This window comes from Scyliorhinus torazame, chromosome 5 (assembly GCF_047496885.1).
Source record: "Scyliorhinus torazame isolate Kashiwa2021f chromosome 5, sScyTor2.1, whole genome shotgun sequence".
Classification (NCBI taxonomy): domain Eukaryota; kingdom Metazoa; phylum Chordata; class Chondrichthyes; order Carcharhiniformes; family Scyliorhinidae; genus Scyliorhinus; species Scyliorhinus torazame.
The window spans coordinates 93,408,385-93,480,473 of record NC_092711.1 but is presented as its reverse complement, the minus strand read 5'-3'; the positions used below and the strand labels follow the sequence as shown (position 1 = coordinate 93,480,473).

Sequence of the window (72,089 nt, the reverse complement as noted above, 5' to 3'; positions counted from 1 at the left end):
AGCTGTACCCCTGTGAGACGGACATCTCCCTGTCTCTGTTTGACTCTCCTGCAGCTTCTGTCATGGTTGAGTTGGACAAAATGTCATCACTTGAGCTGGAAAAAGCCATTGATTGCTGAGCAAGCAGAAAGGCACCGAGAAAGGCTTGAATTCCAGCTGAACTGCTCAAACACGGAAATTCCCATCGCCTGCCACACCTTCATAATCTCCTCCTCTGTTGGGAGGTAGGATCCATTTCACAGGAAACGTGTGACACAAATATCATCAAAATCTACAAAAACAGCAGTGACAGAGGAGATTGCAGTAACTTCAGGGACATCTCCTCAGCATCACTGGGAAGACCTTCACTCAGGTCATGTTTAAAGATTCATCTACTTGCAGACTGAGTGTATCCAGAAGCACAGTGTGGTTTCTGTGCTGACATGTTTACAGTGAACATGATCTTCTCCACACACCAGCTACAAGGGAAGAGAACAATTGGGATTTGATCTAAAGTGTCAGTGCTGAGAAAGTGAAATGTTCTAATTACTGAGTGAAAGTAAACCTTTCAGTGTGAATCACAATTTACTGGTCCAATTGGAAAAGACACCAAAACGTTTCAATCTCTGAAGATAAACTTCAACCTTGAAGTTATATTTCGGAGCTCACAAGCTGTGGGAAGCTCCACCCTCTTTAACTATTTTTGGTCCAAGAAGGTTGAAGCATTTGTTGAGCCATGAAAGCTAACTTTTTTAGTTTGATATTTCCTGAGTTATAATACAGCGATGGGGAAAGACTCCTGAAGAAAGAAAACAACATCTTGGCAAGACTGAGAAAAAATATCAAAATAATTGGAAAAACAAAGATCAAAATGGTGTCTTGTTCATCTTTAATCTGGAAATAAAGTTACGTAAAGTTGACAATTGTGCCCATTTGTGAATGTTTGCTTCACCCTTTTACAATCAAGCAACGCGGTGAGAATTTAAACTAAAGTTTAAAGGTTTTTTAAAGATTTGGCTTCATCCCATTTGATATCGTTCAAGACAAAGTGCCTGAAAACGGGAGATATGAGAGTTTCCCTCAAACCGATCTGTATCTCTGTCTCGGATCTAAAAATACTGAATCATAGTATTTACACTGCAGAAGGAGGCCATTCGGCCCATCGAGTCTGCATCAGCTCTTGGACAGAGCACCCTACCCAAGGTCCACACCACCACCCTATCCCCAGAACCCAGTAACCCCACCCAACACTAAGGGCAATTTTGGACACTCTAAGAGCAATTTAGCATGGCCAATCCACCTAACCTGCACATCTTTGGACTGTGGGAGGAAACCCGAGCACCCGGAGGAAACCCACGCACACACGGGGAGGATGGAGGAAACCCACGCACACACGGGGAGGATGTGCAGACTCCGGACAGACAGTGACCCAAGCCGGAATCGAACCTGGGACCCTGGAGCTGTGAAGCAATTGTGCTATCCACAATGCTACCCTGCTGCCCGCAAATGATGTGAGTGTTTAATTGGACAGTAAGTTTTCCGCACTCTCCTGAAACAGACAGAATGGGAAGCCCATTTTCTTTTTTCTTAATAAATTTAGAGTACCCAATTGTGTTTTTCCAATTAAGGGGCAATTTAGCGTGGCCAATCCACCTACCCTGCACATCTTTGGGTTGTGGGGGCAAGATCCATGCAGACACGGGGAGAATGTGCAAACTCCACACGGACAGTGGACCGGGGCTGCGATCGAACCCGGGTCCTCGGCGGCATGAGGCAGCAGTGCTAAGCACTGCACCACCGTGCCGCCCTGGAAGCCCCATTTTTAATCAAAGAAAATAAAATCACACCAGCGATTGGGAATTGGAATAATTCTGTGGGTCTAATTCAACGGAATAGACAAACTGGATTTCCACGTACATTCTAGTGGAAGTCAGGAAAGTGTAGATGAGACAAGTGATTGATAGTTTTCACTTGGAGATGATTGTAGCCTTGCTTCAGAACTTAACAATAATGGAATCTGACAGTCTGGTCACTACCTGAAAGCATTGGGACCATACGGAGTGGTTCCTTCATCTTTTAAGAGACCTTCATCTTTTAATAAGATCACTTGAAAATCCATGAGTGCGCTGTATCAGATGGTACATGGAACATCCTTTTGGGATACAGATGTGTGTGCAGATGTGATGTTACATGTGGAAACACATGGTGACCCTTCACAGGAGAACACGTCCCAGAATTTTTTGAGCTATTCGACTACAGAACAACATGGAGTAATTAACATAGAATGAGAGAGCATTTTAAATTATCAAGACATAGACGTACCATGCGCAGAGAATCTGACTTTAAAACAATCGGGACAGAATTAAACTCACTGAAATCATTCAGAGGGAGTAAAATAGTAAAATTAAAGTGAAGAGAGATCTAGGATCTGGATTCAGAAAATATCCACAAGGTGGATGCAGGTGAACAGGGAGCTGGAGAATCTTTGAAGTTTGTGCCTGAACCTTTGTTAAACCCAGATGTGTTTACAATGCCAATAATTTAGAATTGTGAGAGATGGTGTGCAGGTGGGGAAAATAAATCTCAGTCAATAATGATCACATTTTACTGGAAAAGATTTTATATGTATTCACGGTGGCAGCTCAAGGGTTTGTGTTGCTGATTCTGATCATTCCAGCAACTTTAGAATATTATCTATGGAATGTAACAAGAAATTCGGAAAAGAAGCTTGTAGTTTAGAAATAGCTGGGTTAATCAGAAATCAGATTGTGAGACGTCAATAAGGATATTCCCTCTTGAAGGTGGGAAGATCTGTAAGAAATCACTATCTTGGAATAAAATCTTCAGAAATGTATTGATTATCGGAATAGCTGTGTGTGTGTCTCTCTTGCTTCGAAATAAAGATTCCTGGCTTGACAAACACAGGAAAATGTATTCCAATATTACCTCATGCGGATGGACACGGTAGTTAGAATTCATAGAATTTACAGTGCAGAAGGAGGTCATTCGGCCCATCGAGGCTGCACCGGCTCTTGGAAAGAGCACCCTACCCAAGGTCAACACCTCCACCCTAGCCTCATAACTCAGTAACCCCACCCAACACTAAGGTCAATTTTGGACACTAAGGGCAATTTATCATGGCCAATCCACCTAACCTGCACATCTTTGGACTGTGGGAGGAAACCGGAGAACCCGGAGGAAACCCACGCACACACGGGGAGGATGTGCAGACTCCGCACAGACCGTGACCTAAGCCGGAATCAAACCTGGACCCTGGAGCTGTGAATCAATTGTGCTAGCCACAATGCTACCGTACTGCCCAGTTAGGGAACTGAATTTATAGTGGTAGCTGAAGACAATGACTTTGGCCTTCACAATTTTTAATCAAAATTTCTGCTCATCCAGCACTGGATGTGGGATAAGCAGTTTGATGATTTAGTAACAGTGGAGGAATGGAGAGGGAAGGTGGTGAGGTAGAGCTGGGTGTTGTCAGTGTACATGTGAAAACTAACACGGTGTTTTTGGATTATGTCACCGAGTGGCAGCATGTAGATGAGAAATAGGAGGGGCCGAGGATAGACCCTTTTTTAAGATGGGTGATGACGGTGGATTTAAAGGTGAGAGGGACAGTACCAGAAGAGAGAGACCTGTTGACATAATCAGCTAACAAGGGGAAGTTGGGTGATCAGTCGTTCAGTGAGAATAGGGTCAATACAGCAGAAGGTGGGTCTCATGGACAACAGGAGCACTGAGAGGGCACGAGAGAAGACGGCAGAGAGACTGGAGAAAGGCGTGAGTTCAGAGCTCAGAAACAAAAGTCTGGCCCCAGTGGGCTCGTGGAAGGGAGGAAAGCAGCAGGGGCAGCTGATCGGATTGTCTCTGTAGCTCCATGAGCTCCTCACACTTGTTGTTGGAAGTGAGAATGGGAAACAGGGAAGAATGAGAGCCCTTCAAAAGGGATTAATGTGAGTTAGAGATATTAAAAAGATGCAATGCAGTGTGCTTAACATAAAGTTGATTTATTTAACATTTATCTAGAATAGTAACTTGGCTGTTAACTGGGCTGGAGTTTAACAACATCAGCAGAAACAGACCCCAATGAACATTGTTGAATCCTGGATGTAACAACAAAATTCAATCACTGTCGTTACTTGTGAACTCGGTGGTGTCTCAGTAGGTTGGATGACTGAGTGAATCTCTTTCCACAATCGGAGCAGGTGAATGGCCTCTCCCCAGTGTGAATTCGCCGGTGTACAGTCAGTTGTGATGATCGCCTGAACCCAGTCCCACAGTGAGAGCACCTGAATGGTCTCTCGTCAGTGTGAACACGTTGATGCAGCATCAGATTCCTGGAACTTTTGAAGCACTTCCCGCAGTCTGGACATTTAAATGATGTCTTGTCAGTGTGAATTTGCTGGTGTGTCAGCAGGGTAGATGAATCAGTGAATCCTTTTTCACACTCGGAGCAGATGAACGGCCTCTCTCCAGTGTGAGAGTGTCGATGGGTTTCCAGTGCAGATGGGTAAATGAATCCCTTCCCACAGTCTCCACATTTCCACGATTTCTCCACAATGTGAACGGTGTTTTTTCCTTCCATCTTCAAATTCCAATCAAATTCACGTTCTGATCAATTGGGCGTCTGTCAGATCCTGATGTGATGAATGGTTTCAGTTTCCCCACTGAAAATCCTCCTGTTCTCATATCCTGTGAAATTGTTTCAAAACAGAAAATAGGGAGTGAGAGAGAACCCACAAAAACAGCTTGTGAAATTGAGCTGAATAAATCTGGTCATTTGAGGGGCCGACACTAGGAAAACGTGACCATAAAAACTACTGGACTGTCATAAAAGCCCAATTGGTTCATTAATGTCCTTCAGGAGAGGGAACCTGTCAACTGGTCTGAGCATTGATAAAACACTGACCTCTTTCGGAGGAGAGAGCTGGGAGCAGAATGGGTGAAGGTAATGGACTGTGTGTATCTAAAACTCAGCCAAAGCTTTGACAGAATCTCCCAGACCCTCAAGCCCAGTAGGGGCTGGTTTAGCACAGTTGGCTAAACAGCTGGCTTGTAATGCAGAACAAGGCCAGCAGCACGGTTCAATTCCTGTACCAGCCTCTCAACAGGCGCCAGAATGTGGCGACTAGGGGCTTTTCACAGGAACTTAATTTGAATCCTACTTGAGACAATAAGCGATTTTCATTGCACCTTCAACGGAGAAGAACCAGGAAAGCAGGTGTATGTGAACCACACCACCTCCAAGTTCCAATCCAAGTCGTACACTGTCCTGATCTGACTGACATCCTGTACTGGATGAACAGAAATTTCCTCCAATGAAATGTTTAGAAGTTTGAAATCATGGTCTTCAGTCCCTGCTACAAGTTCCACACCCGGAGCATTGACTCCATCCCCATCCCTGACAACAGTGCGAGGCTGAACCAGACTATTCACAACCATGGAAAAATATTTCACTGAAATAAAAGTAAATACTGTGGAAATCTGAAATACAAACAGAAAATGCTGGATAAACTCACCAGGTCTGGCAGCATCTGTGGAGGAAGATGACTCTTCAGAAACCACAGCTCGGTTTCCGACCACATATCACTGCCACGGCCTAGAATGAGTTTCTATCTCGTTCACATCACCCAACTTGGTCCTGTCTCATATTTCTGATGCTCACACACATTCCTTTATTCCCTCTAGACTTGACTATCCAAGAAAGACACACTTACATTTAGGTTCTGATGAACGGAGTGACTGTCACATTTTGATCTGATATTTGGTTTGACTTTTCCACCTTCAAATTCTGCCCTTCCAATGTCCTGTAAAGCAAAAGTCATCACTGTCAGTCCAGGAATAAAAATTGAGAAGCGACGTTATGGTTCAAGTTTGCTGTGTGTAAATCCTCCCATTATGGGGATAAGGTGGGGGAATGGGCCGAGGTAGGGCGCTCTTTCAGAGGGTTGGTGTATATTCGATGTGCCGAATGGTCTCTTTGCACTGCAGGTGGTCTATGATTATTTTCTACTCTGTGAACCCCCTGTAAAAGGAGTTTGCAGAATCCATCCCTGTCAGTCCAGGAGAGAAATTCACAACATTCTCTCCTCCTGCTGACAGGACAGGGTTCACCGCGCATGCGCTCTGCTGCACATTATTAAATTTGGTGGACATGGTTTCGGGCCTTTCGGCAGCTGCTGCCGCGGCCCCGTTTGGTGCGAACGCGGGACCGATCAGTTCTTATTATGGTTTTTGAGTCCTGCACTGGGTGTTTATGAAGCCTCAGCACCCACTCCGCCACCTCCATTACCCGGCCACAAGCGGCTGTTTCTCTCGAATCGTGGAATCCAAATGATCTCCTCCCAGCGGCGGCAGCACCCACACTGCGCATGCGGCTGCCGGAGCCTACACTGCGCATGTACCATTTCCTTCTGCAATTGCGTCTGCGCAGACCTCTTGTCAAGGGTGGATAGGGCACATTCTGATTCGCTCTGAAAGCTGGGTAATTCCTCCGGCATTGGAGGGCGATGTGTCGCAATGGAAAATCAGGTTATGTGATCCGATTACGCTTGGAACCCGAGAGATACTACACACAATTATAAATCAATTAATACTGCAAGAAAAAAGTGCACGAACCCTCCAGCATGGGTCTGGGTCGTGTGTAATTAACAGCAAAATAAAATCCCACAATTAGATGTGAACTGTCTCGGGTCTTATTTGTTCATGGGATATGGGTGTTGCCGGCTGTGCCAGCATTTATTGCCAATTCCTAATTGCCCTTGGGGGGCAGTTAAGAGTCAACCACATTGCTGTGCGTCTGGAGTCACATGTATAAAGATTATTATTATTAAGCCAGACCAGGTAAAGGTGGCAGATTTCCTTCGCTAGCAGGTAAAAAGAACAGGTATTTTGTTTTTCTGCATCAAATATTTAGATCGTATATTTTTGGTATGACTGCAAAAAAAATTTATGTTACAAGTTTCAATTTCCCACCAGCCTTCGGTTGCTGAAATGCAAAATCCTGCAGGTGCTGGATATCTGAAGTAGAAGCAGAACATGGCAAAACTACACAGTAGATCTGGCAGTGTTTGTGGAAAGATACATATGGTTTACATTTCAGGTCTGTGAACTTTCATCAGAGCTGCACTGTATCAGTGCACATTTGGGTTGTGGGGGCTAAACCCACGCAAACCCGGGGAGAATGTGCAACTCCAAACGGACAGTGACCCAGGGACGGGATCGAACCTGGGACCTCGATGCTGTGAGACAGCAGCGCTAAACACTGTGCCACCGTGCTGCCCTTCAAAGACATTTCTGAGGTGGGGTCACTATACAGTGAGATCCACACTTGAGCTGGAGTGTTCACAATTGTGAGGTGCTTAAGAGGCGGTGGAAGATTGATTTGCTGGAGCATAGTGGGAAATTCTCAAGAAAGCTCATACGTCAGAGCATAGCAGGAACACTGTGAATTCCTGAGAGCTGTGGCACTTTGGTTTGGTCTCAGGAAGTAAAAGAAAATTACACAGCCCAATAATTAGCCAAAACCTTTCTGGGGAAGTAATCAGAGAAAGTAGGAGGTTCCATTGAGAATTTTCATTTCAGGTTTTTGTGATTATGCTTTTCGATATAAAGTATAAAATTTCATCTGAGACAATGTTCAATTAGTAGTATTTGCTTTCGTTGTTCCTTTCATCATGAAGTGTATTTGTTTTGAACCGTGGAATCCTGTGGTATTATTTCTTTCAGTAAATCGTTGAGTGTTTAAATTTCTCTTTAAACATTGACAGTCCTTACTGGGATCATAATGATATATACTGCCCAGAAAGAGGCTATTTGGTCCATTATGCCCATTTTGGCAGAAAACAAGCAATCCATTCTCATCCCACAGTCTAGCTCTTGCACAGTTGTTCCGTAAATTATAACACTTCAGATGCTTTTCTTTACTTCAGTGGGTTTTCTGCTTCAACCGTCAACTTGGGCCGTGGGTTTCAGATCCCTCCACCCTTTGGGTGAAATAGATATCTCCACAATTCTCTAATCCTTCCATCAATTCCACTAACTTAATGTTTCAGTTGATAACACTCTCACCTCTAAGTGAGAACATTATGAATTTCACTCCAAATGCAGGAATCAGCACCACAATCTAGGCTGAGAGTCCAGCAGAATACTGCACTGTCAGAGCTGTTGGCTTTTGGATAAGATATTAAACCGAGGCAATGTCTGCCTCATTATCTGTAAAAGTCCCATGTCACTATTTCAGCAAATAACAAGATCCCCTATCTTGTTCAATATGTATCCCCCCCATCAACATCACAACAGATTATCAGATGGTTATGTTGTTTGTGGGAGTTGCTGCTTTTCGTATATTAAAACAGTGAATCAACTTCAAAAGCACTTTGGGATTCTGGTGATGGTGAAAAGAGCGATATAAATGTGAGGACTTGGGCAGCACGATGGTGCAGTGGGTTAGCACTGCTGCCTCATGGCGCCGAGGTTCAATCCCGGCTCTGGGTCACTGTCCATGTGGAGTTTGCACATTCTCCCCGTGTTTGCATAGGTTTTTACCCCACGACCCAAAAGATGTGCAGGATAGGTGGATTGGCCGCACTAAATTGCCCCTTGATTGGAAAAAATGAATTGGATACTCTAAATTTAAAAAAAAAGTGAGGATTTATTTCACTCTGAATCTATGTCCCTGGTTATAGATCTTTCTGTTCCTTTCCATCCACTCTAACTCGAGCCCTCATGAGTTATCGATGTCAATTAAATCTCCCCTTAGCCTCCTCTGTTTTTAACAAACATCAAATCTATCCTTTCCAGTGTTTCCTCACAGTTAATTTTGGTGTGAATGAGGTTCAGGGAATGTTCCCTAATTTCTCTTCCCTGATCGTATGATTGAGATAATTCTTGTTGGGAGCCTGTTCGATGTCAGCCACCAGCAATCCCATAGGAAGTGACCATTTTATTTCTGTAATTCTGTGCCGTTGTGTCCCTCGCACTTCCAGTGAAGTGGAGGGCAGTTTTTATTGACAGCTTCAGTGGATTGAAAAACATTTGACAGAGTTGTGCACAGACACGATGCAGTTTGAATGAAAGTTCACAGTCTTGAAATGTTAATGATGTTTCACGCTTCAAGATAAAACCAGACTGCCTGAAAATTCCAGCAGTTTCTCTTTTTTTTGGTTGCAGATATCAATCATCTGCAATAATTTGTTTAGTTTAACTGATGAGTGTTAAGAATGTGGAACTCGTGACAAAAAGTCATGTTTGAGCAGGAAACCGATTAGTAAAGTAACAGCATTAAATTATCGTCCCTATTGAGAGTGGAAAGGGATTCACATTGTCATACCATTTACTGATACAGTAGCAGAGCTACACCTGGAGAGACCATTCAGATACTTCACGTGTGTGTAGTTAGGTGTGTCCCAGGAACGGGGATTTCCTCAGTTCTCCCACCTGCCCCCAGTTTCAACATTTCCAAGGATTTAAAATACAATCTGTTCATTCTTACTGGCAAGACGTGGTTCAAATGTGTATGGGGAAGGAACTCCTTGTTCACGCCACTGCTGAGTCTCCAGTGAGTTCATATGTAACTTTCTTTTGTTAATCACACCTGGGATAGAACTAGAACAAAGAACAAAACAGGCCCTTTGGCCCTCCAAGTCTGCACCGACCATGGTACTTGCCTAAACTAAAACTTTTTGCACTTACGATGCCTGTATTCTTCCATTCCCACCCTATTCATATATTTGTCTGGATGCCCCTTAAATGCCGCTATCATACCTGCTCCGACCACCTACCCAGGCAGCACGTTCCATATAGTACCGGAGTAACTATAACTATAGGTACCCTACTCGTATTCCAACTATCCAACTCATCAGACTCATTTGATTCTTCCCAACTTCCTTCTCTTCGTGAACCTCTGAAGGTAAAACATGATTTATATGTACCAACCTAATCTTTCCACTATGAAACATCTTAACAAAATATGTGCCAGACCCACATATTTTCATGACGCTTCCTGGTAGCCACTTCAAACACTTGTCATGTTCTTTCAACCTTAACTTTCTGGTTCAACTTAAGACTTGTTTCTCTCACTGTTGCTACACAGCTCCAGGGTCCAAGGTTCAATTCCCGGCTTGGGCACTGTCTGTGCGGAGTTTGTATGTTCTCCCCGTGTCTGCGTGGGTTTCCTCCGGGTGCTCCGGTTTCCTCCCACAAGTCCTGAAAAATGTGCTGTTCGGTAATTTGGACATTCTGAATTCTGCCTTCATATACTCGAACAGGCGCCAGAATGTGTCGACTCGGACCTTTTCACAGTTACTTCATTAAAATGTTAATGTAAGCCTACTTTAAAGATTATTATTATTGTATTTACCACACTGTGTAAAAAAATATGGCTCAAGGACTGTGGTCTTCGGTTCAAATATCAATTGATCTAAAAATTGGATATCTTGGTGTGGTGTTTCAATCGAAATTCAATCAGAAACAACCCAGCATTCGTCACTGTGCAGAATGTGCTCTATCCTTAATGATCTATTGAGCTGCTCGCAGAAAAATACTTTTCACTGTACCTCGGTACACGTGACAATAAACAAATCAATCAAATCCAATCCAATCCTCGCCAGAGAACCGACGCCCAGGCGCAGTATGAAATTGTGAAATGAGCATGCACAGAAGCTGTGCTGCAGCTGCGGAGAGATAGTGATGAGGTCTCCGCAAATGATGAGAAACAGCAAGTTTTGGGAAGGTAATGGAGGGGGAAGAGTGGGTGGGAAGGCTTTGTAATTTCACAGTGGAAACGTTCAACCCATAGTAAGACCCTCCCAGTCCTGATTTTGCATCAAATTAGGAAGTAATTTTGGTGCCGCCTTTCCCCTGCAAGGCCCCAGTTAATGGCCGCCATCTTGATGTGGGCCAGGGGGAAGGTCGGCGCATGCGCGCCCGCCATCTTTCACCAGGGCAATGAGCAGCCGTACGCGTGCGCGGCGAGAATGTTGTGGAATTCTATCCTGGACTGACAATGATGGATTGTGGAAACGCCTTTTACAGGGGACTAGAAGGGGAGGATTTACACGCAGCAAACATAAACCAAGAGAAATGTTTGTCTCTTCTCAATTTTTATTCCTGGATTGACGGATATTCCTTTTTTTATGGGACATCAGAAGAGCGGAATTTGAAGGAAATTCAGGGGTTATTGGGTTACGGGGATAGGGTGGAAGTGAGGGCTTAAGTGGGTCGGTGCAGACTCGATGGGCCAAATGGTCTCCTTCTGCACTGTATGTTTTATGTTCTATGAAATAGGGAACAACAATGTCATGGAGTGATTTGAAAAGAACAATGAGAATTGAAATAAAAATAGAAAACTCTAGATAAACTCAGCAGATCCGACAGCATCTGCGAAACGAAAAACACGCTTAATGTTTCGAGTCCATATGTCCCTTACCAGAACTGAGAATTTTAAACTGAGTTGATTCAGTCAGTTCCTTTTCACAACCTGCCTTTGTGTTTTTGTCGGTTCTCTCTCACTCTCTTTAGTTTTAAATCAATTTCACAGGGTGTTAGAAGGGGAGGATTTGAAGTCGTCCAACTCAAACCAAACATCACATCAGGATCTGACAGTCACCCAATTTATCGCAACCTGAATATCGGAATTTGAGCATGGAAGGAAAAAGTATTGTTCACTCGGACTATCGACAAAGTTTCAGCCAAGCATCTGGCCTGTCGGAACATAAACTCAGTCACACTGGGGCAAAGCCATGGAAATGTGAGGATTGCGGGAAAGGATTTAATTACCCATCAGAGCCTTAAACTCATCGGCGCAATCAAACTGGAGAAAAACCATTTACCTGCTCCCAGTGTGGGAAGGGATTCACTCAGTCATCCACCCTGCTGAAACATGAGCAAGTTCACACTGATGAGAGACCTTTTAAATGCCCAGACTGTGGTAAATGCTTCAAAAGTTCTGGGAACCTGATGACCCATCAAAGTGTTCACACTGACGTGAGGCCGTTCACATGCGTTCATGTGGGGCTGGATTCAGACAAGCATGTCACCTCATTGTACACCAGCAAGTTCACACGATTGAGAGGCTATTCACCTGCTCCCAATGTGGGAAGCGATTCACTCGGTCATCCCACCTGCTTACACACCAGCACACTCACACTGGGGAGAGGCCATTCACCTGTTCTGAGTGTGGGAAGGGGTTTACTCAGTCGTCTGATCTGCAGTCACACCAGCTAGTTCACACTGATGAGAGATCTTTTAAATGTCCAGATTGCAGGAAGTGCTTTAAAAGTTCAATGGGAACTGGTGCGCCATCAACGTGTTCACACTGACGAGAGACCGTTCAGGTGCTCTCATTGCGGAACTCGGTTCAGGCAAGCCTGTCATCTCACTGCACACCAGCGAATCCACACTGGAGTGAAGGCATTCACCTGCTTCGAGTGTGGGAAGGGATTCATCAATGCATCCAACCTGCTGACACACCAGCGTGTCCACACTGGGGAGAGGCCGTTCACTTGCTACGATTGTGGAAAGGGCTTCATTAATTCATCCCACCTGCAGACACACCAGCGGGTCCACATTGGGGAGAGGCCGTTCACCTGCTCTGTGTGTGGGAAGAGTTTCACTCAGTCATCCACTCTGCTAAGACACCAGCAAGTCCACAATAAACTACAATGATTGGATTTTGCTGATAATCACATCCCAGATTCCACATGTTCATTTGATTGCATTTCTGCTGATGTTAATAAGCTCCATCCCATTCTCAGGTCTTGCTAGTGTGGAAAAAAAGTTAAATAAACCAGGTTTTAGTGAAATATACAGTGTGTCTGGTGTTTCTAATATCTCAAACAAGTTAGCTCCTTTTGAAGAGCTCGCATCTCCCCATCTCCTACATCCTCAAATCCAACAACTGCGAGGAGCTCATAGAGTTTCTTCTCACAAAGACTGAGACAATCCGATCTACGAAGATGTAACAAGCATCTGTATATTTAGATCTTGTAGATGTCGTAAATCTGGACTTCTGGAAGGCATTTGATAAGATGCTGCACAGAAGGTTAATCCACAAGGAGAGATCACATGGGATTTGGGGTAATTTATTAGCTTAGATAGAAGACTGGCTAACGGACAGGAGACAGAGAGTCAGGATAAATGGGTCTTTTTCTGGATGGCAAGATGTAACTAGTGGGGTGTCACTGAGTTTGGTCCTTGGGCCCCAACTATTTACAATCTATATTAACAATTCGGAAACAGGGATAGAAGGTTCTCAAGCCAAATTTGCAGATGACACAAACATAGAATATACAGTACAGAAGGAGGCCATTCGGTCCATCAAGTCTGCACCGACCCACATTAAGCCCTCACTTCCACGCTATCCCCGTAACCCAATAACCCCTCCTAACCTTTTTGGACACTAAGGGCAATTTATCATGGCCAATCCACCTAACCTGCACATCTTTGGACTGTGGGAGAAAACCGGAGCACCCGGAGGAAACCCACGCAGACACAGGGAGAACGCGCAGACTCCGCACAGACAGTGACCCAGCAGGGAATCAAACCTGGGACCCTGGCGCTGTGAAGCCACAGTGCTATCCACTTGTGCTACAGTGCTGCCCAAATAGGTGAGACAGTAAGTTTTAATAAGGAAATAAGAACCGTACATATGGACATCGATAGGTTAGGAGAATAGGCCAAAATGTGGCAGATGGAGTTTAACATAGATAAGTGTGAGGTCATGCATTTTGGTCGAAAAAATGGAAAGGCAACTTATTATCTAAATGGTTAGAGACGTTGGGGTGCTCCAATGCAGACAGATCTGGGTGTCCTTGTGCATGAGTCACAGAAAATGAACATGTAGGTGCAGCAGATAATAAGGAAAGCAAATGGAATGTTGGCATTTATGGCAAAAGGAATTGAGTCCAAAGGTAAGGAAGTGTTGTTGCAACAATGCAAGACATTGGTATGACCACACCTGGAGTATTGTGCATAATTTTGGTCCCCTTATTTGAGGAAAGATGTAGTGGCATTGGAGGCAGTTCAGAGGAGGTTCACAAGATTTATTCCAGAGACGAGGGGGATGTCGTATGAGGAGAAATTGAACAGTTTAGGCCTATACTCTCTAGAGTTTAGAATAATGAGGGGAGATCAAATCGAGGTGTACAAGATGCTAAAAATATGGATAAAGTAGATGTGGAGCAGATGGTTCCTCTTGTGGGGCATTCTAAAACGAGAGGTCATAATCTTAGAACAAGAGGTAGCAAATTTCAAACAGATTTGAGGAGAAACTACTTCTAAAGGGTTGTGAATCTGTGGAATTTGCTACTCCAGAGTGCCGTGGACAGTGGATGCAGGGACAGTGAGTAAATTTAAGGAAGAGTTAGACAGATTTTTAATTGAAAATGAAATGAAATGAAAATCGCTTATTGTCACAAGTATTGAAGTTACTGTGAAAAGCCCCTAGTCGCCACATTCCGGCGCCTGTTCGGGGAGGCTGGTACGGGAATTGAACCGTGCTGCTGGCCTGCCTTGGTCTGCTTTCAAAGCCAGCGATTTAGCACAGGGCTAAAACTTTGAAACTGAGACTCCGTGCCAGAGACCTGACCGCTAGGGCTGAATTTGGTGCTTTTTGAGTGCGATAGTGAGAGTTTGGTGACCGAGGGAGTATAAGGCTTCATTTTTATCTAAAGTTTAGTCTTTCTTTTATTTAGTTAATTAACTTAAAAGTTGCTGTTTGGTTTAGAAGAAGGTGAATTTTCAATCAGCTTTAAACAGGCATCTACTTCTAGGCACTTGCAGCTGGAGCTTGTTAATTAGTTAATTGGATTAGGCCAGTTTTTCAGAGGCTAGATTCACAGTATAAAAGTGATCCCCTACAGTGCAGACTTTGTTTGCACTGAGTGCGGAATTTGGTGCTTTTTGAGTGCGATAGTGAGAGTTTGGTGACCGAGGGAGTGCTGAATTTGGTGCTTTTTGAGTGCGATAGTGAGAGTTTGGTGACCGAGGGAGTGCGGAATTTGGTGCTTTTTGAGTGCGATAGTGAGAGTTTGGTGACCGAGGGAGTGCTGAATTTGGTGCTTTTTGAGTGCGATAGTGAGAGTTTGGTGACCGAGGGAGTTAGGTGAGGAGGGAGTAAGGTGCTCCTTTCATTTTGTTTCCGACATTTCCGCAAAGAGTGCGAAGAGAGCCAGGAGTTGACAGGAAGTGTAGCTGACTGGGAGCAGAGTCGGAGATCTAGTTAGTCCACACAGCAGCTATATTCTGTAAGGTAAGAGGGGATGGAGGCTAGGCCAGTTACATGCTCCTCCTGTAGGATGTGGGTGGTGAGGGATACCACCGGTGTCCCCACTGACTATACCTGCGGGAAGTGCACCCAACTTCAGCTCCTCAAAGACCGTGTTCGGGAACTGGAGCTGAAGCTGGATGAACTTCGGATCATCCGGGAGGCAGAGGGGGTGATTGAGAAGAGTTACAGGGAGGTAACCACACCCAAGGTACAGGACAAGAATAGCTGGGTTACAGTCAGGGGGAAAAAAACAAACAGGCAGACAGTGCAGGGATCCCTCGTGGCCGTTCCCCTTCAAAACAAGTATACCGTTTTGGATGCTGTTGGGGGGGATGACCTACCGGGGGAAGGCCCTAGCGGTCAGGTCTCTGGCACGGAGTCTGGCTCTGGGGCTCAGAAGGGAAGGGGGGAGAATAGAAAAGCAATAGTTGTAGGAGATTCAATGGTTAGGGGAATAGATAGGAGATTCTGTGGTCACGAGCGAGACTCCCGGAAGGTATGTTGCCTCCCGGGTGCCAGGGCCAGGGATGTCTCGGATCGTGTCTTCAGGATCCTTAAGGGGGAGGGTGAGCAGCCAGAAGTCGTGGTGCACATTGGTACCAACGACATAGGTAGGAAAAGGGGTGTGGAGGTAACAAACAAGTTTAGGGAGTTAGGCTGGAAGTTGAAAGCCAGGACAGATTGAGTTGTCATCTCTGGTTTGTTGCCGGTGCCATGTGATAGCGAGGCTAGGAATAGGGAGAGAGTGCAGTTGAACACGTGGCTGCAGGAATGGTGTAGGAGGGAGGGCTTCAGGTATTTGGATAATTGGAGCGCATTCTGGGGAAGGTGGGACCTGTACAAGCAGGACGGGTTGCATCTGAACCAGAGGGGCACCAATATCCTGGGAGGGAGGTTTGCTAGTACTCTTCGGGAGGGTTTAAACTAATTTGGCAGGGGAATGGGAACCGGATTTGTAGTCCAGCAACTAAGGTAGCCGATATTCAGGACACCAAAGCATGTAATGAGGCAGTGGAGAAGGGAACACTGACAAAGGAGAGTATTTGCAGGCACGGAGATGGGTTGAAGTGTGCATACTTCAACGCAAGAAGCATCAGGAATAAGGTGGGTGAACTTAAGGCATGGATCGGTACTTGGGACTACGATGTGGTGGCCATCACGGAAACTTGGATAGAAGAGGGGCAGAAATGGTTGTTGGAGGTCCCTGGTTATAGCTGTTTCAATAAGATTAGGGAGGGTGGTAAAAGAGGTGGGGGGGGTGGCATTATTAATTAGAGATAGTATAACAGCTGCAGAAAGGCAGTTCGAGGAGTATCACCCTATTGAGGTAGTATGGGTTGAAGTCAGAAATAGGAAAGGAGCAGTCACCTTGTTAGGAGTTTTCTATCGGCCCCCCAATAGTAACAGAGATGTGGAGGAACAGATTGGGAAACAGATTTTGGAAAGGTGCAGAAGTCATAGGGTAGTAGTCATGGGCGACTTTAACTTCCCAAATATTGAGTGGAAACTCTTTAGATCAAACAGTTTGGATGGGGTGGTGTTTGTGCAGTGTGTCCAGGAAGCTTTTCTAACACAGTATGTAGATTGTCCGACCAGAGGAGGCGCAATATTGGATTTAGTACTGGGTAATGAACCAGGGCAAGTGATAGATTTGTTAGTGGGGGAGCATTTTGGAGATAGTGACCCCAATTCTGTGACTTTCACTTTAGTAATGGAGAGGGATAGGTACGTGCAACAGGGCAAGGTTTACAATTGGGGGAAGGGTAAATACAATGTTGGCAGACAAGAATTGAAGTGCATAAGTTGGGAACATAGGCTGGCAGGGAAGGACACAAGTGAAATGTGGAACTTGTTCAAGGAACAGGTGCTACGTGTCCTTGATATGTATGTCCCTGTCAGGCAGGGAAGAGATGGTCGAGTGAGGGAACCATGGTTGACAAGAGAGGTTGAATGTCTTGTTAAGAGGAAAAAGGTGACTTATGTAAGGCTGAGGAAACAAGGTTCAGATAGGGCATTGGAGGGATACAAGATAGCCAGGAGGGAACTGAAGAAAGGGATTAGGAGAGCTAAGAGAGGGCATGAACAATCTTTGGCGGGTAGGATCAAGGAAAACCCCAAGGCCTTTTACACATATGTGAGAAATATGAGAATGACTAGAGCGAGGGTAGGTCCAATCAAGGACAGTAGCGGGAGATTGTGTATTGAGTCTGAAGAGGTAGGAGAGGTCTTGAATGAGTACTTTTCTTCTGTATTTACAAATGAGAGGGGCGATATTGTTGGAGAGGACAGTGTGAAACAGATTGGTAAGCTCAAGGAAATACTTGTTAGGAAGGAAGATGTGTTGGGCATTTTGAAAAACTTGAGGATAGACAAGTCCCCTGGGCCTGACGGGATATATCCAAGGATTCTATGGGAAGCAAGAGATGAAATTGCAGAGCCGTTAGCAATTATCTTTTCATCCTCACTGTCAACAGGGGTGGTACCAGGGGATTGGAGAGTGGCGAATGTCGTGCCCCTGTTCAAAAAAGGAACTAGGGATAACCCTGGGAATTACAGGCCAGTTAGTCTTACTTCGGTGGTAGGCAAAGTAATGGAAAGGGTACTGAAGGATAGGATTTCTGAGCATCTGGAAAGACACTGCTTGATTAGGGATAGTCAGCACGGATTTGTGAGGGGTAGGTCTTGCCTTACAAATCTTATTGAATTCTTTGAGGAGGTGACCAAGCATGTGGATGAAGGTAAAGCAGTGGATGTAGTGTACATGGATTTTAGTAAGGCATTTGATAAAGTTCCCCATGGTAGGCTTATGCAGAAAGTAAGGAGGCATGGGATAGTGGGAAATTTGGCCAGTTGGATAACAAACTGGCTAACCGATAGAAGTCAGAGAGTGGTGGTGGATGGCAAATATTCAGCCTGGATCCCAGTTACCAGTGGCGTACCACAGGGATCAGTTCTGGGTCCTCTGCTGTTTGTGATTTTCATTAATGACTTGGATGAGGGAGTTGAAGGGTGGGTCAGTAAATTTGCAGACGATACAAAGATTGGTGGAGTTGTGGATAGTAAGGAGGGCTGTTGTCGGCTGCAAAGAGACATAGATAGGATGCAGAGCTGGGCTGAGAAGTGGCAGATGGAGTTTAACCCTAAAAAGTGTGAGGTTGTCCATTTTGGAAGGACAAATATGAATGCGGAACACAGGGTTAACGGTAGAGTTCTTGGCAATGTGGAGGAGCAGAGAGATCTTGGGGTCTATGTTCATACATCTTTGAAAGTTGCCACTCAAGTGGATAGAGCTGTGAAGAAGGCCTATGGTGTGCTCGCGTTCATTAACAGAGGGATTGAATTTAAGAGCCGTGAGGTGATGATGCAGCTGTACAAAACTTTGGTAAGGCCACATTTGGAGTACTGTGTACAGTTCTGGTCGCCTCATTTTAGGAAGGATGTGGAAGCTCTGGAAAAGGTGCAAAGAAGATTTACCAGGATGTTACCTGGAATGGAGATGAGGTCTTACGAGGAAAGGTTGAGGGTGCTAGGCCTTTTCTCATTAGAGCGGAGAAGGATGAAGGGCGACTTGACAGAGGTTTATAAGATGATCAGGGGAATAGATAGAGTAGACAGTCAGAGACTTTTTCCCCGGGTGGAACACACCATTACAAGGGGACATAAATTTAAGGTGAAAGGTGGAAGATATAGGAGGGATATCAGAGGTAGGTTCTTTACCCAGAGAGTAGTGGGGGCATGGACTGCACTGCCTGTGGAAGTAGTTGAGTCGGAAACATTAGGGACCTTCAAGCAGCTATTGGATAGGTACATGGATTACGGTAAAATGATATAGTGTAGATTTATTTGTTCTTAAGGGCAGCACGGTAGCATTGTGGATAGCACAATTGCTTCACAGCTCCATGGTCCCAGGTTCGATTCCGGCTTGGGTCATTGGCTGTGCGGAGTCTGCACGTCCTCCCCGTGTCTGCGTGGGTTTCCTCCGGGTGCTCCGGTTTCCTCCCACAGTCCAAAGATGTGCGGGTGAGGTGAATTGCCCAATGATAAATTGCCCTTAATGTCCAAATTGCCCTTGGTGTTGGGTGGAGGTGTTGGGTTTGGGTGGGGTGCTCTTTCCGGGGGCCGGTGCGGACTCGGGGGGCCGGGTGGCCTCCTTCTGCACTGTAAATTCAATGATAATCTATGATTAATCTAGGACAAAGGTTCGGCACAACATCGTGGGCCGAAGGGCCTGTTCTGTGCTGTATTTTCTATGTTCTATGCTAAACCAGCCCGTATAATGGGTGAAATGACCTAATTCTGCTCCTGTATGTTATGAATTTATGAAGAGGCACCTGGATGGATACATGGGGCGGGATTGTCCCATCCCGCAGCAGAGTGTCCACGACGTCGTAAACGCCGTTGTGTTTTACGGCGGCGTGAACGGGCCTCTGCCAGGAGTAATTCTGGCCCCTACAGGTGGCCAGCCCAGTGCTGGAGTGGTTCACGCCGCTCCAGGTGCCGATCCTGGTGCGAACTGTGCCCCGCGGGATCCGCACATGCTCAGTGGCCTCTTTCAACACGGCGGTCCCGACGCAACATGGCACAGGAATACAGGGGCTGGCGTGGAAGAAATGAGCTCTTCTCCTCCCTGCACGCTGAGTTCCACCGGCTGAGAGCAGATGTGGACGGCACTGGTGGGATTCAGTATTTTCACTACGGCCCATCCCGGGCTGAGAATCGGCAGGCCGACCGCGTAGAGCCGTCCGCGCTGGCCAGCCACGCTGGCGCCAATGGCGCTGATTGTCCGCTCTGCGAAGAATCGCGTGCTGGCGTTGGTGGGGGGAGGGGGGGGGGGGGGTGCGTGGCCCGGTCGCGGGGATTCTTCGGTCCGGCCCAGGTTCTGGAAGAATCCCGCCCAGGATAAGCGACTAAACCAGGTAAGGGCAGAAGCATTTTTTTAAGTTAGGGCATCATGACTCCATGGCTTGGAGTGTCGAAGGACCTGTCCCTGTGCTGTACTTTTCTTTGTTCTGGATTGTGGTGTCTGCCCTGGTATTCATGTGACTGAACAGATCTTTAAACACAAAGGGCAGGGCGTCCCGTGAGGTCGTGGGATCCGGACGGCAGGATTTGTTTATTTTTCTTTCTTTCTCTGCTTCACAAATAAGACCTTGGGTCTCAAAGGGTAATGCAGTTTGATGGACAGGTTGTCTGTATTCTGAACAATGGGTAACAAGCTCCGCCCAGTCATTCAAAACATTGCCCCCAAGAAAGATGGCGATCGCGCATGCGTCTTGCTGCATGTTGTCCCCAATAAAGATGGTGACCGTTAACGCAGGCTGGACATGAGGCGCTGCGGCCCCGTTCGTGGTAAATGGACCCGGTTTGTCCGCTTTTTTGCCTTTCGGTTTACACATGTTTGAGAAATCTCCGATCCTTCTCATCTTCCGTACCAATATTCTCTCTTCGCGTGTGCGGATTCGCCAGATAAGTGCCTGTTAATCGCCATTACTTGCAGTGCGCATGCTTTAGTTGCATCCCTCATTCACTCCGATTGGTTGGAGGACCGGCCACTCCCGCCCGCTCTCCCTATTGGTCCGGAGCTGCCGTCAATCACCTCCGGGGCATTGAGAGCGAGAGCATGCGCAGTCCGGCTGCGGGGCTCAATATTAGCGCGCAGGCGCAGCGTCAAAGAGCTTGGAGTATGCGCAGTGTGATTGATGTCTCGGGCCTTGTTTGTGCCTAAGATGTGGAGTCAGCGGGTGGGAGGAATTGGACTTTGTGGATCCGCAAACCCTTCACAATCATTGTCTGTGCTGAGAGTGGAGACATGAAATGGTGGAGATAGTGAGAAGGGTTTGCATTTCAGCCCAGGAAGGAGGGAGAGTGTGTGGGACGGGGATTTACAGCTTTGGGGGAACAAGAGAAGGAAAAATGTTCCAGAGAAACTAGAATTGTCTGTTCAGAATAGTTTTGCTTTTCCAGGGTATTAGAAGAGGAGGATTTACAGACTGAAATTCACATCAAGATCTGACACAGCCACCTGATTCATCAGGACCTAAATACTGTTGTCATTTACAGTGGGAGGAGAAATGTTTGTTCTGTCTTTGAATGAAAATTTCAAACCTCAGTGTGACTGGGAAAGCACCGAGACACACACATTGAGTGAGAGTGTTTCAGTGAACTGACTGTGGAAAGAGCTCGCACAGCCTGAAAAAACATCACCATTCACAGTGGGGAGAAACCGTACATGAGCTCTGTGTGTGACTGAAGCTTCAACTGATTGTACAAACTGGAGAGACACAAGGATACCAGCACTATGGAGAAACCGTGGAAATGTGGGGACTGTGGGAAGGGATTCAATTATCCATCTCGGCTGGAAACTCATCGACGCAGTCACATTGGGGCTAACAAAATGGAGAAACCATGGAAATGCGATGATTGTGGTAAAGGATTCAATTATCCATACCTGCTGGAATACCATCGACAGAGTCACACTGGGAAGAAGCCATTCATCTGTTCCGAGTGTGGGAAGGGATTCACAACATCATCCCACCTGCTGTCACACCAGCGTATTCACACAGAGGAGAGACCGTTCAGCTGCTTTACCTGTGGAAAGAGGTTCTCATGTTCATCCAACCTCAATGCACATCAACGAGTTCACACTGGGGGGAAGTCGTTCACCTGTTCCTTGTGTGGGAAGAATTTCGCTGGTCCATCCGGTCTTTGGTCACACCAGCAAATTCACAGAGGGGTGAAGCCGTTCACCTGTTCTGTGTGTGGGAAGGGCTTCACTCTGTCATCCAACCTGCTGTCACACCAGAGAATTCATACTGAGGAGAGGCCGTTCAGCTGCACTTCCTGTGGAAAGAGGTTCAGGTCTTCATCCAACCTCCGTGCACACAAGCGGGTTCACACTGGAGAGAGGCCATTCACCTGCTCCATGTGTGGGAATGAATTCACTAATTCATCCAGCCTCCAGTCACACCAGCGAATTCACACAGAGGAGAAGCCATTCATTTGCACATACTGTGGAAAGAGTTTCAGGCAGTTATCAATCCTCACTGCACATCAGCGCACTCACACTGGAGAGAGACCATTCACTTGCTCCGAGTGTGGGAAAGGATTTACTCAGTCTGGCAGCCTGCATTTACATAAGCGCACTCACACCGGGGAAAGGCCGTTCACCTGCTCTGAGTGTGGGAAGGGATACACTCGGTCATCCCACCTGCTGACACACCAGCGAGTTCACAACTGTCTGCAGGGTTTGGATTCTGCTGTTAAGCACATCCAGGATTGATAATCTGACAATATTTGGTTTGTTTCTGCTGACATTAACGATCCCTATAACTGGCTGGAGTTTAATATTCTGGATCTGTCACTGATTTTCAGGGCTGCAAAGTTCCATTTAAAGAGCACCATCTGTGATTTTTTTTTGCTTTAATTCAGGAACTTGTTGATAATAAATTTATGAACTTTTCCTTCAGCACAAAATGGATCTTTAGTGCAAACTCTACAATTCACTGTCTCTAGGTAAAGTTGAGCAAATGACCACAGGCTGACTGGTTGTGATTTAACCTGAGGCACACCTCTGGCAAGGAGCAAGGTTGAGAAGGCAGGCCTTCATGAATAACCTTGACTGATGCCCTTGCTCTGCATTACAGACCAGCTGTCTAGCTAAGTGAGCTAAACTAGCAATACTATGGCTAAGATTCCACTGATTAACATCACCAATTAGAAACTGGTGATTAATCCTTGCTGACAATTCTTACTGACTTACACATTCTTCACAGTGACACCTCCACTATCAAAGTAAATTCTCAAGGAACTTAAAAGAACTTAAAGTCACTTATGAGCACTGAAATTAAAATTGCTGAAAAGAGAAATGTTGCTGAAGCTTTTCATTTTGTACTTATCAGGACAAACAGAAAAATGCCAAATTTCAAATGATCACAATTAATACAACAGGAGTCAAGAGGGCTGATTGGTTTGCAAGTGCACTCTGATTGGCTGAAACATTGATGTTGACAAATCAACAGAAAACTACAGGTTCCTTGAACTTCCGAGTAATTCAAAAAAAGTTGCAAGTCTTGATCATATTCAGAGAACTGGTGCCTGCATATGAAAGTATGTCGCTTTTAGCAAAATAAAATGAGTCCTGTTACGAGCTGGACTGATTATCTTAAATTGATTGTCAGTGTAGCTATTAGCGCACTTAGGATTGTTCAGATCAATGGCAATTTTTATTGCGCTTTAAAAAAATAACTTTGGAGTACCCAATGTTTTCCAATTAAGGGGCAATTTAACATGGCCAATTCACCTACCTTGCACATCTTTTTGGGTTGTGGGGGTCAGACCCACGCAGACACGGGGAGAATATGCAAACTCCACACGGATCGAACCCGGGTCCTCGGCGCCGCAGTCCCAGTGCTAACACTGACCTCTCACCTGACACCTCACAATGCCCAGGCAATGATTGACGGCAGCTCCTGACCAATAGGGGGTAGCAAAATGACTAACGGAAACAGCTTGTCCTCCAACCAATCAGTGAATGAGGGGCGGGGCTCTCAGGGTACCAGATCTGCAGAGAAGCGACCACACAGGCGCACGTGCCAACTCAAAAAAAGGTTTCTCTCCTCAATTTCTAATCTGGATGCATCGTAATGATTTTTGTAAACAGAGATTACAGCTATCGGGTAAAAATTAAACAGATTGGGCCTTATTTTCTTGAAAAAACAAATAATTGAGTAGTGACCTGATACAAAGCTTTAAAACGATCTGTGAGTTGGACAGGGGAGAGGTGGAGCGGATGCTGCCAATTGTAAAGGAGTCGCAAACTGGGAGCCAGGAATAAACATGGGCGGCACAGTGGTTAGCACTGAGAAACGGTGCGGGATTCGTCGGTTTCGTGCTTAACACCGAGGAGGCTGACAAGCACTGTTGCTTCACAGCGCCAGGGTCCCAGGTTAAATTCCTGCTTGGGTCACTGTGCGGAGTCTGCATGTTCTCCCCGTGTCGGTGTGGGTTTCCTCCGAATGCTCGGGTTTCCTCTCACAAGTCCTGAAAGATGTGTTTGTTGGATGAATTGGACATTGTGAATTTTCCCTCTGTGAACCTGAACAGGTGCCGGAGTGTGGTGACTAGGGGTTTTTCACAGTCACTTCATTGCATAAGCCTACTTGTGATAATAAAGATTATTATTATTGTAAACTAGGTCATAAATACAAGAGAGTTACTAATAAGTCCAAGAGGGAGATATAGACACATTTCTTCATTCACTGGATTAGAATGTGCAACTTGTTACCAGGGAAGGAGTTGTGGAAAGCGCTGGGATGTTTCCAAAAGGAAATGGGACAAGCACATGAGAAAAGGGAATGGAAAGATCAGCTGACAGGCTGAGATGAGGTGGATAGAATGGAAGGAGATGTGTCGAGTATAATCAGCAGCAGAACAGTTGGACCAACTGGCCTGTTCATTGTAGAATCTAAGTAATTCAATGTAAACTTCTTTTACACAATATGAGGATTGCAGATGGGAAATTCAAACCAAACATCATGCAAGTCCTGACAGTCTATCGATTCATCAGGAGTTGAAAATCATCGGCCTTTCAATGTGGAAGGAGAAATGTTTGTCCTGACTAAAAGAAAAGATTGCAAACATCAGTGCGACTGGAAAAGCACTGAGGCACTTACACACTGAGTGACTCTTCCAGCGAACTGACTGTGCAAAGAGCTTTAACCTGTCACAGAGTCTGAAAACATATTGCACCATTTACATCAGGAAGAGACCGTACTCAGGCTGTGTGTGGACCAGGTTTCACATCAGGAAGAGACCGTACTCAGGCTGTGTGTGTGGCCCAGGTTTCACATCAGGAAGAGACCGTACTCAGGCTGTGTGTGTGGACCAGGTTTCACATCAGGAAGAGACCGTACTCAGGCTGTGTGTGTGGCCCAGGTTTCACATCAGGAAGAGACCGTACTCAGGCTGTGTGTGTGGACCAGGTTTCACATCAGGAAGTGACCGTACTCAGGCTGTGTGTGTGGACCAGGCTTCACATCAGGAAGTGACCGTACTCAGGCTGTGTGTGTGGACCAGGTTTCACATCAGGAAGTGACCGTACTCAGGCTGTGTGTGTGGCCCAGGTTTCACATCAGGAAGAGACCGTACTCAGGCTGTGTGTGTGGACCAGGTTTCACATCAGGAAGTGACCGTACTCAGGCTGTGTGTGTGGACCAGGTTTCACATCAGGAAGAGACCGTACTCAGGCTGTGTGTGTGGACCAGGTTTCACATCAGGAAGTGACCGTACTCAGGCTGTGTGTGTGGACCAGGCTTCACATCAGGAAGTGACCGTACTCAGGCTGTGTGTGTGGACCAGGTTTCACATCAGGAAGAGACCGTACTCAGGCTGTGTGTGTGGACCAGGTTTCACATCAGGAAGTGACCATACTCAGGCTGTGTGTGTGGACCAGGCTTCACATCAGGAAGTGACCGTACTCAGGCTGTGTGTGCGGACCAGGCTTCACATCAGGAAGAGACCGTACTCAGGCTGTGTGTGGGGGCCAGGCTCCACATCAGGAAGTGACCGTACTCAGGCTGTGTGTGTGGACCAGGCTTCACATCAGGAAGTGACCGTACTCAGGCTGTGTGTGTGGACCAGGTTTCACATCAGGAAGTGACCGTACTCAGGCTGTGTGTGGGGACCAGGTTTCACATCAGGAAGTGACCGTACTCAGGCTGTGTGTGTGGACTAGGTTTCACATCAGGAAGAGATCGTACTCAGGCTGTGTGTGGACCAGGTTTCACATCAGGAAGTGACCGTACTCAGGCTGTGTGTGTGGACCAGGCTTCACATCAGGAAGTGACCGTACTCAGGCTGTGTGTGTGGACCAGGTTTCACATCAGGAAGTGACCGTACTCAGGCTGTGTGTGGGGACCAGGTTTCACATCAGGAAGTGACCGTACTCAGGCTGTGTGTGTGGACCAGGCTCCACATCAGGAAGAGATCGTACTCAGGCTGTGTGTGTGGACTAGGTTTCACATCAGGAAGAGATCGTACTCAGGCTGTGTGTGGACCAGGTTTCACATCAGGAAGTGACCGTACTCAGGCTGTGTGTGGGGACCAGGTTTCACATCAGGAAGAGATCGTACTCAGGCTGTGTGTGTGGACCAGGCTCCACATCAGGAAGAGATCGTACTCAGGCTGTGTGTGTGGACTAGGTTTCACATCAGGAAGAGATCGTACTCAGGCTGTGTGTGGACCAGCCTTCAACTCACCAGCCAACACAGACAGACAGAAGGACACCGGCACCATGGAGAAACCGTGGAAATATGGGGACTGTGGGAAAGGATTCAATTCTCTATCTGAAGTGGAACCAGACCAGGACCAGAGTAGCAGGTTTATGAGAATAACATAATCTCCAAGTTCCCCCCCCAACTCATACACTGTCCTGACTTCTCTGATATCTAGTGCTGCATGAACAGAAATTTCCTCCAATTAAATATTGGAAAGACTGAAGCCATTGTCTTCAGTTCCTGCTTCAACCCTAGCTGCCAACTCCATACCTTCCCCAGCAACGTTCTGAAGCTGAATAGAATGGTTGAGAGCCTTGGTGTCATATCTGACCAGAGATGGGTCTTCCGGTTGGGGCTATGCCTGGGTAGGTCGCACGTTCGGCAGCTCCCGCCGTGAACGGACTTTTGGGCCCTTCTAAGGAGCCCCAGCGGCACTTGGACGATGATTCCCGGTGTGGGAAGGCAGCAGTGAGGTTCCCCCAGCACTGTATGGAGTGGACCAGGAGCGGAGTGGTCAAAAAAGTGGCATTAGAGAAGAGAGGAGAAGGGGTGAGAAAAAGCAAGATGGCGGCGGGCGGAGACCAGGCAGCATGGGCTCAGTGGTCTCGGGAGCCGCAAGAGTTTTGGAGAAGCTGCTTTGCGGAATTGAAGGCGGAGATGTTGGCCCCGATGAGGTTGTCGATTGAAAGGCTGGTGGAGACCCAGAGGATGCAGGGGACAGCGATTAAGGAGGTGCAGCAAAAGTCCTCCGAGGACGAGATCCTGGGCCTGGCGGTGAAAGTGGAGGCGCACGAGGCGTTGCATAAAAAATGGCAGGAGAAATTTGAGGATCTGGAGAACAGGTCGAGGAGGAAGAATCTGCGGATTCTGGGTCTCCCTGAAGGTGTGGAGGGGTTGGATGCTGGGGCGTATGTGGCTACGATGCTGGGTACGCTGATGGGTGCGGGAGCCTTCCCGAGGCCCCTGGAGCTGGATGGGGCGCATAGAGTCCTGGCGAGGAGGCCAAGGGTGAATGAGCTGCCGAGGGCTGTGGTGGTGAGGTTTCACCGTTTCACCGACAGGGAGTGTGTCTTGAGATGGGCGAAGAAGGAGCGGAGCAGCAGGTGGGAGAATGCTGAAATCCGCATTTACCAGGACTGGAGTGCAGAGCTGGCCAAGAAGAGGGCAGGATTCAACCGGGCCAAGGCGGTTCTCCACGGAAAGGGGGTGAAGTTCAGCCTGTTGCAGCCAGCGCAGCTATGGGTCACGTATCAGGACCGACAGCACTACTTTGATACACCGGTCGAGGCGTGGACATTTATCAAAAATGAGATGCTGGACTCAAATTAGTGGTTTGTAGCATGCTATGGGGGATGTTGGGGAGAGGGAGGGGGCGATATTTGTGTTTTTTCTGTATGTGTGCTGGTTTGGGAGGGGTTGTTCCCCGCGTTCGATGGGGAGGGGGCGTTCCCCACGTTCGATTGGGGGGGGGGGGAAGTGTGTGCTGGAGGCCCTGGGCCTTTGGGGAATGGGGCGAGGTTGCAGGAGAAAGGAGCTGCGCCATAGGGGGCGGGGTCGGCCCAGGCAGGGATCGTAGGCTTTTACCCACGGAAAGGGGGGGCGGGGCCTGATGCGGGGGGGCGTCACTGGACTGGAGTACACATTGGTTTGTAGGGGGAGTGGAGGGGGGGACTTGGGCCGCCCCTTTGGTGGGGGACTTTGAGGGGGAATCCAACAGGAGGATCGGTGGCAGAGGCGTGAGTGGCCGGGGTCAGCAGGAGTCAGCTGACTTATGGGAGTGCAGTGGGGGGAGCAGGGGGGTTAAGCAATTGCTTGGCTGGGGGATGGGGGGGTTGGTGGGGGGGGGGGGGGGACTGGGTTGCTGCTGTACTGACTGAGGGCGAGCTGGAGGTAAGAGGGAGAGTCGGGGCAGGGAGCCTCCGCCTGGGGGGCTGAAGAGTGCCGGAGGCGTGGGCACATGGCCGGCCTAAAAGAGGAGATGGCTAGTTGGCAGGGGGTGGGGGGTGGGGGGGGGGTGGGGGGGGGGGGGGGGGGGTGGTCCCCCGAGGGGGGTAGTCCCCCGATCCGACTGATCACGTGGAACGTGAGAGGCTTGAATGGGCCGGTCAAGAGGGCCCGGGTGTTTGCGCACTTAAAGGGACTAAAGGCAGACCTGAAGGTTGCGGATCAGACCAGGCTGAGGAAGGGATGGGTGGGGCAGGTCTTTCATTCTGGGCTGTTTGCGAAGAACAGGGGGGTCGCAATCTTGGTGAGCAAACGGGTGACTTTTGAGGCGGCGGGTATTGTGGCGAATAAGGGGGGCCGATATGTGATGGTGAGTGGTAGGCTGCAGGGGGCTCGGGTGGTGCTGGTGAATGTGTATGCTCCGAACTGGGACGATGCAGGGTTCATGAAGCGCATGCTGAGCCGGATTCCAGATCTGGAGGCAGGTAATCTGGTAATGGGGGGGACTTCAACACGGTACTGGACCCGGCACTGGATCGGTCTAGGTAGAGGTCGGGTAAGAGGCCGGCTGCGGCAAGGTCCTGAAGGGGTTTATGGATCAGATGGGGGGAGTGGATCCGTGGTGGTTTGCCAGGTCAAACTCCTTGTTCTCCCATGTGCACAAGGCCTACTCGCGAATAGCCTTTTTCGTGATAAGCAGGGCGCCGATCCCGAGAGTGGAGGGGACGGAGTATTTGGCCATTGCGATTTCGGATCACGTCCCGCACTGGGTGGAGCTGTAGTTGGGGTGGGCGAGGGGCCAGAGTGGCGCATGGATGTGGGACTGCTGGCAGATGAGGAGGTTTGTGGGCGGGTTCGGGGGTGCATCCAAAGATATGTGGAGGCCAATGATAATGGGGAGGATTCGGTGAGTGTGGCCTGGGAGGCGCTGAAGGCAGTGGTCAGGGGGGAGCTAATTTCAATCAAGGCCCACAGGGAGGAGGGAGCGGATGGAGAGGGAGAGACTGGTAGGGGAGATACTGAGGGTGGATAGGAGGTATGCGGAATCCCCCGAGGAGGGGCTGTTGAAGGAGCGCCGGAGCCTCCAAATGGAGTTTGACTTGCTAACCACGGAGAAAGCTGACGTCCAGTGGAGGAGGGTACAGGGAGCAGTGTATGAGCATGGGGAGAAGGCGAGTCGGATGTTGGCACATCAGCTGCGGAGGAGGGAGGCGGCTAGGGAGATTGGGGGAATCAGGGATGGGGGGGGGAACATGGTGTGGAGTCCAGCTAAAATAAACGAGGTCTTTAGGGACTTTTATGGTAACTTGTACAAGTCAGAACCCCCTTGAGGGGGGAGGGGGGGGGGCAGGGGGATGCGGCAGTTCCTGGTCCAACTGAGGTTTCCAAGGGTGGAGGAGGGGCGAGTAGAGGGTTTTGGGGCCCCGATCGAGATGGAGGAGCTAGTTAAGGGGTTGGGGAGTATGCAGGCGGGCAAGGCCCCGGGACCGGATGTGTTCCCGGTTGAGTTCTACAGGAAGTTCTTTGAACTGTTGGCCCCATTGCTGCTGAGAACCTTTAATGAGACAAAGGAAAAGGGAATTCTTCCCCCGACGATGTCGCAGGCTTTGACCTCGCTTATCCTCAAGCGGGACAAGCACCCGCTGCAGTGTGGCTCGTACAGGCCGATTTTGCTCCTCAATGTAGATGCCAAGTTGTTGGTGGAGGTCTTGGCCACCAGGATTGAGGATTGTGTCCCAGGAGTGATACATGAGGATCAGACGGGGTTTGTGAAGGGCAGGCAGCTGAACACGAATGTGCGGAGGCTCCTGAATGTGATTATGATGCCCACAGAGGGGGGTGATGCAGAAGTGGTAGCGGCAATGGACGCGGAGAAAGCCTTTGACCGGGTGGAGTGGGAGTATCTGTGGGAGGTGTTAGGCAGGTTTGGGTTCGGGGAGGAGTTATAGGGTGGGTTGAATTGTTGTACCAGACACCGGTGGCAAGTGTATCGACGAACCGGCTGCGGTCAGGGTATTTTAGGTTGTACCATGGAACGAGGCAGGGGTGCCCTTCTGTCCTGGTGATTGAGCCGCTGCCTATGGCGTTGAGGGAGTCCAGAAACTGGAGGGGTTTGGTCTGGCGGGGGGGGGGGGGGGGGGGGGGGGGGGTAGCACCATGTCTCACTGTACGCAGATGACCTGCTTCTGTACATTGCGGATCCGCTGGAGGGGATGGGGGAGGTCACGTAGACCCTTCGGGAGTTTGGAGACTTCTCGGGATACAAGCTCAACGTGGGGAAGAGTGAGCTGTTTGTAGTGCATGCGAGGGGCCAGGAAAGGAGGTTGGAGGAGCTACTGCTCAAGATGGTGGAGAGGAGTTTTCGGTATTTGGGTATCTAGGTGGCTAAGAGTTGGGGGGTCTTGCATAAGCTCAATCTGGCACGGCTGGTGGACCAGATGGAGGAGCACTTCAGGAGGTGGGACATGTTGCCACTCTCCCTGGCGGGTAGGGTGCAATCCGTTAGGATGACGGTCCTCCACAGGTTCCAATTCGTCTTTCAATGCCTGCCCATTCTCATCCCCAAGGGCTTCTTTAAGAGGGTAAACAGGAGCATTATGGGATTTGTGTGGGCAAATAAGACCCCAAGGGTTAAGAGGATGTTCTTGGAGCGCAGTTTGAGGGGGGGGGGGTTGGGGTTGCCGAACCTGTGCAGCTATTACTGGGCAGCGAATGTGTCTGTGATTCGGAAGTGGGTAATGGAGGGAGAGGGGGCGGCATGGAAAAGGTTAGAGGAGGCATCCTGTATAGGTACTAGCCTGGGGGCACTGGTGACGGCACTGCTTCCGTCGACGCCGAATACCACGGGCCCGGTGGTGACAGTGACATTGAGGATTTGGGGGGCAGTGGAGACGGCATAAGGGGGATGTAGAGGCCTAAGTCTGGGCTCCGATACGGGACAACCATAGGTTTGTTCCAGGTAGGATAGATGGTGGGTTCCTAAGCTGGCACCGGGCGGGAATTAAAAGGATGGGGGATTTATTCATCGATGTGACTTTTGCCAGTCTGAGGGCGCTGGAGGAGAAATTTGGGTTGCCTCCGGGAAATGCCTTTAGGTATATGCAGGTTCGGGCGGTCGTGAGAAAGCAGGTAGGGGAATTCCCGCTGCTGCCTACCCGAAGGATACAGGACAGGGTGATTTCGGGCGTTTGGGTCAGAGAGGGTAAGGTCTCGGCGATATACCAGGAGCTGCAGGAGGCGGAGGAAGCCTCGGTTGAGGAGCTGAAGGGCAAGTGGGAGCATGAGCTAGACGAGGAGCTGGATGAGGGCCTGTGGGCTGACGCCCTGGAAGGGTCAATTCCTCTTCATCTTGCGCCTTTTTGTAAGGGGCGTATGCCCCATTCTCCTTTGAGATGGGTGTTAAATTGTTAATCGTTTAGAGGGTTAAGTTGTTTTGTTTTGTTGGCATATTGCCACGTTTTCTTTGTATTATTTTCCTATTTGGCCTGTTTTGTAAAAATTATTGAAAAACATTTTAAAAAGAAAATCTAATATCTCCTCATGTGGCTCAGTGTCAATTGTTATTTTGTAACGTTTCTCTGAAAGTCGAAAAAGTTTTATTCTGTTCAAGTCACCATATAAATTCGAATTATTGTCACTGCCCTGGACATATATTCTGCCCCATAAATAGGAATTTGTAACTCAGAGTGAAGCAGTTTGCTGGACATTCTGTCATGAAGATACATTTCAAAAACGTTGCCCCCAACAATGATGGCCACTGAGCCTGCGCTCTGCTGCTCGTGCCCCAATAAAGATGGTGGGTGCGCGTGCGCAGTGAGCTGCCAGTGATCCATATAAGGTGCCGAGGGCGCATGTGCATTGCTGCGAGGAACCCAATTTGAGACGGCGCATGCGCACCGCTGCCAGTACCAAATAAAGATGGCGACCGCATAGTCCTCTCTGTGAGAAAGCTCCAGGCCCCGCTCAGATCCCCAGGTACCGGTGGTTTATTTTTCCGGATTTTCGGTTTATATAACATGTTTACGAAGCGTGCCTAACGACCCGCATGATCCAGCTCTCCCTCCGTCCCGCTATTCCCACCTTCACGAGTTGTGCATCCGAGAAAGATCCTTTTCTGCATCGCCATTAATCACACTGCGCATGCTTCACTCGGCCAGTCCTGCCCACATTCACTCCGATTGGTTGGAGGACCAATCACTCCCGCCTGGTCTGCCGGACCGCCCACTATTCTCCTACTGGTCGCGCGATGCCGTCAATCATTGCCCGGGCGTTGTGAGGTGTCAGGTGAGAGGTCAGTGTTGGGGGCGGGGTTTACAAACCCCAGGGCCCCAGAACCGAATGTGCAGTACGGTCGCACAAGTCATTGGATAGCACTGTGGCTTCACAGCGCCAGGGTCGATTCCCGGTTGGGTGGTCACTGTCTGCGCGGAATCTGCATGTTCTCCCCGTGTCTGCGTGGGTTTCCTCCGGGTGCTCCGGTTTCTTCCCACAGTCCAAAGACGCGCAGGTGAGGTGGATTGGCCATGATAAATTGCCCTTCGTGACCAAAAAGGTTAGGAGGGGTTACGGAGATAGGATGGAAGTGAGGGCTTGAGTGGGTCAGTGCAGTCTCGATGGGCCAAATGGCCCCCTTCTGCACTGTATGTTCTGTGTGAAACAATGAATATTCTTCACTCGCACTATCCGCCGCTTCCGGCTTCTCTCCACAAACAACCTCACATGTATCAGGCTAAGTGGATAATGGGGTCCTGTAGATGTATTTGGATTTCCAAAATACATTTGACAAGGTGTCACACAAAAGGTAATAAGGTAAAATCCCAGGGGGTTGAGAGATAATATATTAGCTTGGATAGAGGATTGGCTAACCAACAGACAGCAGAGAGTGGGGATTAGATTTATTGACACATGTACTGAAGAAAAATATTTTTATGCAGAGGGTGGTGAGGGTCTGGAATGCACTGCCTAGGAGGGTGATAGAGACGGGTTGCCTCACATCCTCTTTAAAAAAAAGTACCTGGATGAAGACTGGCACGTCATAACATTGAAGGCGATGAGCCAAGTGCGAACAAATGGGATTAGGTAGGTGGGTCAGGTTTATCATGTGTCGGGAAAAACTCGATGGACCGAAGGGCCTCTTCTGCACTGTTGCTGATGACAGTTTGGTGGCATCTCAGACAGCATACATGATAGCATAAAATTGCAAGAAGATATTGACAGGCCAGGTGAATGGGCAAGACTGTGGCAATGTAAACAAGTGTGAGGTTATCTGTTTGGAACCAAAAATGGCTCGAACTGAGTACTTTCTAAATGGAAAGAGGTTAAGTACAATGGGTGTCCAAAGAGACTTGGGGTTCATAGAATCTACAGCACGGAGACCGGCCCAAACTGGTCCATGCCAACCAAAAAGCTCACCTAAGCCAATCCCATTTGCCTGTGTTTGGCCCATATCCCTCTGAACCTTTCCTATCCATGTACCTGTCCAAATGCCTTTTCAATGTTGTCAATGTCCCTGCCTCAACCATTTCCTCCGGCAGCTTATTCCGTACTATCCTCGGTGTAAAACCGTTGCTCCTCAGATTCCCATTAATTCTTTCCTCTCTTAACTTAAAGCTATGCCCTCTGGTCCTCGATTCCCCAACCCTGAGAAAAAGAGTGAGTGCATTCACCCTATCCATGCCTCTCATGATCTTACACACCTCGATAAGATCACCCCTTAGTCTCCTACGCTAAAGAAAAAGGCCCTGGCCTGTCCAATCTCTCCCTATAACTCAGTCCCTTGAGTCCTGGCAACATCCTTGTAAATCTCTTCTGCACTCTCTCCAGTTTAATAACATCTTTCCCATAGCAAAGCAGCCAAAACTGAACACAATACTCCAGGTGCGACCTCACCAACGTCCTGGACAACTGCAACATAACTTCCCAACTTCTATAGTCAGTGCCCTGACTGATGAAGGCCAGCATGCCAAAAGCCTTCTTCAGAGAATTTACAGTGCAGACGGAGGCTATTCGGCCCATCGAGTCTGCACCGGCCCTTACAAAGAGCACCCTACTCAAGCCCACTTATCTACCCTATCTCCGTAACCCAGTAACCCCCACTTAACCTTTTTTTGGGGACACTTCAGGGCAATTTAGCATGGCCAGTCCACCCGCACATCTTTAGACTGTGGGAGGAATCCAGAGAACACACGCAGACACTGGGAGAATGTGCAGACTCCGCACAGACAGTGACCCAGCGGGGAATCGAACCTGGGACCCTGGAGCTGTGAAGCAACTGTGCGAACCATATGCTACCGTGCTGCCCTATCTACCTGTGACTCCACCTTTAGAGAACCGTGCACCTGAACTGCAAGATCCCTCTGTTCCATGATGCACCCTAAGGCCCTACCATTCACTGAAAGTCCGACCTTGATTTGACTTTCTGAAATGCAACTCCTCACACTTATCTGCATTGAACTCCATTTGCCATTTCTCGGCCCACTTCCCTAGTTGATCAAGAGCCTGCTGCAATTTTTGATAACCTTCCTCACTGCCGACAATACCACCTATTTTAGTGTCATCTGCAAACTTACTGACCATGCAGTCAGGCAGGAATCCCCTGTGGTTGTCCCCCTCTCGAACAGGTATACCCCTTTGGATACTGTCGGGGGGGATAGCCTATTAGGGGAAAACAGCAGCAGCCAGAGCAGTGGCACCACGGCTGGCTCTGATGTTCAGAAGGGAGGGTCAAAGTGCAGAAGAGCAATAGTAATAGGGGACTCTGTAGTCAGGGGCACAGAGAGGCGCTTCTGTGGACGTGAAGGAGACTCCAGGATGGTATGTTGCCTCCCTGGTGCCAGGGTCCAGGATGTCTCCGAATGGGTAAAGGGCATCCTGAAGGGGGAGGGCAAACAGGCAGTGGTCGTTGTACATATTGATACTAACGACATAGGCAGGAAGGGGCATGAGGTCCTGCAGCAGGAGTTCAGGGGGCTAGGCAGAAAGTTAAAAGACAGGATCTCTAGGGTTGTAATCTCGGGATTACTCCCTGTGCCACGTGCCAGTGAGGCTAGAAATAGGAAGATCGAGCAGCTAAACACGTGGCTAAACAGCTGGTGTAGGAGGGAGGGTTTCCATTATCTGGACCACTGGGAGCTCTTCCGTGGCAGGTGTGACCTGTATAAGAAGGACGGGTTGCATCTAAACTGGAGAGGCATAAATATCCTGGCCGCGAGGTTTGCTAGTGTCACACGGGAGGGTTTAAACTAGTATGGCAGGGGGGTGGGCACGGGAGCAATAGGTCAGAAGGTGAGAGCATTGAGGGAGAACTAGGGAATAGGGACAGTGTGGCTCTGAGGCAGAGCAGACAGGGAGAAGTTGCTGAACACAGCGGGTCTGGTGGCCTGAAGTGCATATGTTTTAATGCAAGAAGTATTACGGGTAAGGCAGATGAACTTAGAGCTTGGATTAGTACTTGGAACTATGATGTTGTTGCCATTACAGAGACCTGGTTGAGGGAAGGGCAGGATTGGCAGCTAAACGTTCCAGGATTTAGATGTTTCAGGCGGGATAGAGGGGGATGTAAAAGGGGAGGCGGAGTTGCGCTACTGGTTCGGGAGAATATCACAGCTGTACTGCGAGAGGACACCTCAGAGGGCAGTGAGGCTATATGGGTAGAGATCAGGAATAAGAAGGGATGCAGTCACAATGTTGGGGGTTTACTACAGGCCTCCCAACAGCCAGTGGGAGATAGAGGAGCAGATAGGTAGACAGATTGTGGAAAAGAGTAAAAACAACAGGGTTGTGGTGATGGGAGACTTCAAGTTCCCCAATATTGACTGGGACTCACTTCGTGCCAGGGGCTTAGACGGGGCGGAGTTTGTAAGGAGCATCCAGGAGGGCTTCTTAAAACAATATGTAGACAGTCCAACTAGGGAAGGGGCGGTACTGGACCTGGTATTGGGGAATGAGCCCGGCCAGGTGGTAGAGGTTTCAGTAGGGGAGCATTTCGGGAACAGTGACCACAATTCAGTAAGTTTTGAAGTGCTGGTGGACAAGGATAAGAGTGGTCCTAGGGTGAATGTGCTAAATTGGGGGAAGGCTAATTATAACAATATTAGGCAGGAACTGAAGAACCTAGATTGGGGGCGGATGTTTGAGGGCAAATCAACATCTGACATGGGGAGGCATTCAAGTGTCAGTTGAAAGGAATTCAGGACCGGCATGTTCCTGCGAGGAAGAAGGAAAAATACGGCAATTTTCAGGAACCTTGGATAACGAGAGATATTGTAGGCCTTGTCAAAAAGAAAAAGGAGGCATTTGTGAGGGCTAAAAGGCTGGGAACAGACGAAGCCTGTGTGGAATATAAGGAAAGTAGGAAGGAACTTAAGCAAGGAGTCAGGAGGGCTAGAAGGGGTCATGAAAAGTCATTGTCAAGTAGGGTTATGGAAAATCCCAAGGCTTTTTACACGTACATAAAAAGCAAGAGGGTAGCCAGGGAAAGGGTTGGCCCACCGAAGGATAGGCAAGGGAATCTATGTGTGGAGTCAGAGGAAACGGGTGAGGTACTAAATGAATACTTTGCATCAGTATTCAGCAAAGAGAAGGAATTGGTGGATGTTGAGTCTGGAGAAGGGTGTGTAGGTAGCCTGGGTCACATTGAGATCCAAAAAGACGAGGTGTTGGGCGTCTTGAAAAATATTAAGGTAGATAAGTCCCCAGGGCCTGATGGGATCTACCCCAGAATACTGAAGGAGGCTGGAGTGGAAATTGCTGAGGCCTTGACAGAAATCTTTGGATCCTCACTGCCTTAAGGTGATGTCCCGGAGGACTGGGGAATAGCCAATGTTGTTCCTCTGTTTAAGAAGGGTAGCAAGGATAACCCAGGGAACTACAGGCTGGTGAGCCTTACTTCAGTGGTAGGGAAATTACTGGAGAGAATTCTTCGAGACAGGATCTACTCCCATTTGGAAGCAAATGGACGTATTAGTGAGAGGCAGCATGGTTTTGTGAAGGGGAGGTCGTGTCTCACTAACTTGATAAGAGTTTTTCGAGGAGGTCACAAAGATGATTGATGCAGGTAGGGCAGTGGATGTTGTCTACATGGACTTCAGTAAGGCCTTTGACAAGGTCCCTCATGGTAGACTAGTACAAAAGGTGAAGTCACACGGGATCAGGGGTGAGCTGGCAAGGTGGATACAGAACTGGCTAGGTCATAGAAGGCAGAGAGTAGCAATGGAAGGATGCTTTTCTAATTGGAGGGCTGTGACCAGTGGTGTTCCGACAGGGATCAGTGCTGGGACCTTTGCTGTTTGTAGTATATATAAATGATTTGGAGGAAAATGTAACTGGTCTGATTAGTAAGTTTGCAGACAACACCAAGGTTGGTGGAATTGCGGATAGCGATGAGGACAATCAGAGTAAAGCTGATTGGACTGTCAGAGGACAATCAGCAGGATTTAGATTGTTTGGAGACTTGGGCGGAGAGATGGCAGATGGAGTTTAATCCAGACAAATGTGAGGTAATGCATTTTGGAAGGTCTACTGCAGGTAGGGAATATACAGTGAATGGTAGAACCCTCAAGAGTATTGAAAGTCAGAGAGATCTAGGTGTCCAGGTCCACAGGTCACTGAAAGGGGCAACACAGGTGGAGAAGGTAGTCAAGAAGGCATACGGCATGCTTGCCTTCATTGGTCGGGGCATTGAGTATAAGAATTGGCAAGTCATGTTGCAGCTGTATAGAACCTTAGTTAGGCCACAGTTGGAGTATCGTGTTCAATTCTGGTCGCCACACTACCAGAAGGATGTGGAGGGTGCAGAAGAGATTTACCAGAATGTTCACTGGTATGGAGGGCATTAGCTATGAGGAGCAGTTGAATAAACTCTGTTTGTTCTCACTGGAACGACAGAGGTTGAGGGGCGACCTGATAGAGGTCTACAAAATTATGCGGGGCATAGACAGAGTGGATAGTCAGAGGCTTTTCCCCAGGGTAGAGGGGTCAATTACTAGGGGGCATAGGTTTAAGGTGAGAGGGGCAAGGTTTCGAGTAGATGTACGAGGCAAGTTTTTTGCACAGAGGGTAGTGGGTGCCTGGAACTCGCTACTGGAGGAGGTGGTGGAAGCAGGGACGATAGTGACATTTAAGGGGCATCTTGACAAATACATGAATAGGATGGGAATAGAGGGATACGGACCCAGGAAGTGTAGAAGATTGTAGTTTAGTCGGGCAGCATGGTCGGCGAGGGCCGAAGGGCCTGTTCCTGTGCTGTACATTTCTTTGTTCTTTGTTCTTTTGTATGCCTTGTACATTCTCATCCAAATCGCTGATATAGATACAAACAGCAATCCCCTAGTTACTAATCTCCTAGTTACTAATCTCCTAGTTACTAATCTCCTGGTTACCTATCTCCTCGTTACTCCCCTAGTTAGTTAATTACTCCAGTTTTTCAAATTTAGGAATCGATTCCCAACCATCCAATCAGCTTTACTCTGATGTCACATTTCAGTTTTTATTCCCAGTTCCCGATACCCAACAGGTAAGTTATTTATACTGACTGTTCCAAAGCTCATCCTCCCCGGATTCGCACCAACTACACTCGTTGCCGACCAGGCCGTGAATTCCCGAGATAAGTTATTTATACTTACTGTTCCGAAGCTCCTCTCCCCGAGTTCACACCAACTCCGCTCCCTGCGTTGGTGAGGTTCATCCCTGGGTGTCTGGAAAATCATTAGGACAGTAACTGTCCTGTGAGGTAATGAGTCATTTTGCTTCCCAATTGTCCGAGGAAGGCAGTGTGTCACAAGGATGGATGTGTTGACAGATTAATGGCTGGAGGATGGGGGCTGGGTCATGTGATCAAACCTCCAGGAATACATTTAATCAAAGTTGGCGAGGAGAGAATGTTGTGAATTTCTATCCTAAACTGACAGTGAGGTTTCTGTAAATTTAAGGATACTGGAAGAGGACGTTTAACAGACGGGAAACGCAAACCAAACGTCACATTGCGATCTGACAGAGTCACTCGATTCACCAGAAACTGAATATCAGCAGCATCTGGGTGTGGAAGGTAAAAGGTTTGTCTGTTCTGTCTGTGAGGGAAGATTTCAGGTCTCAGTGTGACTGGAAAAGCCCAGAGATTCACAAACCCTGGTTAGACCAAACCTGGAGAACTGTGTTCAGTTCTGGGCAACAAACCTGAGGAAAGATAGAATGGCCTCAGAGGGAGTGTAGCATAGATTTACCCGAGTGATATCTGAACCCCCGGAGTTAAATTACAAAACTAGATTACACAAAAGAGACAGAGAAGGGCATTCGGCCCTTTGAGTCCGTGCTAGCTTTCTGGAGCAATCCAGTCAGTCCCATTATCCTGCTCTTTCCCTGTATCCTCGCAGGTTTATTTCCCTCAAATTAGACCATCAGACATCGGAGCATAATTAGGCCACTCGGCCAATCGGGTCTGCTCCGCCATTCAATCATGGCTGATATGTTGCTCATCCCTATTCTCCTGCCTTTTCCCCATAACCACTGATCCCCTTATTAAGCAAGAACCTATCTATCTCTGTCTTAAAGACATTCAGTGATTTGGCCCCCACAGCCTTCTGCAGCAAAGAGTTCCACAGATTCACCACCCTCTGGCTGAAGAAATTCCTCCTCTGTTTTAAAGGATCGTCCCTTTAGTCTGAGATGGTGTCCTCTGCTTCTAGTTTTTCCTGCAAGTGGAAACATCCTCTCCTTGTCCACTCTACCCAGGCCTCGCAGTATTGTATAAGTTTCAATAAGATTCCCCCCCCCCCCCCCCATCCTTCGAAACTCCAACGAGTGCAGACCTAGAGTCCTCAACCATTCCTCATAGACAAGCTCTTCATGCCAGGGATCATACTTGTGAACCTCCTCTAGTCCCTTTCCAAGGCCAGCACATCCTTCCTTGGATACGGGGCACAAAACAGCTCACAATACTCCAAATGGGGTCTGACCAGAGCCTTATATAACCTCAAAAGTACATCCCTGGTCTTGTATTCTAGTCCTCTCGACATGAATGCTAACATTGCATTTGCCTTCCTAACTGCCGACTGATCCTGCACGTTAACCTGAAGAGAATCTTGAACAAGGACTCCCAAGTCCCTTTGTGCTTCTGATTTCCGAAGCATCTTTCCATTTAGAAAATAGTCGATGCCTCCATTTTTCCTTCCAAAGTCCATAACCTCACACTTCTCCACATTGTATTCCATCTGCCACTTCTTTGCCCACTCTCCTAGCCTGTCTAAGTCCTTCTGCAGCCTGCCTGCTTCCTCAATACTACCTGCCCCTCTACAGATCTTTGTATCATGTGCAAACTTAGCAACAGTGCCTTCAGTTCCTTCTTCCAGATCATTAATGTATATTGTAAAAAGTTGTGGTCCCAGCACCGACCCCTGAGGGACACCACTAGTCACTGGCTGCCATCCTGAAAAAGACCCCTTTATCCCCACTCTCTGCCTTCTGCCAGTCAGACAATCCTCTATCCAGGCCAGGATCTTGCCCTTAACACCATGGGCTCTTAACCTATTGAACAGTCTCCTATGTCTGTGTGAAATCATTCATTGTGTCTATTTTCGGCCCCTCGAGCCTGCTCAGCATTCAATAAGATTGCGGCTGATCTCATTCCACCCCAACTCCACATTCCTGCCTACCCCTGATGACCTTTCACCCCCTTGCTTATCAAGAATCTATTCAGCTCTGCCTTAAAAATATTCAAGGCCTCTGCTTCCACTGCCTTTTAAGAACATGAGTTCCAAAGTCTTACAACCCTCAAGAGAATAAAAAATCCTCATCTCCATCGGAAATGGGAGACCCCTTATTTTTCAACAGTGATGCCCTCGTTCCAGATTCTCCCACCAGAGGAAACATCTTCTCCACATCCACCCTGTCAAGACCCCTCAGGATCTTATATAGTTCAATCCAGGTTTTACCCAAAACTTTAAATCTGTGTCCCGACTACTTGTACGACCGGTGAATGAAAACAGTTTCTTTGTCCACCTGGTGGAAACCTGGCATAATCTTGTGTCCCTGAATCAAATCTCCCTCAACCTCCTTTGCTGGAACCATTCTGGTAAATCTCCTCTGCACCTTCTCCAAGAACCTTCGCATCCTTCCTGAAGAGTGGTGACCAGAGCTTTATAAAGATTCATAGAATAGAATTAGAACCATAGAATTCCTACAGTGCAGAAGGAGGCCATTCGGCCCATCAGGTCACCACTGATTCTCTGAAAGGGCACCCTGCCGAGGCCCACACCCCTACCCTGTCCCCGTAGCCCCATAGCCCCACCGAACCTGTACATCCCTGGACACTAAGGGGCAATTTATCAAGGCCAATCCACCTAACGTGCCCTTCTTTGGTCTGTTGGAGGAAACCTGAGCACCGGGTGGAAACCCACACAGTCACGGGGAGAAAGTGCAAACTCCAGACACACAGTCACCAAGGCCGGAATTGAACCCGGGTCCCTGGCGCTGTGAGGCAGCGGTGCTAACCACTGTGCCACCAGAAGCATAGTTTTGGTATCAATATTACTGTTTATGAAGCTGAAGATCGAGTTTGCTATGCCATCTATCCTCTTTAATTTGTCTTGTAGATATACAAATTCCCTCTTCACCTCTTTCTCTCTCCTCCCAAAGAGGTCAGTTGGGTTTTTGTGACTATCCAGCAGTTTTTCATGGTCACTTTTTTTTACTGTTGGCCCCACAAAATGACCAGATTCATTCAGCTCAATTTCACAACCTGCCTTCGTGTTTTGTGGGTTCTCTCTCACTCCCTATTTTTTGTTTTAAATCAGTTTCACAGGGTGTTCGAAGGGGAAGCTTCAAAGTCCGGAACCTCAAACCAAGCATCACATCAGGATCTGACAAGAGTCCTCAATTTATCATATCCTGAATATCATCGTACTTTGTACATGGAAGGAGAAAGCATTGTTCACAGTGGGGAGAAACCGTACACGTGTTGTGTGTGTGGACGAGGATTCACTCGATCATCAGGCCTCACAAACCACAAATGCAGTCACACCGAGGAGAAACCGTGGAAATGTGGGGACTGTGGGAAAGGATTCACTGCCCCATCCAAGCTGGAAACTCATCGACACAGTCACACTGGGGAGAGACCATTCGCCTGCTCCAAGTGTGGGAAGGGATTCACTCAGTCATCTGACCTGGAGAAACACCAGCGAGTTCACACTGGGGAGAGACCGTTTCAATGTCCAGACTGTGGGAAGAGCTATAAAAGTTCTGGGAGTCTGATACGCCATCAACGTATACGCACTGACGAGAAACCGTTCAGGTGCTCTCACTGTGGGACTGGGTTCAGACAATCATCTCATCTCACTGTACATCAGCGAATTCACTCTGGGGAGAAGCCATTCGTCTGCTCTGAGTGTGGGAAGGGATTTACTCAGTCATCTGATCTGCTGAGTCACCAGCGAGTTCACACTGATGCGAGACCGTTCCAATGTCCAGACTGTGGGAAGTACTATAAAAGTTCTGGGGATCTGATGAGCCATCAACGTGTTCACACTGACGAGAGACCGTTTAGGTGCTCTGACTGTGGGACTGGGTTCAGACACTCATCTCGCCTCACTGTACATCAGCGCATTCACACTGGGGAGAGACCATTCACCTGCGCCCAATGTGGGAAGAGATTCACTCAGTCATCCAACCTGCTGACACACCAGCGAATTCACACTGGGGAGAGGCCATTCACCTGCTCCTGGTGTGGGAAGGGATTCACTGAGTCATCCGCCCTGCAGAACCACCGGCGAATTCACACTGGGGAGAAGCCATTTGCCTGCTGGTGTGGGAAGGGATTCACTCAGTCATCGGCCCTGCGGTACCACCAGCGAATTCACACTGGGGAGAGACCATTCGCCTGCTCCTGGTGTGGGAAGGGATTCACTCAGTCATCTGACCTGCAGAGGCATCAGCGAGTTCACACTGGGGAGAGGCCATTCACCTGCTCCAAGTGTGGGAAGGGATTCACTCAGTCATCTAACCTGCAGAAGCACCAGCGAGTTCACACTGGAGAGTGACCGTTCACCTCCAATTGTGGGAAGGGATTTCCCGCTTCATCCCACCTGCTGACACACCAACGAGGCCACAGAGCAGATACATTAACGGCGTTCAAAAATCATCTTGACAAACACATGGATAAGATGGATATAGAGGGATATGGTTCAAGAGTTTTGGCCATGGTTGGTGTCATGACCGGTACAAGCTTGGAGGACCGAAGGGCCTGTTCCTGTGCTGTATTGTTCTTTGATCTCTGTGCAGTAATTGGATTTTTCTGTTACTCACATTCAGGACTGAACCATGTTCATTTGGGTCTCTTTCTGCTGACAACAAACTCCAGCCCATTGACAGGGGCTAATATTCTGTCTAAAAGTCAAATAATTTAGATTTCTGTTAAATACGCAGTGTATCAAAACTTTTAAATATCTGACACAAGTTCCTTTTGAAGTACTCTCGCTGTCCCCTGTCTCTTCCATCCTCACCGCCAACATGAAGTGTAAGGAGCTTGTGGAGCTTCTTTGTGACTGAGATTGAGTAAATCTGATCAGCTGCCTCTGCTGCTTCCCTCCCTTCCACGAGCCCACCGGATCAAACTGTCTCTAAATTTCATACTTTCCCGAGCCCTGAACCCACATCTTTCTCTAGTTTCTCTCCCATCTCCCCTCATGCCCTCTCAGAGCTCATCTTGTCCATGAGACCCAGCTCCTGCTCCATCAACCCTATTCCCACTCAGCTACTGATCAGCCAACTACCCTGTGTCCATGGATATTGTCAACATTTATCTCTCTTCAGGTACTGTCCCTCTGTCCTTCATATCTGCCATCATCACCCCCTCCTCAATAAAACAAACCCTTGACCCTGCCATCCTTACAAATTACTGCCCCATCTTCAACCTCCCTCTCCTCTCCAAACTCTTTGAACATGTTGTCACCTCCCAAATCCTTGCCCATCTTTCCCAGAACTCCCATGTTTGATTCCCTTCAATCGGGTCTCTGCCCTGTCACAGTGAAATACAAGAGACAAACAGAATCTTACCCGGAGAGGAAGACAGACAATCCGGGAGCTTGGATCCAACACGGAAATGTCCAGAAGACAAGAGTAGCAGCACCGTCATTATCGAGAGAGAACAATACCTGCTGGAGACAGACAGACAACTAAACAACACTAATCGCAACACCAAGCTACCTATACCCATATACCCGAGACAGGAAGGAGAATTGGAGACAGACTGGAAGAACTCGGACTCCAGACACATTAACCAAAAACAGATGGAATATCTGAGGTACAACAGGTAGAACCAAGGAAGTTCTACCTGTTCCCTAAAATACACAAACACATAATCTTTATTAGTGACACAGGTAGGCTTACATTAACACGGCAATGAAGTTACTGTGAAAAGCCCGGAGTCACCACAGTCCGGTGCCTGTTCAGGTACACAGAGGGAGAATTTAAAATGTCCAATTCACCTAACAAGCACGTCTTTCGGGACTTGTGGGAGGAAACCGGAGCACCCGGAGGGAACCCATGCAGACACGGAGAGAACGTGCAGACTCCACACAGACGGTGCCCCAAGTGGGAATTGAACTCGGAACCCTGGCACTGTGAATCAACTGTGCTACCGTCAGGGAAATACCACCAGGCACATCCATCGGGTCAGACAGAGAGAAAATCCAACATAATGATAGAATTTACAGTGCAGAAGGAGGCCATTCAGCCCATCGAGCCTGCACCGGCCCTCGGAAACGGCACCCTACTTAAGTCCATGCCTCCACCCACCTAACCTTTGTTTGGACACTAAGGGGCAATTTAGCGTGGCCAATCCACCGAACCTGCACATCTTTGGGCTGTGGGATAAAACTGGAGGACCCGGAGGGAACCCACGCAGACACGGGGAGAATGTGCAAACTCCACAAAGTTTCCCAAGGCTGCAATAGCTGAAACATCAACACACTGCTCCTCATAGTTGATGTTGTGGTGGTTCAATTAATATAATTAGTGGATTAAAAATGTATGTAATTTAGAGTTCAAACTGAAAATGCCAGATTAACTCAACAGGTCTGGCAGCATCATAGAATCCCTCCAGTGCAGTAGGAGGCCATTCGGCCCATTGAGTTTGCACCACCCCTAAAAAAGAGCATTCCGCCCAGGCGCACTTCCCCTGCCCTGCCCCCGTATCTCCACTGTCCCTTTGCACACTGAAGGGCAATTTATAGCACGTTCACACTGGGGAGAAACCATTCACCTGCCTTGAGTGTGGGAAGGGATTCACTCAGTCTGCCCACCTCACTTCACACCAACGTGTTCACTCTGACACAAAATCTTTTAAATGTTCCGCCTGAGCGAAGAGCTTCAAAGGCAAAATGGATCTGCTGATTCACCAGCGCAGTCACACTGGAGAGAGGCCGTTCATCTGCTCCGTGTGTGGGAAGGGATTCACTCAGCAGTCCCTCCGGCTGAAACACCAGCGCATTCACACCTGGGAGGGAGCGTTCATCTGTTCCCTATGTGGGAAGGGATTCATTCGGTCATCCACCCTGCAGACACACCAGCGAGTTCAAAAGTGCCTCCACGACTGCTGTTATTGATGTTAATCACATCCAGGACTGAACTGAAATCACATCCAGGACAGAACCATGTTCATTCTGACAGCTGGAGTTTGTTTGAGTTAATGTTAATAATCGCTGAAACTGAGAATAGAATAGATTGGTGCTTGAGAGCCGGCACAGACACAGTGGACAAAGGGCCGTGTTTTGTGCTGTAAAACTCTAGAACTCGAACCCATCTCACTTCACACCAACATGTTCACTCTGACACAAGACATTTTATGTGTTCTGACTGAGAAGAGCTTGAGAAGCAAAATGGATCTGCTGACTCACCAACGCACTCACACTGGAGAGAGACCGTTCACTGTTCCGAGAGTGGGAAGGGATTCACTCAGTCATCCACCCTGCAGAAACACGACTGAATTCACACCGGGAAGAGGCCAGTCACCTGTTCCAAGTGTGGGAAGGGATTCTCTCATTCATTCACGCTGCAGAAACACCAGCGAATTCACACCGGAACAAATCCTTTAAAAATATTTGAATATTGCTGTCAAAGCTTTTCCTCTTATACTCATCAGCATATATGCAAGAATACCAAATTTAAAAGGGAGTAATTGATACTGACTGTGTATAAATTGGTTGGTAAGTGGACTCTGATTGATTGAGGGGCTGCCATGAAGAGTGCACCAGGGAAAAACTACCTAAAGCTTTTGTTTAAATGCCAAAATATCAAGTGGATTCTGATTGCTTGATGTGTTGGCATGGAGTCTGCGTCAGGGAACATTTGGCCTCCAATCTTTCGTTTAATTGAAAAGATGCAGCACCAGGACAAATTCTTTTGTGTGCAGATGTCTAGCCCTCCATTTGAATTTGAAAAATTCCAAGATCTGGATCTAGTCATGAACAGAGTGGATAGTTAGGAGCTTTTTCCTAGGGTGGAAGAGTCAATTACTCAGGGACAAAGGTTTAAGGTGCAAGGGGAAAGTTTAGAGGAGATGCGTGAGAGAAGTTTTTTTCACAGAGGGTATTGGGTGCCTGGAACTTGCTGCCAGAGAAGGTGGTGGAAGCAGGTACGATAGTGATGTTTAAGGGGTGTTTTGACAAATACATAAATCGGGTGGGGAAACAGGGCTACGGACCCTGGATGTGTTGAAGGTTTTAGGTTACATGGGCAACGTGGTCGGCACAGGTTTGGAGGGCCGAAGGGCCTGTCCCTGTGCTGTACTTTTATTTATTTATAATCTTTGTATAATCCACATGCTTAACAAATTCAATTATTTCTTCCTTAGGCCATAGCCTATTTGTGTGCCATGTTTTGTTCAACCCCTTCCATTAGTTTTTGAGATCTATTGTTACCGACAGGAATGAAATCAGGTTTTGTAACTCTGAACCTTAAAAACAGTACATTTACTTAGTAAGGGTACTGTCTCACAATGAGGTTTCAGGAAAATCCTGATCCAAAAACTGCTCTGAAAACTCTGCTGATATTTGGACAGCTGTGACAAATTCAGTTTAGCACACTGGGCTAAATCACTGGCTTTTAAAGCAGGCCAGCAGCACGATTCAATTCCCGTACCAGCCTCCCCGAACAGGCGCCGGAATGTGGCGACTAGGGGCTTTTCACAGTAACTTCATTTGAAGCCTACTTGTGACGAGTGATTTTCATTTCATTTCAAATTCTTTCCCAGCAGTGAAGATAATCGACAAACATTCTCACACAATTAACATTCAAAACAAATCACAACAATCTCAAAGAAAAGGTCAATTTGTCTGATCTTCCATTGTGAACGGATACTTTTAATAAAAAAAAATAGAGATCCTGGTCTTAACAAAAAATAGATCAGCTCTTGCATGGGTCATACTCTGTCGGTGTACCAATGTTTGGTGATATCTGTCCATTAGTTTGTGAGATAAATTATTTACAGCAGAATTATAGGGGGGTGAACATTATCTCTGCTCATCGACTGGCAGAGGTACTTTCAGTACATTGATCAGCCTGATGTCTATTTTCAGACAGTGTTACACAAGGGGAAAAAGGGGTGATTCAAGTCAGCAAGTCAAGGCATCCTTTTTAAATGGCCAGTTCAAATTTGAACCTAGAATTAGAAAAGAATTGGAAATGGGAGAAAAGAAAGTGTTTTATTCACAGATGTTGGATACAGGAGGTTTCAGTCTGTATTTAAACTCAACCTTCATTCACAAGCTGGAGGATCAGAGTCCTTCCGGTTTTCAAGAGCCACCCCATTGGCCGGACCGTTTCCCTGGAAAACTTGGCTCCATGAGATGATGGGGAGGGTGGTGCTGAAGATGTCCCTGTGAACAACAGTGATTCCTATTGGCTGATTCAAGCCGGGGTCCATTGTGACGTCACAATGCCTCAGAGGGGCGTTCCCAGCCAGCAGGAGGATATCACTGGTTGCAGAAGCAAGATACAGCAGATTGGACAACAGCTCAGCGCGTCTGGAGGTCAAAGTGCCTCCCAGCACCACGTGGGCTCAGGTTCCACCCTCTCATAGTGGTCGGAGCTGAGCTTAGCCAATGGGAAGACCTGGCACACCGGAAGTGCTCTTCCGGTGATTGCAGCCAATCAATATACGAGCTTTGTACTAATGGCGACAAGGAGCTTCCTCTATTGTCTGAGTCTGGAGCTTGTGAATCTGCTCATTCCTGCCCAGCAAAGCTGCTGCTCCTCCATCTGTGACTGAAGATTAAGATTAACACAAGCTAAAGTTTCATCCTCTGTCCCACACCTGTGAGTAAAACACGTCTTTTCGTCCCCTTTCCACTTCTTTTCGTCCCCTTTCCACTTCTTTTCTCATTCTGACCTTAAATGATTGACCTGCAGGAACTGGAGGGAAAGGAAGTGAATCCAGGGAGGGTGCAGACTCTGGAAAGGTTGGCCCAGTTCTCTCTCTCTCGAAGACAGTGACATTCTTTGCTCCATCAACTTGGTCCATTTATTTGTCTGACTTAAAGGATGGTCTCTTTTCTGATGTTCACAACTAAAGGGTTTTGTGGCTGACATAATGAATTAATATAAGACAGAGATATGTCTCGTTATAAAGTCTGTCATTTTTCAAAATTTGCCGTGCAGAAGGAGGCCATTCGGCCCATCGAGTCTGCACCAGCCCTTGGAAACTGCACCCCACCTAAGCACACGCCTCCACCCTATCCCCGTAACTCAATAACCCAACCTTTTTGGACACAAAGGGCAATTTATCATGGGCAATCCACCTAACCGGCACATCTTTGGACTGTGGGAGGAAACCGGAGCACCTGGAGGAAACCCACGCAGACACTGGGAGAACATACGGACTCTGCAGAGACCCAAGTCAGGAATCGAACCTGGGACCCTGGAGCTGTGAAGCAACTGTGGTAACCACTGTTCTACCGTGCTCCCCTCATGAAATACATTCATTATTACTTCTGTCTGTTACTGTAGCTGTGTTGTATATCTCCAGTCATAGAACCATTACAGCACAGGAGTCCCATTTGACAACTCGAGTCCATGTTGTCTTTCAGTCAAGGAATCCAGTCAGTCCTATTCACTGTCCATATCCCCATAGTCCTTCAAGTATATTTCTTTCAATTACCCATTGAATTCCTGTTTGATGTAGTTGAATGTCTCTGCATTCACCACCCTTGTAGGCAGCGTGTTTGTGTTCATAAACAATCATTATCTTAATCTATTTCTACTGCTATGGCTCATTAAACTCTGATCAAGCAATACAGTACTGTAGGTGAAACAGATTTTTAATCCGGGATTTAAACGTGTATGTTTTTAGTCTAGCATCTGCATCAAGATTTTTAGTGCTGTACTCGACAGGAAATGGTGAGCATGGATCTGTAGAGGAGTCGCACAAATTGTCACCTACAGGAGAATTGGGAGGGTGTACAGCAGATTGAGAACAGTGTGTGTGTGGATGGAGATTTACAGCTTTCTTTAAAATAAGAGCGGAAAGAATGTTCCATTGGAACTAGAATTATCTGTTCTGAATGTCTATCCTGGACTGACGGTGATAACTTTTCTAAACTCCTTTTACAGGACGTTAGAAGTAGAGAATTTGGAGACAGAAATCTTGAATTAATCATCACGTCAGGATCTGAGAGTCACTGAGTTCACTGGGACATGAATATCATTGGCCTTTGACTCTCAAAAGAGAAATGTTTGTCTGCTTCAAAAGGTTTTCAAAATCGGTGTGACTAGAAAGGCAATCAGACAACCCCCCTCTCCCCCCGAGTGAGAGTGTTCCAGCAAACTGAGTGCGGAAGAGTTTTACCTTGACATAGCCTGTTAAAACTTTGCACCATTCACATTGAGGAGAGACCATACAAGGGTTTTGTGCATTGATGAGGCTTTAACTGATCATTGAATTTGGAGAGGCATTGGACACTTGCACTGTGGAGAAACCATGGAAATATGGGGACTGTGGGAAGGGATTCTGTACGCCCTCTACACTGGAAACTCATCAACGCAGTCACATTGGAGAGAGGCCGTTCATTTGTTCTGACTATGGGAAGGGATTCACACAGTCATCCAATCTGCTGAGACACCAGCGAGTTCACACTGGGGACAGACCGTTCACCTGCTCTGAATGTGGAAAGGGATTCACCAATTCATCCAACCTGCACACACACCAGCGACTTCACACTGGGGAGAGGCCTTTCACTTGCTCCGAGTGTGGGAAGGGATTCAGTCATTTATCTAATCTGCTGAGACACCAGCGAGTTGGCAGCAGGGACAGGTCATTCATCTGCTGTCAGTGTGAGAAGCGATTCCGTGATTCATAGACCCTGCGCCTGCATCAGCGAGTTCACACTGGAGAAAGGCCATTCATCTGCTTTGACTGTGGTAAAGGATTCACCCAAGTATCCAACCTGCTGAGACACCAGCAAGTCCATAAGTGATGACAGGGGTTGGATTCTGCTGTTATTGCTGCTGTGAATCACATCCAGGAATGAACCATGTTCATTCTGATGGTTGGAGAGTCAGAGAGTTTCTTTCTACTGGACTGGCCAGTCTTCCGACTTTGCTTCCAGTGGGCCGGTTTTGTGATGGGGACTGCACGTCTTGACAGAAGTGATTCACAAAAGCAGATGTAGTACATTTATTTTATTCTGGATAGTAAACTTAATTTACAGTAAAGTCACAGTAACGCCATTTGAAGCCTACTTGTGACAATAAGCGATTTTCATTTCATTTTCATTTCAAATAGTGTTTTCCCTGCCATGACAAGTAAATCTAAAATAAATACATTTGTCTCTATTCCATTGAGTCGGCTCAGTTGGTCTGTGTCAGTATTTATGCTGCACCTGACCCTCCGCTCACCCCTCTTCATCTCCCCATCAGCAGCTCATCCTATTCCAAATCTAGCTTGTCCACAAGAGGTAGGAATAGAAGTAGGCCATTCGGCCCATTAAATCTGCTCTGTTATTCAATGAGATCATGGCTGATCTGATATGTTCTTGAACTCCACTTTACCGCCTTATCCCCATAACCCCCGATTCTCTTACTGATTAAAAATCTGTCTATCTTAAACTTGAACATACTTAATGACCCAGTCTCTACAGATAAGGAGGGGGAGGGAGGGTGAGAGGAGGGAGGCGGGATCAGGATATTGAATCGGATGATCAGCCATGGTCATAATGAAAGCGGAGCAGGCCCAAAGGGTCGAATGACCTCCTGCTCCTATTTTCTATGTAACTATTCACAGGATCGTTTTAGCAGGACTTCCCTATTTTTACATCCCATTCCATTTGAAATAAAGACCAACATCCCATTTGTCATCCCAATTACCTGCTGAACTGAGAGCTTCAGGTTTTTAGGTGTCCAGATTACCAACAACCTGTCCTGGTCCCCCATGCTGACAATATTGTTAAGAGAGCCCACCAACGACTCTACTTTCTCAGAAGCCTGAGGAAATTTGACATGTCAGCTACGACTCTCTCCAACTTTTACAGATGCACCATTGAAAGCATTCTTTCTGGTTGTATTATAGCTTGGTATGGATCCTGCTCTGCCCAAGGTCGTGAATGTAGCCCAGTCCATCACGCAAACCAGCCTCCCATCCATTGACTCTATCTAAGATGGCTTCATCTGCAGAAAGTGCACCCAACTGGAGCTCCTCACAGACCGCATGGTTCGGTTGGAGCAGCAATTGGATGCACTTAGGAGCATGCATGTGGCGGAAAGCGTCATAGATCGCAGTTATGTAAATGTGGTCACACCCAAGGTGCAGGCAGAGAAATGGGTGACCACCAGAAAGGGCAGGCAGTCAGTGCAGGAATCCCCTGTGGTTGTCCCCCTCTCGAACAGATATACCCCTTTGGATACTGTCGGGGGGGATAGCCTATCGGGAAAACAGCAGCAGTCAGAGCAGTGGCACCACGGCTGGCTCTGATGTTCAGAAGGGAGGGTCAAAGCGCAGAAGAGTAATAGTAATAGGGGACACTATAGTCAGGGGCACAGATAGGCGCTTCTGTGGACGTGAAAGAGACTCCAGGATGGTATGTTGCCTCCCTGGTGCCAGGGTCCAGGATGTCTCCGAACAGGTAGAGGGCATCCTGAAGGGGGAGGGCAAACAGGCAGAGGTCGTTGTACATATTGGTACTAACGACATAGGCAGGAAGGGGCATGAGGTCCTGCAGCAGGAGTTCAGGGAGCTAGGCAGAAAGTTAAAAGACAGGACCTCGAGGGTTGTAATCTCAGGATTACTCCCTGTGCCACGTGCCAGTGAGACTAGAAATAGGAAGATAGAGCAGCTAAACACGTGGCTAAACAGCTGGTGTAGGAGGGAGGGTTTCCATTATCTGGACCACTGGGAGCTCTTCCGTGGCAGGTGTGACCTGTATAAGAAGGACGGATTGCATCTAAACCGGAGAGGCATAAATATCCTGGCCGCGAGGTTTGCTAGTGTCACACGGGAGGGTTTAAACTAGTATGGCAGTGGGGTGGGCACGGGAGCAATAGGTCAGAAGGTGAGAGCATTGAGGGAGAACTAGGGAATAGGGACAGTGTGGCTCTGAGGCAGAGCAGACAGGGAGAAGTTGCTGAACACAACGGGTCTGGTGGCTTGAAGTGCATATGTTTTAATGCAAGAAGTATTACGGGTAAGGCAGATGAACTTAGAGCTTGGATTAGTACTTGGAACTATGATGTTGTTGCCATTACAGAGACCTGGTTGAGGGAAGGGCAGGATTGGCAGCTAAACGTTCCAGGATTTAGATGTTTCAGGCGGGATAGAGGGGGATGTAAAAGGGGAGGCGGAGTTGCGCTCCTGGTTCGGGAGAATATCACAGCTGTACTGCGAGAGGACACCTCAGAGGGCAGTGAGGCTATATGGGTAGAGATCAGGAATAAGAAGGGATGCAGTCACAATGTTGGGGGTTTACTACAGGCCTCCCAACAGCCAGCGGGAGATAGAGGAGCAGATAGGTAGACAGATTTTGGAAAAGAGTAAAAACAACAGGGTTGTGGGTTGTGGTGATGGGAGACTTCAACTTCCCCAATATTGACTGGGACTCACTTAGTGCCAGGGGCTTAGACGGGGCGGAGTTTGTAAGGAGCATCCAGGAGGGCTTCTTAAAACAATATGTAGACAGTCCAACTAGGGAAGGGGCGGTACTGGACCTGGTATTGGGGAATGAGCCCGGCCAGGTGGTAGATGTTTCAGTAGGGGAGCATTTCGGTAACAGTGACCACAATTCAGTAAGTTTTAAAGTACTGGTGGACAAGGATAAGACTGGTCCTAGGATGAATGTGCTAAATTGGGGGAAGGCTAATTATAACAATATTAGGCGGGAACTGAAGAACATAGATTGGGGGCGGATGTTTGAGGGCAAATCAACATCTGACATGTGGGAGGCTTTCAAGTGGCAGTTGAAAGGAATTCAGGACCGGCATGTTCCTGTGAGGAAGAAGGATAAATATGGCAATTTTCGGGATCTTGGATGACGAGAGATATTGTAGGCCTCGTCAAAAAGAAAAAGGAGGCATTTGTCAGGGCTAAAAGGCTGGGAACAGACAAAGCCTGCGTGGAATATAAGGAAAGTAGGAAGGAACTTAAGCAAGGAGTCAGGAGGGCTAGAAGGGGTCACGAAAAGTCATTGGCAAATAGGGTTAAGGAAAATCCCAAGGCTTTTTACACGTACATAAAAAGCAAGAGGCTAGCCAGGGAAAGGGTTGGCCCACTGAAGGATAGGCAAGGGAATCTATGTGTGGAGCCAGAGGAAATGGGCGAGGTACTAAATGAATACTTTGCATCAGTATTCACCAAAGAGAAGAAATTGGTAGATGTTAAGTCTGGAGAAGGGTGTGTCGATAGCCTGGGTCACATTGAGATCCAAAAAGACGAGGTGTTGGGGGTCTTAAAAAATATTAAGGTAGATAAGTCCCCAGGGCCTGATGGGATCTACCCCAGAATACTGAAGGAGGCTGGAGAGGAAATTTCTGAGGCCTTGACAGAAATCTTTGGATCCTCGCTGTCTTCAGGGGATGTCCCGGAGGACTGGAGAATAGCCAATGTTGTTCCTCTGTTTAAGAAGGGTAGCAAGGATAATCCCGGGAACTACAGGCCGGTGAGCCTTACTTCAGTGGTAGGGAAATTACTGGAGAGAATTCTTCGAGACAGGATCTACTCCCATTTGGAAGCAAATGGACGTATTAGTGAGAGGCAGCACGGTTTTGTGAAGGGGGGGTCGTGTCTCACTAACTTGATAGAGTTTTTCGAGGAGGTCACTAAGATGATTGATGCAGGTAGGGCGGTGGATGTTGTCTATATGGACTTCAGTAAGGCCTTTGACAAGGTCCCTCATGGTAGACTAGTACAAAAGGTGAAGTCACACGGGATCAGGGGTGAGCTGGCAAGGTGGATACAGAACTGGCTAGGCCATAGAAGGCAGAGAGTAGCAATGGGAGGATGCTTTTCTCATTGGAGGGCTGTGACCAGTGGTGTTCCACAGGGATCAGTGCTGGGACCTTTGCTCTTTGTAGTATATATAAATGATTTGGAGGAAAATGTAACTGGTCTGATTAGTAAGTTTGCAGACGACACAAAGGTTGGTGGAATTGCAGATAGCGATGAGGACTGTCGGAGGATACAGCAGGATTTAGATTGTTTGGAGACTTCGGCGGAGAGATGGGAGATGGAGTTTAATCCGGACAAATGTGAGGTAATGCATTTTGGAAGGTCTAATGCAGGTAGGGAATATACAGTGAATGGTAGAACCCTCAAGAGTATTGAAAGTCAAAGAGATCTAGGAGTACATGTCCACAGGTCATTGAAAGGGGCAACACAGGTGGAGAAGGTAGTCAAGAAGGCATATGGCATGCTTGCCTTCATTGGCCGGGGCATTGAGTTTAGAATTGGCAAGTCATGTTGCAGCTGTATAGAACCTTAGTTAGGCCACACTTGGAGTATACTGTTCAATTCTGGTCGCCACACTACCAGAAGGATGTGGAGGCTTTAGAGAGGGTGCAGAAGAGATTTACCAGAATGTTGCCTGGTATGGAGGGCATTAGCTATGATGAATGGTTGAATAAACTCGGTTTGTTCTCACTGGAACGAAGGAGGTTGAGGGGAGACCTGATAGAGGTTTACAAAATTATGCGGGGCATAGACAGAGTGGATAGTCAGAGGCTTTTCCCCAGGGTAGAGGGGTCAATTACTAGGGGGCATAGGTTTAAGGTGAGAGGGGCAAGGTTCAGAGGAGATTTACGAGGCAAGTGTTTTACGCAGAGGGTAGTGGGTGCCTGGAACTCGCTACCGGAGGAGGTGGTGGAAGCAGGGACGATAGTGACATTTAAGGGGCATCTTGACAAATACATGAATAGGATGGGAATAGAGGGATACGGACCCAGGGAGTGTAGAAGATTGTAGTTTCGTCGGGCAGCATGGGCTTGGAGGGCCGAAGGGCCTGTTCCTGTGCTGTACATTTCTTTGTTCTTTGTTTGTTCTTTGTTCTAACCCTAACCCAGAATCCTAACCTTGACGAATGCCACGTATAACATTAACTTGTTCCAAGTAGTGTCATAATACACATATATTTTTTTCTCTGATTCTTATATCTATCCTACAATTCTTCATATCTCCAGCCCTATCCATAATCTTCCCTGGTATTATCCTCACTTTTATAATGTCCCCCATATCTGTTTAGAACCCTGACTCTATATCTAATAAGCTTTCTTAGTTACACGTTCGAACATTGAATCTGTTCAAAAAACTATATAACTTAATAGATATTTTAATTCAATGACTTACATAGGTTCCTTCATTTGAGATATTAGTTGAAACCTTAATCCATAACCCTAACATAACACATTTACAATTTTTAAATAAACTTTCATCCCAACCTTCTTATATAACTACAATCTAATCTTCGCTGCTCACGTACTATTTTCCAACTTTCATTTACCTTAAATTTCTAAATATGTGCTCAGTTCCGTGAAACAAGATGACGTAAAATCCTATGCGGAAAAGAATGTTGAACGTGCGCCAGTAAAGTGGCAGACGCTTCGGCGCTGTATCCCTTATTGGGTGCAGAAAAAAATGAAACCACCCATCTGTCCGTAACCCGGAATCCTAACCTTGACGAGAGCCACGTATAACATTAACTTGTTCCAAGTAGTGTCATAATACACGTATCTATTTCTCTGTTTCTTATTTATATATTACAATTGTTCATATCTCCTTCCTTTCCATAATCTTTCCCTGTATTATCTTCCCGGTTATTATGTCCCCCTTTATCTCTTTAGGACTCAACACTCTAGATCTAAAATGTTTTCTTAGTTACACGTCCGGACATTGAATTGGTGCAAAAGATTATATAACTTAATAGATATTTTAATTGGATGTCCTCATATGTTTATTCATCTGTGATATTAGTTAAAACCTTAATCCATAACCCTAACACAACACATTTATAATTTTTAAATAAACTATTCTCCCAACCTCCTCCTTATACAACTACAATCGAATCTTTGCTTCCCACGTACTATCTTCCAACTTTTTGTCCCCCTCAGAAACCCCCTACCCTCCACACACACCCCCCCTGCCGCCCTCCTCACACGCACACCCCCTGCCGCCCTCCTCACACACACCCCCTGCCGCCCTCCTCACACACACGCCCCCTGCCGCCCTCCTCACACACCCCCCTACCGCCCTCCTCACACACACCCCCCTACCGCCCTCCTCACACACCCCCCCCACCGCCCTCCTCACCCCCCCCCCGCCGCCCTCACACACACCACCCCCTGCCGCCCTCCTCACACACACACCCCCTGCCGCCCTCCTCACACACACACCCCCTGCCGCCCTCCTCACACACACACCCCCTGCCGCCCTCCTCACACACACACCCCCTGCCGCCCTCCTCACACACACACCCCCTGCCGCCCTCCTCACACACACACCCCCTGCCGCCCTCCTCACACACACACCCCCTGCCGCCCTCCTCACACACACACACCCTGCCGCCCTCCTCACACACCCCCTGCCGCCCTCCTCACACACCCCCCCTGCCGCCCTCCTCACACACACCCCCTGCCGCCCTCCTCACACACAATACCTGCCGCCCTCCTCACACACACCCCCTGCCGCCCTCCTCACACACACCCCCTGCCGCCCTCCTCACACACACCCCCTGCCGCCCTCCTCACACACACCCCCTGCCGCCCTCCTCACACACACACACCCTGCCGCCCTCCTCACACACACACCCCCTGCTGCCCTCCTCACACACCCACCCCCTGCCGCCCTCCTCACACACCCACCCCCTGCTGCCCTCCTCACACACACACACACCCTGCCACCCTCCTCACACACACACACACTCTGCCGCCCTCCTCACACACACACCCCCTGCCGCCCTCCTCACACACACACCCCCTGCCGCCCTCCTCACACACACACACCCCCTGCCGCCCTCCTCACACACACACCCCCTGCCGCCCTCCTCACACACACACCCCCTGCCCTCCTCACACACACCCCCTGCCCTCCTCTCACACATCCCCTGCCCGCCTCACACACACCCCCTGCCCTCCTCACACACACCCCCTGCCCTCCTCACACACACACCCTGCCCTCCTCACACACACCCCCTGCCCTCCTCTCACACACACACCCTGCCCTCCTCTCACACACACCCCCTGCCCTCCTCTCACACACCCCCTGCCCTCCTCACACACACACCCCTGCCCTCCTCACACACACCCCCCTGCCCTCCTCACACACACCCCCCTGCCCTCCTCACCCCCCCCGCCCTCCTCACCCCCCCTGCCCTCCTCACACCCCCCCTGCCCTCCTCACACCCCCCTGCCCTCCTCACACACCCCCTGCCCTCCTCACACACCCCCTGCCCTCCTCACACACCCCCTGCCCTCCTCACCCCCCTTGCCCTCCTCACCCGCTGCCCTCCTCACCCCCTGCCCTCCTCACCCCCCCTGCCCTCCTCACCCCCCCTGCCCTCCTCACCCCCCCTGCCCTCCTCACCCCCCCTGCCCTCCTCACCCCCCTGCCCTCCTCACCCCCCTGCCCTCCTCACCCCCCTGCCCTCCTCACCCCCTGCCCTCCTCACCCCCTGCCCTCCTCACCCCCTGCCCTCCTCAGCCCCCGCCCTCCTCACCCCCCTGCCCTCCTCACCCCCCTGCCCTCCTCACCCCCCTGCCCTCCTCACCCCCCCCCTGCCCTCCTCACCCCCCTGCTCTCCTCACCCCCCTGCCCTCCTCACCCCCCTGCCCTCCTCACCCCCCTGCCCTCCTCACCCCCCTGCCCTCCTCACCCCCCTGCCCTCCTCACCCCCTGCCCTCCTCACCCCCCCTGCCCTCCTCACCCCCCCTGCCCTCCTCACCCCCCTGCCCTCCTCACACCACCCTGCCCTTCTCACCCCCCGCCCTCCTCACACCCCCCTGCCCTCCTCACCCCCCCTGCCCTCCTCACCCCCCTGCCCTCCTCACCCCCCTGCCCTCCTCACCCCCCTGCCCTCCTCACCCCCCTGCCCTCCTCACCCCCCTGCCCTCCTCACCCCCCTGCCCTCCTCACCCCCCTGCCCTCCTCACCCCCCCCTGCCCTCCTCACCCCCCCTGCCCTCCTCACCCCCCCTGCCCTCCTCACCCCCCCTGCCCTCCTCACCCCCCCTGCCCTCCTCACCCCCCCTGCCCTCCTCACCCCCCCTGCCCTCCTCACCCCCCCTGCCCTCCTCACCCCCCCTGCCCTCCTCACCCCCCCTGCCCTCCTCACCCCCCCTGCCCTCCTCACCCCCCTGCCCTCCTCACACCACCCTGCCCTTCTCACCCCCCCGCCCTCCTCACACCCCCCTGCCCTCCTCACCCCCCCTGCCCTCCTCACCCCCCCTGCCCTCCTCACCCCCCTGCCCTCCTCACCCCCCTGCCCTCCTCACCCCCCCTGCCCTCCTCACCCCCCTGCCCTCCTCACCCCCCTGCCCTCCTCACCCCCTGCCCTCCTCACCCCCCTGCCCTCCTCACCCCCCTGCCCTCCTCACCCCCCTGCCCTCCTCACCCCCCTGCCCTCCTCACCCCCCTGCCCTCCTCACCCCCCCCTGCCCTCCTCACCCCCCCCTGCCCTCCTCACCCCCCCCCTGCCCTCCTCACCCCCCCCTGCCCTCCTCACCCCCCCCTGCCCTCCTCACACCCCCCTGCCCTCCTCACAGCCCCCTGCCCTCCTCACACCCCCCTGCCCTCCTCACACCCCCTGCCCTCCTCACACCCCCTGCCCTCCTCACACCCTCCTGCCCTCCTCACACCCCCCTGCCCTCCTCACACCCCCCTGCCCTCCTCACACCCCCCCTGCCCTCCTCACCCCCCCTGCCCTCCTCACACCCCCCTGCCCTCCTCACACCCCCCCTGCCCTCCTCACACACACACCCTGCCCTCCTCACACACACACCCTGCCCTCCTCACACACACTCTCTCCCCCCCCCACAACTCCCATCCCCCTCAAAAAGGCCCCTTCTCCCCCCAACAACTCCCCTGTCCCGCTCACAAAGGCCCCCTTTTTTCCCCTACAACTCAACCTCACAGGCCCCCTCCCCTCCCCCACAACTCAACTTCACAGGGCCCCTCCCCTCCCCACAACTCAACCTCACAGGCCCCCCCTCCTCACCACAACTCAACCGCACAGGCCCCACCCTCCTCAACCTCACAGCCCCCCCTCCTCAACCTCACAGCCCCCCCCTCCTCAACCTCACAGCCCCCCCTCCTCAACCTCACAGCCCCCCCCTCCTCCCCACAAGTCAAACTCACAGGCCCCCTCCCATTCCCACAACTCAACCTCACAGGACCCCCCTCCTCCCCACAACCCAACCTCACCAGACCCCCCTCCTCCCCACAACTCAACCTCACAGGCCCCCCCTCCACGCCACAACTCCACCTCACAGGCCCCCCTACTTCCCACAATTCAATCACACAGGCCCCCTCTCCTCCCCACAACTCAACCTCACAGGCCCCCTCCCATGCCCACAACTCAACCTCACAGGCCCCCTCCCATGCCCACAACTCAACCTCACAGGTCCCCCCCCTCCTCACCACAACTCAACCGCACAGCCCCCCCCCTCCTCAACCTCACAGGTCCCCTTCCTCCCCACAACTCAACCTCACAGGCCCCCCCTTCTCCCCACAAGTCAACCTCACAGACCCCCCTCCTCCACACAACCCAACCTCACAGGCCCCCCTCCACCCCACAACTCAACCTCAGGCCCCCCTCCTCACCACAACTCAACCTCACAGGCCCCCCTTCCTCCTCCCCACAACTCAACTTCACAGACCCCCTTTCTCCCCACAATTCAATCTCACAGGCCCCCACTCCTCCCCACAACTCAACCACACAGACCCCCCCTCCTACCCACAACTCAAGCTCACAGGCCCCCCCCTCCTCCCCACAACTCAACCTCACAGGACCCCTCCTCCCCACAACTCAACCTCACAGGCCCCCTCTCCTCCCCACAACTCAACCTCACAGGTCCTTTCTCCTCCCCACAACTCAACCTCACCAGAACCCCCTTCCTCCCCGCAACTCAACCTCACAGGCCTCCCTTCCTCCTCCCCACAACTGAACCGCACAGACACCCCCTCCTCCCCACAACTCACCTCACAGACCCCCGCTCCTCCCCACAACTCAACCTCACAGGCCCCTACTCCTCCCCACAACTCAACCTCACACGCCCCTACCTCCTCCCCACAACTCAACCTCACAGGCCCCTCTTCCTCCCCACAACACAATTGCACAGGCCCCCCCTCCTCCCCACAACTCAACCTCATAGGACCCCCCCCTCCTCCCCACAAGTCAACCTCACAGGCCCCCCTCCTCCCCACAACTCAATCTCACAGGCCCCTACTCCTCCCCACAACTCAACTTCACAGGCCCCCTTCCTCCCCACAACTCAACCTCACAGGCCCCCCTTCTCCCCACAATACAATCTCACAGGGCCCCCCCCTCCTCAACCTCACAGCACCTCCTCCTCCCCACAACTCAACCTCACAGGCCCCCCCCTCCTCCCCACAACTCAACCTCACAGGCCCCGACTCCTCCCCACAACTAAACCTCACAGGCCCCCCCTCCTCCCCACAACTCAACCTCACAGGCCCCGACTCCTCCCCACAACTCAACCTCACAGGCCCCCTTCCTCCCCACAACTCAACCTCACAGGCCCCCCTTCTCCCCACAACTCAACCTCACAGGCCCCCCTCCTCCCCACAACTCAACCTCACAGGCCCCCCTATTCCCCACAACTCAACCTCACAGGCCCCCCCTTATCCCCACAACTCAACCTAACAGGCCCCCTCCTCCCCACAACAACCTCACAGGCCCACCCTCCTCCCCACAACCCAACCTCACAGGCCCCCCCTCCTCCCCACAACTCAACCTCACAGGCCCCCCCTCCTCCCCACAACTCAACCTCACAGGCCCCCTCTCCTCCCCACACACCCCCTCTCATCCTCACATACCCCTCATTCACAAACAGCCTGCCCCTTCACAAACCCCGTCCCCCACTAAACCGTTTGCCCCCCTACATAAATCATGAAGTTTCAAACCTTGTTTAAACAAAATGATAAATATTTCCAGTTAAGTACATTAGGTAATAATTAAAAATGATCAGAAAATTGTCATTCTCCCTTACATATTTATTATAATATTCCACCCTTTAACAAACACAACCACCTCTAACAGATTCTACAAGTGCCCATTGTGTTCAGTTCATGTGGATACCAATATCAAGATAGACTTACACAACCGAAGGGCCTTTCTTTTCTCGAGTCTTCCGAGTCCAGAACTATACGAGTCCACATATTGTACGTAACCTACAAAAAAATACACATTTCCATAAATCGCAAATATTTCCTGGAAAAACATTGGTTAATATTATAAACCAAGTTTTTCTTCCCCCCATTGTCCCTATATTATTCATTAACATTTCATCCTTAAGATAGTCCTCTCCTTAAAACTCCCCCTTATCCCAACCATAGAAACCCCCTCCCCATCTGGGAACTCCTCCCACGCTAGAAACTTCCCTCATCCAAACCTTCTCCCGCTACTCCAGCCCTGTCCAAAACCTGCCCATCACTCAAACCCAGTAATACACCCTCCACCCCAACCTTCCTATCCCCCGCCCCCCACTTTACCTACACCCCCCCACCTCTCAACCCCTATAAAAAAACTTTACTAAAAACCCACCACGACCCACCCCAACAACCCATCACATCCCCCAGCCCTCCCCATAAAACCCCTTTCCATATAAACCCCAGATTACTCTTTTAAAAAAAAAAAAAAAAAAAATTTCCCCAAAAAACCTTTTTCCCTTCCCGTTTAAATATTCACACCATGAAAGGACTAAGATCCATAAAAATATTTTAAAATAATAGCTCATAATGACCAATTCACCGACTACTTTCTCATTACTACAACAGGTCTCAACTGACGGTTTTTAGACTCACTGCAGCACAGACACACATGCCTGTTTTTCCCGGTTCACCATTCACGCTGTACACCCGATATAAACTCTCCGATATAAAATCTTTCAAACTAATTTTACATAACACAGTTCAGTATATACTTGATAGACACTATCCCTCTTTTTGTATGTTAATTAATTTAAATATATTGTAACCAATTGTGAAGGATGGCCGTGGCAGTGTCTTCTGTCCAGGTTATATTATTGTGTGAAACAGTAAAAACTTTATTTGATATGCTTGGGAGGAAACATTTTTTTCTAATAAAATCATTTAAGGTGATAATTGTTCGAATTTGTTTTTCTGGAAGTCTCTGGCTAAAATTAATTTCTGTGATGACGATTTTAGTTCTGGGGAATTTATGTGCGGCTATTTTTAAAAGGATTTGTAGTTGTTTGATAGCAGTGGTAGATGTTTGTGTACGGTTGAAAATGCCTATGGAAAATATTATTGTATTTATTATGGGATGGGATTTTAATTTATGTAGAACGGAGGTAATGTGGATGAATTTTGCGCGGGGGAAACTGTCAAATTTAATATTAGGGTTGGGACAATTCTTAATAGCGGACAGATTGGAGTCACCTATAATTAGAATAGACTTTGTTGGAACTAAGAGCCATTTTTTCTTTTTGTAAAATGTATGGGGGTGTAGCAATATGATATATTTGGTCTCGTCATTCGTGGTAGTGGGTAAAGTTTTATTTGGTATGTGTCTTACGTTGGTTGTGTTTATAATTGGACTGTCAGTTGCGTTGACACATGATTGTGCCTGGACTGGGGTTGTCAGTAGATTGAGGTGTGTGGTACAAGTTGGGAATTGTGGTAAAGGTGTAAAACTGTTATTGTGACTTGGAGCTGCATATTGGAAATCCGAATCTATGTCCTGTGTTTCCGGCGGGTTAATGACGTTTGTGTCTGTGGGTGAAATGTTAATATTTGAGTTAAAAATGTAGTTCTGAGTTTTTTCAATTATCTCGAATCTTGCATTTTGTCTAAAGTTTTTGTTATACCACCTTTTTGCCATATCAAATGCCTCTTGTGGTCGCTCCTTCTTAACATCTTTTTCTAATTTATTAAGTAATCTTTTTAAATGTGTTACGTAATGGTCTATAAGAATTGTTTGAGTAGTTTGAGCCCAATTATTTGCATTTGTTATCAATTTTGAACTAATTTGCGGGGTAACTCCTATGGGTCGAATCAAATTGATTAATGTTTTGGATAATTTTTTAATATACTAGGGGATATTTCCTTCTATTATAGTCAGGTGATGCATATATTGCAGCATTTTGTACATTATTTTGGTTGCTGGTAAACAGAAATTTTCTTCCGTGAAAAGGATGGTGGTATTCATCCTTAAAATAAAACAGAAAGAGTTAATTTCTTATATAATTCTAAATAATTTATATGTAAGCAACATTAGTTATCCATAAAAAAATTGAGGGAGGAAAAACCGAATAAACGTAAACTAAAATACAAACAATTTAAAATTGTTATTTTTATATTAATTTAATTATTATTGTATTTCAAACTATGTTAATGTGATAAAGATAGAGGGCACGAGATCGATCAGGTGCGAGACTGGAAAATAGCTTTAAAGTTTTTGGGAGTTATTCCCAAATTGTAACGTACCTGAAAGTGGTCTTGCTGAGATTTTGCAATTCAAATGTAGTCTAATAGTGGACTATCTAGTGGAAGGAATCATTCCTTGTTAGACTTTATATTTATTTTTATTAAAAATATTTGTATTAAAAAATGCTACCTGAAGAGTTGTGCAGAGATTTCGAATTGGTTGGTAGACTAGCCCTCCGTTAAATCACAAGGGGAATCTTCTTTTGTAGATATTACAAAATGTTAACAAATTTTTAAAAAAATTATTTTTTAAAAATTAGGAAAAAGTTGTTATGAAAAAATATATATATATTTTTTTTAATGTGCTATCTGCATCGAAGTAAAGAGTACAGATCTTTATGTGGGCTACGAAAACCTATTTTGTAGGCAAACAATGGTCCCGACATGTTTCGCAGTCATTACTGCTCATCAGGGGACTGTTTTTCGTCCACTAAGAGCCTTCCTCTCACTAAATGTGTAGCACAAATTTCCAAATTAAAAATCTTTCTTTTTTAAAAAAAATTGAAAAAAATTCAGTTTCAAAAAAAATCTTTATTAAAAAAATTCAAAAAGTGAAAAAATGTTTCAACTATGCAAAAGTAATTAATTATTGAAATGGTTTTACCTCAGAATAATCAAAAATAGTAGAATTGTTCTCTGAAACGCTGCAAAATGTGGAGGATTTGGTAAAGCAACCTACTCCGGAGTGAGTCTGGAAGCTTCTGACCAACTGTCAATCAGTAACAGCTGCAGAAAACCGTTAGTTAAAAAAACTGATGTCAGCAAACATCAACACACCTGAAAGAATTAGCATATTTCAATTAGGAACTGCACACTTTGCAATGTTAATATGGAACTATTAATTGTTTAATAGTTCCTCAACCTCACAGCCCCCCCCTCCTCAACCTCACAACCCCCCCTCCTCAACCTCACAGGCCCCCACTTCTCCCCACAACTCAACCTCACAACCCCCCCTCCTCCCCACAACCCAACCTCACAGACCCCCCTCCTCCCCACAACTCAAACTCAGGCCCCCCTCCTCCCCACAACTCAAACTCAGGCCCCCCCTCCTCCCCACAACTCAACCACACAGGCCCCCCCTCCTCACCACAACTCAACCTCACAGCCCCCCCTCCTCCCCACAACCCAACCTCACCAGACCCCCCTCCTCCCCACAACTCAACCTCACAGGCCCCCCTACTCCCCACAATTCAATCTCACAGGCCCCCTCTCCTCCCCACAACTCAACCTCACAGGCCCCCTTCCCTCCCCCACAACTCAACCTCACAGGCCCCCTCCCATGCCCACAACTCAACCTCAGAGACCCCATCCACTCCCCACAACTCAACCTCACACGCCCCCTTTCCTCCCCACAACTAACCACACAGGTCCCCTCCCTTCCCCATAACTCAACCTCACAGGCCCCCTCCCCTCCCCACAACTCAACCTCACAGGCCCCCCTTCTCCCCACAACTCAACCTCACAGGCCCCCCTCCTCCCCACAACTCAACCTCACAGGCCCCCCTATTCCCCACAACTCAACCTCACAGGCCCCCCCTTATCCCCACAACTCAACCTAACAGGCCCCCTCCTCCCCACAACAACCTCACAGGCCCACCCTCCTCCCCACAACCCAACCTCACAGGCCCCCCCTCCTCCCCACAACTCAACCTCACAGGCCCCCCCTCCTCCCCACAACTCAACCTCACAGGCCCCCTCTCCTCCCCACACACCCCCTCTCATCCTCACATACCCCTCATTCACAAACAGCCTGCCCCTTCACAAACCCCGTCCCCCACTAAACCGTTTGCCCCCCTACATAAATCATGAAGTTTCAAACCTTGTTTAAACAAAATGATAAATATTTCCAGTTAAGTACATTAGGTAATAATTAAAAATGATCAGAAAATTGTCATTCTCCCTTACATATTTATTATAATATTCCACCCTTTAACAAACACAACCACCTCTAACAGATTCTACAAGTGCCCATTGTGTTCAGTTCATGTGGATACCAATATCAAGATAGACTTACACAACCGAAGGGCCTTTCTTTTCTCGAGTCTTCCGAGTCCAGAACTATACGAGTCCACATATTGTACGTAACCTACAAAAAAATACACATTTCCATAAATCGCAAATATTTCCTGGAAAAACATTGGTTAATATTATAAACCAAGTTTTTCTTCCCCCCATTGTCCCTATATTATTCATTAACATTTCATCCTTAAGATAGTCCTCTCCTTAAAACTCCCCCTTATCCCAACCATAGAAACCCCCTCCCCATCTGGGAACTCCTCCCACGCTAGAAACTTCCCTCATCCAAACCTTCTCCCGCTACTCCAGCCCTGTCCAAAACCTGCCCATCACTCAAACCCAGTAATACACCCTCCACCCCAACCTTCCTATCCCCCGCCCCCCACTTTACCTACACCCCCCCACCTCTCAACCCCTATAAAAAAACTTTACTAAAAACCCACCACGACCCACCCCAACAACCCATCACATCCCCCAGCCCTCCCCATAAAACCCCTTTCCATATAAACCCCAGATTACTCTTTTAAAAAAAAAAAAAAAAAAAATTTCCCCAAAAAACCTTTTTCCCTTCCCGTTTAAATATTCACACCATGAAAGGACTAAGATCCATAAAAATATTTTAAAATAATAGCTCATAATGACCAATTCACCGACTACTTTCTCATTACTACAACAGGTCTCAACTGACGGTTTTTAGACTCACTGCAGCACAGACACACATGCCTGTTTTTCCCGGTTCACCATTCACGCTGTACACCCGATATAAACTCTCCGATATAAAATCTTTCAAACTAATTTTACATAACACAGTTCAGTATATACTTGATAGACACTATCCCTCTTTTTGTATGTTAATTAATTTAAATATATTGTAACCAATTGTGAAGGATGGCCGTGGCAGTGTCTTCTGTCCAGGTTATATTATTGTGTGAAACAGTAAAAACTTTATTTGATATGCTTGGGAGGAAACATTTTTTTCTAATAAAATCATTTAAGGTGATAATTGTTCGAATTTGTTTTTCTGGAAGTCTCTGGCTAAAATTAATTTCTGTGATGACGATTTTAGTTCTGGGGAATTTATGTGCGGCTATTTTTAAAAGGATTTGTAGTTGTTTGATAGCAGTGGTAGATGTTTGTGTACGGTTGAAAATGCCTATGGAAAATATTATTGTATTTATTATGGGATGGGATTTTAATTTATGTAGAACGGAGGTAATGTGGATGAATTTTGCGCGGGGGAAACTGTCAAATTTAATATTAGGGTTGGGACAATTCTTAATAGCGGACAGATTGGAGTCACCTATAATTAGAATAGACTTTGTTGGAACTAAGAGCCATTTTTTCTTTTTGTAAAATGTATGGGGGTGTAGCAATATGATATATTTGGTCTCGTCATTCGTGGTAGTGGGTAAAGTTTTATTTGGTATGTGTCTTACGTTGGTTGTGTTTATAATTGGACTGTCAGTTGCGTTGACACATGATTGTGCCTGGACTGGGGTTGTCAGTAGATTGAGGTGTGTGGTACAAGTTGGGAATTGTGGTAAAGGTGTAAAACTGTTATTGTGACTTGGAGCTGCATATTGGAAATCCGAATCTATGTCCTGTGTTTCCGGCGGGTTAATGACGTTTGTGTCTGTGGGTGAAATGTTAATATTTGAGTTAAAAATGTAGTTCTGAGTTTTTTCAATTATCTCGAATCTTGCATTTTGTCTAAAGTTTTTGTTATACCACCTTTTTGCCATATCAAATGCCTCTTGTGGTCGCTCCTTCTTAACATCTTTTTCTAATTTATTAAGTAATCTTTTTAAATGTGTTACGTAATGGTCTATAAGAATTGTTTGAGTAGTTTGAGCCCAATTATTTGCATTTGTTATCAATTTTGAACTAATTTGCGGGGTAACTCCTATGGGTCGAATCAAATTGATTAATGTTTTGGATAATTTTTTAATATACTAGGGGATATTTCCTTCTATTATAGTCAGGTGATGCATATATTGCAGCATTTTGTACATTATTTTGGTTGCTGGTAAACAGAAATTTTCTTCCGTGAAAAGGATGGTGGTATTCATCCTTAAAATAAAACAGAAAGAGTTAATTTCTTATATAATTCTAAATAATTTATATGTAAGCAACATTAGTTATCCATAAAAAAATTGAGGGAGGAAAAACCGAATAAACGTAAACTAAAATACAAACAATTTAAAATTGTTATTTTTATATTAATTTAATTATTATTGTATTTCAAACTATGTTAATGTGATAAAGATAGAGGGCACGAGATCGATCAGGTGCGAGACTGGAAAATAGCTTTAAAGTTTTTGGGAGTTATTCCCAAATTGTAACGTACCTGAAAGTGGTCTTGCTGAGATTTTGCAATTCAAATGTAGTCTAATAGTGGACTATCTAGTGGAAGGAATCATTCCTTGTTAGACTTTATATTTATTTTTATTAAAAATATTTGTATTAAAAAATGCTACCTGAAGAGTTGTGCAGAGATTTCGAATTGGTTGGTAGACTAGCCCTCCGTTAAATCACAAGGGGAATCTTCTTTTGTAGATATTACAAAATGTTAACAAATTTAAAAAAAAATTATTTTTTAAAAATTAGGAAAAAGTTGTTATGAAAAAATATATATATATTTTTTTTAATGTGCTATCTGCATCGAAGTAAAGAGTACAGATCTTTATGTGGGCTACGAAAACCTATTTTGTAGGCAAACAATGGTCCCGACATGTTTCGCAGTCATTACTGCTCATCAGGGGACTGTTTTTCGTCCACTAAGAGCCTTCCTCTCACTAAATGTGTAGCACAAATTTCCAAATTAAAAATCTTTCTTTTTAAAAAAAAATTGAAAAAAATTCCGTTTCAAAAAAAATCTTTATTAAAAAAATTCAAAAAGTGAAAAAATGTTTCAACTATGCAAAAGTAATTAATTATTGAAATGGTTTTACCTCAGAATAATCAAAAATAGTAGAATTGTTCTCTGAAACGCTGCAAAATGTGGAGGATTTGGTAAAGCAACCTACTCCGGAGTGAGTCTGGAAGCTTCTGACCAACTGTCAATCAGTAACAGCTGCAGAAAACCGTTAGTTAAAAAAACTGATGTCAGCAAACATCAACACACCTGAAAGAATTAGCATATTTCAATTAGGAACTGCACACTTTGCAATGTTAATATGGAACTATTAATTGTTTAATAGTTCCTCAACCTCACAGCCCCCCCCTCCTCAACCTCACAACCCCCCCTCCTCAACCTCACAGGCCCCCACTTCTCCCCACAACTCAACCTCACAACCCCCCCTCCTCCCCACAACCCAACCTCACAGACCCCCCTCCTCCCCACAACTCAAACTCAGGCCCCCCTCCTCCCCACAACTCAAACTCAGGCCCCCCCTCCTCCCCACAACTCAACCACACAGGCCCCCCCTCCTCACCACAACTCAACCTCACAGCCCCCCCTCCTCCCCACAACCCAACCTCACCAGACCCCCCTCCTCCCCACAACTCAACCTCACAGGCCCCCCTACTCCCCACAATTCAATCTCACAGGCCCCCTCTCCTCCCCACAACTCAACCTCACAGGCCCCCTTCCCTCCCCCACAACTCAACCTCACAGGCCCCCTCCCATGCCCACAACTCAACCTCAGAGACCCCATCCACTCCCCACAACTCAACCTCACACGCCCCCTTTCCTCCCCACAACTAACCACACAGGTCCCCTCCCTTCCCCATAACTCAACCTCACAGGCCCCCTCCCCTCCCCACAACTCAACCTCACAGGACCCCCCTCCTCCCCACAACCCAACCTCACCAGACCCCCCCTCCTCCCCACAACTCAACCTCACAGGCACCCCCTCCACCCCACAACTCAACCTCACAGGCCCTCCTACTCCCCACAATTCAATCTCACAGGCCCCCTCACCTCCCCACAACTCAACCTCAGAGGCCCCCTCTCCTCCCCACAACTCAGCCTCACAGGCCCCCTCCCTTTCCCACAACTCAACCTCACAGACCCCCCTCCTCCACACAACTCTACCTCACAGGCCCCACCTCCACCCCACAACTCACACTCAGGCCCCCCTCCTCATCACAACTCAATCTCACAGTCCCCCCTCCTACCCACAACTCAAGCTCACAGGCCCCCCCTCCTCCCCACAACTCAACCTCACAGGCCCCCTCTCCTCCCCACAACTGAATCGCACAGGCCCCCCTTCCTCCCCACAACTCAACCTCACAGGACCCCCTCCTCCCCACAACTTAAACTCACAGGCCCCCTCTCCTCCCCACACCTCAACCTCACAGGTCCTTTCTCCTCCCCACAATTCAACCTCACCAGGCCCCCCTTCCTCCCCACAATTCAACCTTACAGACCCCTCTCCTCCCCACAACTGAATCGCACAGGCCCCCCTTCCTCCCCACAACTCAACCTCACAGGACCCCCTCCTCCCCACAACTCAATCTCACAGGCCCCCTCTCCTCCCCACAACTCAACCTCACAGGTCCTTTCTCCTCCCCACAACTCAACCTCACCAGACCCCCCTTCCTCCCCACAACTCAACCTCACAGGCCCTCCTACTCCCCACAACTCAATCTCACAGTCCCCCCTCCTACCCACAACTCAAGCTCACAGGCCCCCCCTCCTCCCCACAACTCAACCTCACAGGCCCCCCTTCCTCCCAACAATTCAAACTTACAGGCCCCCTTCTCCCCACAACTCAACCGCACAGGCCCGCCTTCCTCCCCACATCTCAACCTCACAGGCCCCCAGTTCCTCTCCACAACTCAATTGCACAGGCCCCCCCTCCTCCACACAACTTAACCTCATAGGACCCCCCTCCTCCCCACAAGTCAACCTCACAGGCCCCCCCTCCTCCCCACAACTCAACCTCACAGGCCCACATTCCTCCCCACAACTCAAGCTCACAGGCCCCCCTCCTCCACACAACTCAACCTCACAGCACTCCCTCCTCCCCACAACTCAACCTCACAGGCCCCCCTTCTCCCCACAATTCACTCTCACAGGGCCCCCCGTCCTCAACCTCACAGGCCCCCCCTCCTCACCACAACTCAACCTCACAGTCCCCCCTCCTCCCCACAACTCAACCACACAGGCCCCCCCTCCTCCCCACAACTCAACCTCACAGGCCCCCCATTGACCCCACAACTCAACCTCACAGGCCCCCCCTCGACCCCACAACTCAACCTCACAGGCCCCCCCTCCTCCCCACAATTCAACCTTACAGGCCCCCTCTCCTCCCCACAACTGAATCGCACAGGCCCCCCTTCCTCCCCACAACTCAACCTCACAGGACCCCCTCCTCCCCACAACTCAAACTCACAGGCCCCCTCTCCTCCCCACACCTCAACCTCACAGGTCCTTTCTCCTCCCCACAACTCAACCTCACCAGGCCCCCCTTCCTCCCCACAATTCAACCTTACAGGCCCCCTCTCCT

At 48.3% G+C, this 72,089-nt stretch overlaps 1 protein-coding gene and 2 long non-coding RNA genes across 3 annotated transcripts; all 3 read left to right on the top strand.

Annotated features, from left to right (window-relative positions):
* The first annotated feature begins 9,778 nt into the window (after nucleotides 1-9,778).
* Nucleotides 9,779-12,794, top strand: LOC140418971 (uncharacterized). The gene is made up of 2 exons (XR_011945450.1): nucleotides 9,779-10,314; nucleotides 11,531-12,794. It is a non-coding gene; the product is annotated as an uncharacterized lncRNA (long non-coding RNA).
* Nucleotides 12,795-20,590: 7,796 nt separating this feature from the next.
* Nucleotides 20,591-24,451, top strand: LOC140418960 (uncharacterized). The gene is made up of 2 exons (XM_072502653.1): nucleotides 20,591-20,608; nucleotides 21,224-24,451. Exon 2 carries the CDS (start codon nucleotides 21,558-21,560, stop codon nucleotides 22,536-22,538), a length of 981 nt encoding a protein of 326 aa, XP_072358754.1. The 5' UTR covers nucleotides 20,591-20,608; nucleotides 21,224-21,557; the 3' UTR covers nucleotides 22,539-24,451.
* Nucleotides 24,452-32,360: 7,909 nt separating this feature from the next.
* On the top strand, nucleotides 32,361-52,613 carry LOC140418967 (uncharacterized). Its single transcript, XR_011945446.1, has 3 exons — nucleotides 32,361-32,451; nucleotides 39,405-39,520; nucleotides 50,074-52,613. It is a non-coding gene; the product is annotated as an uncharacterized lncRNA (long non-coding RNA).
* Nucleotides 52,614-72,089: the final 19,476 nt, after the last annotated feature.

Bases quoted from the DNA above. Each gene is read 5' to 3' on its own strand.
- LOC140418960 (XM_072502653.1), top strand. From the start codon at position 21,558: ATGGAGAAACCGTGGAAATGTGGGGACTGTGGGAAGGGATTCAATTAT.